The sequence below is a fragment of the Carlito syrichta genome, unplaced genomic scaffold (genome assembly GCF_000164805.1).
Source record: "Carlito syrichta isolate Samal-C Ts95f unplaced genomic scaffold, Tarsius_syrichta-2.0.1 Scaffold312786, whole genome shotgun sequence".
NCBI classification, from domain to species: Eukaryota; Metazoa; Chordata; class Mammalia; order Primates; family Tarsiidae; genus Carlito; species Carlito syrichta.
In genome coordinates this window covers 56,209-128,297 of record NW_007256882.1, presented here as the reverse complement: position 1 = coordinate 128,297, position 72,089 = coordinate 56,209, and the positions used below count along the sequence as shown (strand labels likewise).

At 43.1% G+C, this 72,089-nt stretch overlaps 1 gene segment (V, D, J or C); it reads right to left on the bottom strand.

Moving 5' to 3' along the window:
* Window positions 1-35,724: 35,724 nt before the first annotated feature.
* Window positions 35,725-68,208, bottom strand: LOC103272571. The segment is given in 3 exon segments: window positions 35,725-35,858; window positions 67,689-67,979; window positions 68,125-68,208. Coding segments are annotated over 3 exon segments (471 nt in total).
* Between the last annotated feature and the right edge of the window lie 3,881 nt (window positions 68,209-72,089).

The window sequence follows — 72,089 nt, the reverse complement described above, 5'->3', positions numbered from 1 at the left end:
CTCTGGTGAGAAGGGGAAAGATTTCTTGGATTACCTCCTGGAATACTTGCTCCAAGTTGTTCTCCATTTTCCTTTCCTCTTCTGGTATACCAATCAGGTGTAGGCCTGGCCTCTTGATATTATTGCACATCTCTTGTAGGCTTTCTTCTTTCTTTCTGTATCTTCTTTCTTTTTTTTTTTTAATAGATCAGGTTAATTCTATGGTCTGGTGTTCAAATTCTGAGATTCTTTCTTCAATTAGATTAATTCTGCCTTCCATGCTTGTCATCTTGTCATTTATTTCCTGGATGAAATATTTTATTGCCAAAATTTCTGTTACCAAGTTCTTTCAGTATTGCATCTTGTCTTTCTTTAGTCTTTTTCCCTCTTCCTATCCATTCCCTAATCCCTGTCATATTCTGGGGCCAGTTGTTGGTGACTTCCATTGTTTGGGCTCCAAGGTCTGATTTTTCAGGAATTTTATCTTTATTACACTTGAAAGTGCTTATGGTCTTCTTTGGTTTTTCCTCAATTGTGACAGATCTTTTGTTTTTCTCTTTAGTTCTGTTATTCAGTATCAGTATTATTTTTCCCTGATCTGGGCTCTGGATTTGTTCTCTTTTGAAATATGACTGTGGGTAGTAAGCTTTGCTGTCTCTTATGCTTTTTAAAGCTGAATAAGGTAGGGGATGGGGCTCTACGATTCAGAAATGACTTGAAAATTACAATGTTCACTGACTGTGGTATGTGTCTCCTGAGACTCAGTGCCCAACACCACTTTATATGACGATGCATAGTGGGAACCAATGCAAAAAGCAATGGAATGCACACACACAGTCATACACACACACCCCAAGACAAACTGGAATAGCAATAAAGTAAAACAAAGCATATTTGCTACTGTTAATCCCATCCCCCTCCCCCCCATAGTTTCCCAGTACCATCCATCTGCTTTAGTACTTAATGTAATGTAGCTTTTCCCAAAAAAAAAAACAAACAAACAACAACAACAGTAAACCAAGAAAACTGAACACACGGACAAATGCCTATCACAAAGTGAATGGAGAAGACAGAAAGTACAGAACAAAAGGAATTCATGTTGAACCCTCATACATATATTGACACACTCTTTAAACTATGAAAAATAACAATAAAAAAACAAAGGAACAAAAGAGCAAAAACAAACCAACAACAACAAAATTGAAAGATGAACATTCAATCATTCACATACAAACAGAAACAGAAAACAATGAACAAAACAAGAATGAAACAGAAAAAGAAAAGAAGAAAAATGGGGGGATGCAGATCAAGCCCTCATATACTCATTCATGCACAAAGAAAAAATATTTTAAAAATAGATGAAATAACCAGCAGATAACATTTTTTTTTTAGTTTTTTTAAAAAATTAAAAGATAAAAAAGCTTGCCCTCTTGTAGCAGGCTCTGTAATTCTTCCTCCAATTGGGTCTCTTTTGCAGAGTTTCCACCTCTTTCTCTCTTTCCCCTGTGTCTGGAGCAGGGAAGGAGGAGGGGCAGTGGAGGTTGGTGGGACTGCAGTCCTCCCCTCCCACTATCATATGGTAAGGGAGATCTCCTCCAGTGGGGATTGTCTTTTCCCCAGGTATTTGCCCTGGGAGTTTCCCAGTCAGGCTTATCCTGGGTTGGAGTTCTCCTATTGAGACTGATGTCTAAACTCCCCCTGGGTTGTCTCTCTCAATCATGGCCCAGCTGTGTGGGTCTGATGTTCAGAGGATTGCTGGAGAGGAGAGGGCTTGGGTCAGCCCCAGACTTGCCACTAATCTCTTTGGAGTTCTTCCCCATCCTTTTCTGGTCACACCTTTTGTCCCATGGCTGGATCAGGGTAAGAAGTGGGGCACCTGGAACTCAGCACTTGTCAGTTCCCTCCGAAGTTTGTGCTTTCAGGATATTCCCTCTAGGTCACGGTCAACCCCTGAGTTGATCCACCAGTCACAGAGATGGGGTCTGTTGTTCTGTGGTGAGCAAGTCAGAGCACTTTCCTGCCCCACCTTCAAGATGATGATGGGGTACCTCTCTTGTCCTCCTCAGTGGGACTCTGCCTCTGGAGCTGGCAGTCTTTCCTAACTGCTTCCTTGCAGGAAAAATTTTTATTTAAAAAAAAATGACACTTGGCTTCCATGATCTGGGACGCACCAGGGAACAAGCAGAGAAGTTGCACCAGCTGATGCACCAAGAGAGCCCTGACCATTTTGCTCATGAGCCCCACTTAGTAAGTCTCTCCCAACATTTTCTTCCTTGGAAGTGTTTTGTTGACTAAAAATTAAAAAAAAATTAAAATGGCGCTCGACTTCCGCATCGAGGAATCCAGGGTCCAAGCCGAGCATCTGCGGCATCAGCTACTGCACTAGGAGAGCCCTGGCTGCTAATTCCCTATTTCTCACTCAGTCAGCCACTCACATACTCACTCACTCACCAGCAGGTACACAAATTTTCCCATGCACTCATTCACTCACTCACACCAGGACTCGCACACTCCGACTGGCTCCCACCATCTTCCCCACCCATCTGGGGAAAGGCAAACTTTCTATAAATAAACATTTTATTTATTTCCACAAAAAGTCTTTAAATTATTTCAACTTTCCATTTTTCTCCATTGCCTATGACAACACCTTCTTAACATTCCAAACTGAAATAATTGATAATGGGTGAAAGTCCCACTCAAATTTTCACAGAATTTCTTGTTGGGTGCTACACATTTTCCATGGAATCTCCTCTAGATGTTTTACCCATTTTGAGTGCAAATTGTGATGAGTCTTCAGGTTATTTCAGTCTGAGATGAGTACATGTGGAAATTGAGGTTTGCATAGTTTGCATAGTTTAAGTATCGTTTCTCTAGTATTACTGGCTATTAATCATGTTATTGAACAGTCCTTTTATCTCTTCCTTGGCAGCAGGAGGTCTTCTAATTGATGTTTCATGAGTTATTTTGAACACATAGCCAGATAAATTCTAAATAAAAATACTGACTTCTGAGCAGTGCTTCAGGTGCCAATTAGACACAGAACAGAGGACAAGGCAGCTCCTTCAGAAAATTAGAGGTTGACTACTTGCAGAAAGTGCCTGCACATCCAGAATATTCCCCAGGGTCTCTCCACAAGCTCACTACACAACCCACCCAAACAACCTCATGGACTGTGATCAAGACACTGACCTATAACCACTTAGTATTATATCAAATCACGCAAATTATCATAAATCAACTAATGTCTAACAATATTTCTCACAGATATCTACAGGACACAGCAGAAACAATAGTCTCAGATTCAAAACTACCACCTCTTCACACAACACACTTCCTTACCCCAATGCCTAAGCCCACCACAAAGCTCCTCTAACCCTTGGTTAAGATCACCTTTCTTGTATTCTCAGAAATGTCTGTCATGCAACAAACAGTGATCTTAAAATAGTTACATGGTAGTGTTCACATACATAGAACTCCTGAGTGGAATTCCTGAGTGGAAACACTCACAAGTGAACATCTCTCCATATTATGATAGTCTATTCCTAATCTGACCGAGACCAATTAGCCTGATTAGAGTCTTACCCCAAACTATTCTCTTTCTGGAAAAAATACACTAAGTCAAGTGTTCCTCTGTGGATGGGCAAGGCTTTGACTCTGGAAGGAACACAGTTGCAATATGAGGAGTTCTCAATTTGCATAAAAGGACAGGATAAAGAAGAACTTTTGTCTCAGTGTGACACAAAGAAGTACCAAATGAGAGATCCTGAGAATTGGGCCCAGAAAGTTATCCTGAATGTAGTTTCTTCTCCCACATCCTCAAACACAAAAATTCACCTCCTCCTCTCCATTAGTTATTCAAAAACCTAGTGAGATCTTCTTCTTTTGCATAGTTGCATTTTCAATCTTGAGAAACCACCTCTTCTTCTCCTCATCCCATTTCTTATCCAGCCCTTCTAGTGAGGTTGGATTCAACTAATGCATAATGTTTCCTCAGCCTTGAGTCACAAGCTGCCTCATGTTCACCAACCAGTGAGAAGGTTGTTTAGGGACAAGCACAGAGGTGCTTGAGGAGATGCATCTGGTCAAGTGCGATTGCTGGAGACACTTTCCTTCCTGCAGAGATGAAGCATGGAATGGCCTGGAAAAGATTGGGAGGCTTGTACTAAGCTGAGAAGGGAAACCAGAAACAAGGAGACAGAACAGGGAGTATCAGCTGTGACTCAGAGGAGCTTTCTGAGGTTTAGGATACAACATCTGAAGCCAGCTGGGGCAGCAAAAGTCTAGGTTTGGGGAAGGCCATTGCTGTGGTTGAGTCTGGATATAGAAAGTCCCAAGAGCTGCTTCTTCCTGAAGCCCTCTAAAAGAGACAGAGGTGGTTTGGTACCTCCAATCTGTTGTCGTTCTAAAAGTGCATTTCTAGAAGGGTCAATAAATGAGCCCAGGCTTTATACAAAGAACATCCTCAGGCCACAGTAAAATGGAGGACAGAAGGATGCCCTGAGGCCCCCTCCTTACTGAGGAGACTAGGTGTTGAGAGGAATGAGAGATCCCTGTTGTGCCTGTGGTCTCTGGATGGGTGTCTCTCAGCCACTGTGGAACATTGTCTTTACACTAGTCACACAGTAGGGAAGAAAAGTTCTGGAATCACACAGCCATGAAACACCAATAACCCCCTTCTAAGAGGTAGAATGACTACTGGACAGGACTTATTTCCTGGGTTCTGTCATGGTCTTAGAAAATTCACACCCAACTTAGCATTGCTGTTTGGAAAGTAGAAATCTCTGGATTCTAGACCAAGATCACAGTGTTCTGAGGGCAGCAGTACAGGAAGCAGATTAGCATGGAGACTCCTCCCTTCTCTGAGGCAGAGGTTAAAAGATGTCTGGGGAGCAAGCCTAGTGATGGGGCTTGGGAGGCAATGCTCTTGGACATCTGCACTATGATCCAGGCTGCTTCTCCTAAACCTTCTCTCTCAGGACACAGGTGACACCTCCAGGGAAAGGACCTCAGGGACGTCGGCGCTGATTCTTTGTCTACTGCTCCTGAGGCGTGCTAGGGCCCAGCATTAATTCACCACAGTGTGTTTTTCCTCTTTTCAGGGTCCTAGGCCCAACCTGTCCTGACTCATCCTCCCTCAATGTCTGGGTCTCCTGGAGAGCCACTCACCATCTCCTGTGATGGAAGAAGCAGTGATGTTGTTGGTTATGGCCTTGTCTCCTAGTATCTAAAGCACCCAAGCACAGCCCCCAAACTTCTGATGTCTCAAGTCAGTTCACGACCTTCAAGGGTCGCTGATCACTTCTCGGGCTCCAAGTCAGGCAACACAGCCTCCCTGACCATCTCTGGGCTCCAGACTGAGGACGAGACTGATTATTACTGCAGTTCATATATGACCAGCTACACTTTTCACAGGGGTCCAAGGTCATAGGGATGTGAAACCAAAACCTGTCCTGCGCTCAGAGTCTCCTCCTTGCTCTGAAGACATTTCCTCACCCTTTCATGGAGGTTTCCTTTAACATGGTCTTGAGAATTCACTCTTCTCTCAGATCCTTTTCTTTCCCTCCAAAAATTCCAAAAGGGACCCTGCTCTGTGGTTTGTTGTCTAGGACAATGACAGCTTCCTTTTGCTTGTGAGATGTGGTCTCTGAGTGTGCATCTGTTTTCAGCTCTTCACAGGACGGGATATGGTAAGAAGAACTTGCGTCTTGGGGCAGTCCTACTCTCTGCAGAGGTACCCTCTAAAGGCCTCTCCAGATCCCACACTGCATGAACCACTCTGGATAGAAGTCATTAAGGGCCATTTCCAGAAAGAATGTCTTCCTATCCTCTATGTCTGCCTCACACTAGTGAGGACGCCCACCCTGCTGGTTATTTCTCTGCATGTATCACTGAACAATAGCCACTGTGGAGCGATCTGAGGGTGTTCTAGAGGGATTAAGAGCAAAGAGGAAGATGTTGCTTTTTCTATATTTTCCCTCCTCTTAGTCCCAAAATTTCAGGTTGCTGAACCTAAGAGAATTTGAGTGACAGACTGTGCCCTCTTGGAATTGCCCCTCCCCTCATGTCACTAAGACCTGCCCTGGAAACACCCACAAGTGGACCTTCTCTCCACAGGATGAAAGTTTCTCATGTCTCACCATGGGAAAAGGAAACTTGAGTATGTCTTCCTTCCTCAATGATATCCACATGTCTCATTTTCATGAGGAGTCAAGAAAAATTTAATAGAACTCCCAATTAATCTAGTTTATGTGAGAATTTATTTTATTTATTTACTTATTCATTTTTTTAATTGGGTTCTCACTTTTTTACACATGTATGTCACCTTTATTTAATCCCTTAAACTTTACCACTATGAGCCAAGCATTGTAATTCTCCTCCCATTTTACAGTTGGAGAACCTGTGATACAGATGTCAGAGTTAGGAAAGCCAAGGTAAAGAAAGAATAACTTGCTTGAGGTCAGAACCAGAAGCAGAACCTCAGAACTTCTGGACCCAGACAGCCTGCTAACAGTAGCATCCTGTGACTTGTCATTGTGGTCATAAGGTCAGACACTGGCATCTCCTTATGACTCCTGAATGTTCTCTCTACATTTTAAAGTAAATGACTCATATTGTTATTTACAGTGCAGTAGCAATACTCTAGTGCTGCGGAGAATACTAAAGTATAATTTTTACAACATATGTCATGTAAAATGTTTCGGTTGCCACAAAGGTAAAAGTAAACAGATAGACTAACTTTCTTAATATAATTTGTTTAACTGATTTATCCTATATATTATTATTTGAGTGTGTCATCAATATAAAAAGTATTTAGCTATTTGGGCTTTTTTTTTGGTACTATCTCTTTGATATCTGTCTTACTCCCCAAGCAAATCTTCCCTTGATTTACCCACATTTCCGGGGCTCAACAGCTAACTGTGACTCATGGCCACCATATTAGACACAGAAGTTCCAGATGAGGATGTTCCATTTGGGTAACTGTCCCTGCCATGAGTACTGACAGCTACCTGGGGGTGATGGAGGGTCCCATGACCCAGAGGGCCTCAGAAGGAGGAATGGTCCCTCTACTCACCAACCAAATAGGAACATAGAAGGCACTAATAAACAAAGGAATTTTTGCAATGTGTTTCACATTTTTCCCCTTCTCAAAGACACTGAATGTAACTTCAGTTTCAAAGATGTATGGCGATTCTTCCTAAAGGCGTATATTGGCCTCACTCACAAGCATGAATCATTTTTTTGATGGACCATTCTCCCACGATGGTCTGAGTTACATCCAATGTTGTGTCAGCACCCACAAGCAGAGGTGTCAGAACCAACCTGCATGAGTATCCAGCAGGGCCCCAGGGGAGACCCTGAGGAGCCCAGTGAGAGGAAGAATGGAAGATTCAGGAGGGAGGGAGTGGAGGGACTACTGTGACACAGGAGTGGCTGTACTTGAGGTATGTGGCTTCATCCTAGTAATCTTTTTAGACCAAACTCCAAGCACGAGTGAGTGGATCCTTCTCTCTGTGCACATGAGTCCATAGGGCTTCACACCTCAAACCTGAGTCCTAGGTTTGAAAATCAATATGTTTGTTAAAGTTGTTAGGTGAAAAATGTTTTCTTGCCATCATGTAGTGTTTTTATTTTTTGTTTTTGTTTTCGTCAGAGTCTCGCTCTGTCATCCAGGTTGTAGTGCAGTGACACACTTATGAATCACCACAGCCTCAGCCTACTGGACTCCTCCTGAGTAACTGGAACTACAATCATGGGCCTCCATGCCAGGCTAATTTTTTTATTTTTATTTTTTTGAAGAGACGAGGTCTTGCTATGCTGTCTAGGCTGCTCTAGAGTTCTCGGACTGATGCCCTCTCTCATTGGTCTTCCTAAATGCTTGGCACTACAAGCATGAATCACTCTACCTGGACCCATTCATGTAAATTAAGACTTCAGTGTCCAATTCAACAGTTATCTAATTCCATGGACTTACCTGACATAAATGAAATCTCAATCATGCATTGTCAGGAGAGATTCCAGGCAAGAGGAGCAGGACCAGGCAGTTGAAGATCCTCAATGTCACCACTGACACACACTCCCTGTTTACCTGCCATGGAAGGAGAAGAGGGAGGGTCACCACAGCTGCCCATAGACATCAGGAAGGACAGTGCTACTGATTAACGAAGAAAGGAATGTGACAAGAGGGGCCAAGTGGCCTGAAATGAGAAGAGAGGTAGAGATGGGACGTGGAATTGGAAGCAGGGCAGGGAGGGGCTAGAGTCTCAGGCTATGAGCTGAGTCTCCTGGATGGAATCTTGACTCCACTCTCTACCATCTGAGGGACTCTGGGAAATTGTAATATTGCTTCTCTCATTTTTAGGCTGGAGAAGTTGTGTCTAGCTTAGAGCTGCTGTGGGCTGACTGTGCATGTGTGGTTGAGCTGACATGTCTTAAACAATGTCCAGGGGGCCTTTAATGTATGAAGTGCTCAGAAGTAATCTTTTTATCACTGCCTCTTCATGACCTAGTGATCCATGAGCCGGGAAGGGGAGGAGGTTCCTCCAGTGGGCAGCAGGGGGCACTATGTGCCTTGCTTTTGAAACTTAAATAACTGCAAGCTCCCTAGTAGGTCTCTTCTTTTGGGTAAATCACACTCTCCATGTATGGCACCCACCAGGCCCTTCTATGGAACTTAAAAAATTGTAAAACCAAGCGGGGCTCGGTGGCTCAGCCTGTAATCCCGCGCCTTTGGGAGGCTGAGGTGAGTGGATTGCCTGAGCCTGCGGGTTCGAGACCCGCCTGGGCAGCGAGACCTCATCTCTACAATAAATCAAAAAATCAGCCGGGCATGGTAGCACATGCCTGTAATTCCGGCTACTTGGAAGGCTGAGGCGGAAGGATCGCCGGAGCCCAGCAGGTCGAGGCTGCAGTGGCCGGAAGCGGCCACTGCACTCCAGTCTGGGCGACAGAGTGAGACTCCAACTCAAAAAAAAAAAAAAAAAAAAAAAATTGTAAAACCAGGCCCTCAGGTTCAGGACTTACACAAGAGCTTAGACAGACACTAGTGAATGGAGACCAGATTTGCATTCAAGACCCCTCTGTTTTTGAGTTCCAAGAATAGATTAAGAAAGGAGTTTGGAAAGCTCAGGCCCTGCTGGGCAGCCTCAGGCAGAGTTCTTGGAAGCCCCACCCTCCACAATGGCCTTGGTTTCCTTCTATCTCCTGCCTCCACAAGTCAGAGTATCCCAGGAACTAGGAATAAGCTCCCTGCTGTTCCCCAAAGCACAGGTCCTAGGGTCATCATTACATTTCTCAGCTGCATTCAGCATTAGCTGTGAAACATGTTTCAGGTTTCTGTGCTCTGCCTGTGCTGACCCAACCACCATCTGCATCCACCATCTGCATCTTGCCTCTGGCAAGCCCACCTGCACCCTGATAAGCTGTTGAATGGTATCAGCAGCAGTCAGAAAAGGTGCCTCTGTACTTGATGTTATTAAAAGTGATGGTAGTCACAGCAAGAGAGGAGGGATCCCCGATTGCTTCTCACGTTCCAACTCTGGGGCAGACCACTGCTTGACCATCTTAAACGTCCAGTCTGAGGAAGAGGCTGAGTATCACTGTGGAGAGAGCCACACCACTGATGGCCAGTATGGGTAAGCTACAATAACAAAGACAAATGGGAAGTGTGGTCAAGAGCTTCCTCTCTCCCCTCTTCCTCCTCAGAGACTCAAAATGAGCAGCCCCATTCCATTTTCTTCTTAAGGACCCTGAGACATTGGATTCTCTCCCTTGGAAAACCCATCATCTTCACTTCCATTCTCAAGATACCCCTAGGTAGAGGCAGACATAGGTTATGATTGATTGAGGCCATTATGACAACTCAACATGCTTTTTCCTCAGCAGCAACCTGTGGAGACAATGCCGGAGAGACCAGGACAACCCTGGCAAGAAAGGACCCTGAGAGAGTGGCCAGGTCATGATGACTATGTCCTCCTGAGTTCCAGGAGACCTGTGCTATCATGGAAGGAAAAGGGATTATGGATCTCTGGCTACCAGGGTGATCCTGAAAGTCAGCTTTAGTGAATATCATGGCTACCGGTCATTGTCAAGCATGTGCAGGATCCTGTTAGGATTGAGGGACTGGAAGGAGACATTTGGCCTCCAGGGGAGAAAGGGCAGGTGCCTGGGACCCAGTGCGGATGAAGAGCTGATGCCCAGGAGGTCATGAGGTACAGTACGGGATGTCTTGAACAGGACACACAGCACACAGGCAGCACAGGGTGGCTTCCCTAATGCCTGGGTACGATTCTTTTCCCATGTTGACACATATAATAAACTAAGACATATCTTTGCCTTAAAGATTTTACCAGGAGAGAGAGTGTGTGTGTGTGTATGTGTGTGTGTGTGTGTGTGTGTGTGTGTATGTGTGTGTGTGTTATTGGCTGATAACACTGAAATAATTCTCTTGTGTTTGTCCCTAGACTAAATGTCCCATGTGACAACCAAAACCCCTGGCCCCTATCTGCAGGGTAGAAGCCCTCATGTCCTCAGACCCTGGGGGTTTTGCACTGGAAGCCTCTGGACTTGCTTCTGCTGAAGGGCTGCCTAGCCTTGGTATTGACCCTCCTGGGGCAGCCTACTCATAATGATCTATCCCTGTGGTGGGGTAAAGGTCCTAATTCAGTACTATGGGACGAGCTTGTCCAGTCCCATATTACCAAGTGCATCCTACTGAGGACTCAGCTGTGATGACCTGGCAGTTCAGCGACAATATCTGCCCATGCACACTCCCTTCTGCTTTTTTTCCTGGGTGTTGCATTCTCTGGTCTATCTCACCCTCCTGCACATTCATCTGCATCTAAGAGGTTGCTTCCTGGGGACCCTGACCTGCTGCACTTTCCTTTTACCTTTTCCTCTCTTTAATGGAGGTAAAAACTACATAGAGTAAAATCCACCCTCTCTAGTGAACAGTTCTGTGACTTTTGAACAAATGTAAAAGGAGATAAGCACCTAAGATAAGACATGAGATAGTGCAGTCACCACGCACATCTTCCCCAGGTCCCTTTGTGCTCACACCTTCCCTCCATCTCAACCCCAGAAACTGATAGTCTATTGTCTGTCCTACAGTTTCAGTTTTGAAAGACATCGTATAAATGAAATCACACCTAGGAGGCCTTTGACTCTGGCATATTCCTCTCATTTGAGATCCATTCTGGCTGCTGTGTGTATTAGTAGTTTATTTCTTTTGTATTGCTGTGCAGTATTCCATTGTGAGGATGAATCACAGTATGCGTGGCATTAGATGGTTGATGTTAACCAAACACTTGCAATTAATGAGAAACTCTAAACCTTTAATTCCCTCATCTACCACACTGATAATGTTGGGTTTCCTTTCATGTGTGTTCCTTATGAGCTCAAGAAAGCTGCTGCAACTCCATCTACCACACCTATACTCAAGAGGAAAGATTCTGCACAAACCAGTCTGGTTTGATTTTACCACAAGAACAAAATATCCCTGAAAATATGTCCAGGCAACTGACATTTACATCCATGGGCTGGTTTTTGTCCTAATGATCAATACTGTGTAAGAGTAAAAAACCAAAAGTCTAGTTTTATTTTTAATTGCAATTTATGTTTTATAGAAACAAGATTTCACTATGTTGCCCAGGTTTATCTCAAATGTGTGACCAATAGTGATCATGTCACGGTTTTACAAAGTGGTGGGATTATAGGGTTGAGCCCCAAGCCTTGCAAGAGTCTAGCTTTGAATAAATGGAGGAGAAGATTTATATTTGGTAGCAAATATGTGCTGAGTTTACAGCTTTTCCTTCTTCACTCACCACCCCAAACTGGGATACACTTGATCAAGGACTGTGTCTAGTTCCTGCTGAATTCCCAAGATGAGACTTGGACCAGACCAGTGTGGGTCTGTTTGTAGGGTGGATGTTCTCCTGTCTCTCACTTAGGTGCAGGAACCACCACTGCCTCAGGTTGGCCTAGTATCTACAGACATCAACTGTAAGAGCCAGTTCATGAGTCCTGTGAGCCCCTTGCCAAGCACTGGTATCAGCCCCAGGACTACCCACCACCCAGAGGTATGTGCAGGGAGTCTCAGGTGGGACTTGCCTCCTCCTTCTGTTATGATCTAAACAACACTCAGCATTTAACCCTCAACACCAATCTAGAGGTAGAAAAACTGGTAGAAAGATGTTTGTTTCTGAATTCGAATCCATGGAGCAGAGTCTGGCTTCTGGTCTTCTAAATAGTTCTGCTCACCCTTCAGTCTACTTTTATAAGTTTGGGGTGGTTGCTACCTATACATTGACTATGTGACCAGCAGAGAATTGTATAAACTACAGTCGCAGTTTGTCAATAATGACATTAACTGGTCCACATTTCCTGGTGCCAGTTACCAGAGGTATCTCACAGCTTTTTATCAGTAACACTAGGAAGACATGTTAATCAAGTTTGCCATATAGTTGAGTGAAGGGAGTTTGCAAGGCCTAATGCACAGTTCATACTACATGTTGTTGTACAGAAGACTTAAGAGTACATTGATACAAAAGTTATACAAATCACAAGATTTATGATTACCTTGATGCTATATTATTCAAACCTATGTCTACAAAAAAAGAGTGTAAGTGGGAATTTATTTATTCCATTTATTTGGACACAGTTTGCAGGGAACTTAAGCCTCCTTTGAAATTATGTACTGGGAGTGCATTGGAGATGAAGGAAGCACAACTTTTGTTAACTTCCAGGAATGTGGGTACGTGTGGACCTGCTAGATCCCTCTCCATGACCTTGTCTCGGGGCTGTGGAAGAATGGGCAGACAATAGCGGGTCTCAGTGTCACTTCTGTGGTAGATGTGATCATACCTTCATGGGGGAACTGAGCCCCTTGTGCCTGTTCGAGAGGCCGGCAAGAGCCACACCAAAAAAGAGGGACTCTTTCTCTGGGGTCAGTAGTCCATGGATCAGGAAATTGCATTCTAAGTCCACATATGGACAAAGGAGGCACCTCAGCTTCCAGCAGCCAGTGTGGACCAGCCCCGAGGCATCAGCAGAGGATCACCTGGCAAAGCCATATGGGGATAAGGTGGGCTTGGGAGATTCTGACATGCAGGGAGAGTCAGGCACCACCACCTGAGACCTGGAGGGAGATGTGTCTTTTTGTTACAACATTGTCCTTATCTCTAATGTACAAATTCTTTTGCCTGAGTCTCTCACATCTGACTCATAGCATTTGCCTATTTCCCTAACACTAATCCAAGTTCTGTACTTCATTTATGACAGCCCATGCAATCATGCTGACACTCTGTACCTGTCAAACATTTTCCGATACTAGGTCTGACCTGACCCTAAGAGCTCACTGGGGATACTGAGGCAGAGCTTCTATGATTTGCCTCGACCAAGAGTCGATCAACATAGCTCGCCCAACAATCGATCTTTAAAAATGCATCCTAACAGATCACCAAGACAAAAAATCAACAAGGAGATCCGAAGCCTCAATGTGACTATTGACCAAATGGACTTAATTGATACCTACAGAACACTCCATCCATGACCACAGAATATACACTCTACTCATCATCACATGGAATATACTCTAAGATAGATCATCAACAAATTTCATAAGATTGAAATTCTGCCATGTACCTTGATTTTTGAGATGTTTTTGGATCCAATTTGCTAGTCTTGTTCAGGATTTTTGCACCTATGTTCATAAAGGATATTGGCCTGTAGTTCTCTTTTTTTGTTGGATCTTTACCTGGTTTGGGTATCAGTGTGATGTTAGCTTCGTAATATGACTTGGGGAGAATTCTACCTTTCTCAATTCCCTGATTACTTTCAATAGAATTTGTATCAGCTCTTCCTTTTATGTTTTGTAGAATTCTACTGGAAAACCATCTGGTCCAGGGCTTCTTTTTGTAGGTAGCTTTCATATGACAGAGTCAATTTCCAGGGTTATTATTGGTCTCTTTAGTGTCTCAATGTCTTCTTGTTTCAACCTAGGGAGGTCGTGTGATGTCAGAAAGTCCTCCATTTCTTTTAGGTTATCAAGTTTGTTTCCATATAGGTGTACATAGTGATCTCTGATAATCTTTTATATTTCTTTGGGCTCAGTTGTGATTTGATCTTTTGCATTTCTAATTGCATTTATTTGGGCTTTTCTTCTCCTTTTCTTGGTCATTCTAGGTAGGGGTGCATCAATCTTGTTAATTCTTTCAAAGAATCAACTTTTTAAAAAATGTTTTCTATGAAATTTTTGTCTTCTATGTCCCATATTTGGGCTCTTAACTGGTGATTTGGATTCTTTTGCTAAAGTTGGTGTTTTGGTGCTCTTCTCTTTCCAGCTCCCTTAGGTGATTTATTAGGCTCTCCACTTGTGATCTTTCCATCTTCTTGATGTGTGCTTGTAGAAATATAAATTCCCCTTTTAACACTGCTTTCAGAGCATCCCAGAGGTTTTGGTAAGATGTTTCTTTATTTTTATTTGTTTCTAGGAATCTTTTAATTTCCGCTTTGATTTCAGTGTTTACTCAGTGGTTTGTCAGCATCATGCTGTTTAGTGTTCATGATCTGTGGGCTTTGGGGAAATGTTGTTGGTGTTGATATTTATTTTTATTCCACTGTGGTTGAGAATGTGCATGGCAATATTTCAACCTTATGTAATTTTTTATGCTTGATTTATGGCCAAGAATGTGATTGATCTTGGAGTACATTCCAAATGGTGATGAGTAGAATGTATATTCTGTGGTTGTTGGGTGGAATAATCTGCAGGTATGTATGAAGTCCATTTGGTCAAGTGTCAAGTTTAAGTTCTGGATCTCCAAGTTGATTTTTGGCCCGATGATCTCTCTAGGGCTGTTAGTGGAGTATCCAAGTTCCCTACTATATTGGATTTAGAGTCAATATCATTTTTTAGTTTACTTGGTATTTGCTTTATAAATGCTGGTGCTCCAGTGTTGGGTGCATATGTGTTTAGGGTGGATATCTCTTGGTGATGGATTGAACCTTTTATCATTATGTAGTGTCCTTTTGCATCTTTTAAAATTTTTGATAGCTAAAAGGTTGTTTTGTCTGATATTAAGATCACAACTCCTGCCTTCTTTTGTGATCCATTTAGCTGGAAACTCATTTTCCATCCTTTAACTTTGAGTCTGTGTGCATCCTTTGGAGTGAGATGAGTCTCCTGGATATAGCACATATTTGGGTTATGGTTTCTTATGCAGTTTGCCATTCTGTGTCTTTTCAGTGGTGCATTGAGTATATTCACATTCAGGTTGATTATTGAAATGTGATTGTTTATCCCTGTCATGAGGTTCTTATAAAGTTTTTTCTCTGCTTGCTTGTCTTCTTTTGGCTTTGGGGTTAATGTATGTGTGTGTTTTCAAGTTATTTTTGCACTGCATTCTCTGTTGATTCTGTGCTCTGCTGTTCTCTTGGGAAGTGTGTAGTCATTCTTTTTTTTTTTCTTTCTTCTGTGCTTAATACCTTTTTAAGCGTCTCCTGTAGAGCTGGTCTGGAAGCTACATAATCTCTTAGGCATTGGATGTCTGGGAAGGATTTTAATTTTCCATCACTGATGAAGCTGGAAAGGAAATTCTTGGTTGAAATTGTTTATTTCTGAGAACTTTGAATATAGGACTCCAGTCCCTTCTTGCTTGTAGTGTTTCTGCTGATAGGTCTGCTGCTATTCTGAATGGTTTACTCCAGTAGGTAGTCTGACTTTTCTCTCTTGCAGCCTTTGGTATTTTTCCCTTTGTGTCTACTTTTTGTAGGTGAATTACTATGTGTCTAGGGGTTGGTCTTCTCATCTGATGTCTTGTAGGGGTTCTCTGTATCTCTTGTGCTTGACTGGTCATATCTCTGTTGAGATGGGGAAAGTTTTCTTGGATTACCTCCCAGAGTACTTGCTCCAAGTTGTTCTCATTTTTCCTTTCTTCTTCTGGGATACCTATCTGGCATAGGATTGACCTCTTGATGTAATCGCACACCTCTTGTAGATTTTGTTCTCTCTTTCTGAGTCTTCTTTCTATATTTTTTTCAGATCAGGTTAATTCTATGTTCTGTTCTTCAAGTTCTGAGATTCTTTCTTTAGTTAGATTAATTCTGCTTTCCATGCTTGTTATCTTGTATTTATTTTCTGGATGAAATTTTTTATTGCCAAAATCTCTGTTACAAGTTCTTTCTGTGTTGCATCTTGGCTTTCTTGAGTCTTAGTCACTCTTTCCATCCATACCTTTATCCCTGTCTTATTTTGGGGCAAGTCTTTGGTGACTTCCATTGTTTGGTACCAAGTTCTGATTTTTCAGGAGTTTTGTCTTTGGTTCACCTGAAAATGCCTGAGATCTTCCTCTGCCTTTTCCTCATTTGTGACAGATCTCTTGTCTTTTACTTTAGTTCTGTTATTTGGTGTCAGTAGGAGGAGCTTTCCCTTCTGATGTCTGCTCAGTCCTCCATTCTTCCCTGATCCAGGCTCTGTATTTGTTCTATTTTGAAATAGAATGGGAGATGGGATACTCTGCTGTCTCTTGTAGTTTTTGATATTCGAACAAATTAAGAATGGTACACCAGAATTCAAAAACTACTTGGAAATTACACTGTTCACTTATTGTGGCGTGTGTTCCCTGAGACCGACTCCCCACCACCACTCTATATGACAAGGCAAAGCAGAAACCAATGCAAAAAGCAGTTGAACACACACACACAGAGACATACACATGTCCCAAAACAAACTAAAATATCAACAAAGTGAAGCCAAACAAACAACAGCAACCAAAAACTGAGAAAAGTAGCCACACATACACATGCCTAGCACAAAGTGAATAGAGAAGAAAAAAAAAGAAATTCAGGTTGAATCCTTGCACATATATTGACATACACCTTAAAGTATTCTAAAAAATGAAAATAAAAAAACCCATAAGAGCAAAAACCAACAACAACAAAATTGGAAGATGAACACTCAATCATCCACACATGTACATTAACAGAAAACAACAAATAAAAGAGGAAAGAAACAAAAAAAGAAAAAATGGGGGGGATGCAGATGAAACCCTCACACGCACATTCATGAACAAAGGAAAAATGTTTTTAAAATTCCTGAACTAACAACAATCAAAAATTTTTTTTTTAATTTTTTTTAAAAAACCTGCCCTCTTGTGGCAGTCTCCGTAATTGTTCCTCTAATCAGGTCTCTTCTGCAGAGCCACCACTTTCACTCTCCTCTCAGTGTCCAGAGCAGGGAAGGAGGAGGGGCAGTGGAGGTGGGTGGAGCTGCAGTCCTTCCCTCCCACTATGGTATGGTTAGGGAGATCTCTTCTGGTAGGGAGTACTGGATTGTCTCTTTCCCAGGTATGTACTTGGTGGGGGGGTACCCCAGCCAGGCCTATGCCGGAATGGAGTCATCCTATTGCTACTGACGTCCAGGCTCTGCCTAAGTTTGTCCCTCTCAGTCATAGCCCAACTCGGTTGGTCTGACCTTCAGAGAATTGGTGGGGCAGAGGGGGTTTGGGTCAGTCCTAGACTCACCACTGATTTCTTTGGAGTTCTTCCTCATTCTTTTCTGGTCACACCCTTTGTCCTTCAACTGGATCAGTGTAGGGGGTGGGGCGCCTGGAACTCAGCAAATTTCAGGTACCTCCAAAAGTTTGTGCTTTCGGGATATTTCCTCTGGGTCATTGATCCCCCTGTCACAGAGATTGGGTCTGTTACTTCCTGGTGAGCAAGTCAGAGCAATTTCCTGCCCCGCCTTCAAGATGGTGGTTGGGTGCCTCTCTTGTCCTTTTCCATGGAACTTTGCCTCTGCACTCCCTCTGCAGCCCCTGCTGCCAGTGCCCTACCAGGCGCTGAAGTGGTGAGGCAAAGCCAGGAGCCGGCAGTCTCTCTCCTGCTGCAGTGGTGAGGGAGAGCCTAGGGTGACTGTTTCTCCCTGCTGCTTTTTCACATTAAAACTTTTGTCCATTTAAAAAAATATTGATGCTTGACTTTTGTGACTTGGGAAGAGTAGGGGATGAACCAGCTGTTGCACCAGGTACCTGATCACTTCCACAAGAACCTGCACTTAGACAGTCTCTCTCAGCATTTTCTTTCTAGGGAGGGTTTGTTGATATAAAAAAAAGGAAAAAAAAAAAGAAAATAGCACTCAACTTCTACATTCTGGGAATCACTAGGATCTAAGCCCAGTAGCTGTGGCACCAGCCGCTGCACCAGAAGAGCCGTTGTTGCTAGCTCCCTAGCCCTCACTCAGCTACTCGCACTCACCAGTAAGTGCACAACATTTTGCATACACTCACTCACATGGGGACTCGCATAGTCTGGCTTGGTTGCCATCTTCCTTACCTCCTCCTATCTAATGGGTTTTTATTGACAAGGGTGAGCTGCAGTCATTTTCTCCAGAAAATTGACATGCTCTGTTGTGTTTTCTGTAACTGATCTCATGGACGTATCTGTTAGGGTTGGTGAGTAGAATGATTCTACAGAGGACGTGGAGGTGAGAGATGGGCAGCATCCATTTGTGGCCCATGCTGTGGTTCCATCTGTACTCACTATGTCAGGTAGACTACTCCATCTGCCCCCAGATGCCTGCAGCAGGTTCTCACTCTCTAACTCCCCTTTGGTACCCTGAGGACCTGGGAAGTCAGGCTCCCTTTTCATTCTACAGAAATGCAACAAATGCATAGATCTAGTTGGGCATTTTGACCTTCACACTGGGAATTTAGGAGAGAAATCAAAGTTTTCTGGTGTATAGTGACCTCCTCAAATCCCTAATGACCCACGTTGTGAGAGTGGTCATCTAGAATGGGATTCACTGGAAGCAAATTCTGAGGTGAGGAACTGCCTGCACAGATGATCTGAAAGGACAAAAGGGGAGGCAACAATGAGCAGAAGGAGGCACTCTCCAAATATGAGGTTCTTATTGATGCTTTGACATCCACACAGGGAGCTCTGGACCTGAGATGCCTTTAGAGTTACTTAAAATTGAGGAAAGGGTCTTGAGATCTCAACCTTAGGCAGTTGTTTAGCTAAACATCTCTGAGAAGAGGCAAAAAGTTGAGGAATAAACTTCTGCAACAACAGTTCTTTCCAAGGAGGGCTCAGTTGTGAACTGCCACGGGGGACTCAACTGGGTTGTGTGTTAGGTGAGCTCAGAAAAGGAGTCTGGGCAGATCCCACAGTGTCAACTTCCCTGGCCACAGAGCCTGGGACTAGGAACTTTAGCAAAGCTGGGCAGTTCTGGGGACTGATCCAGACAGTTGGTCTAAGGATGGGCCTCATCACCACCATATGTCCATTCAATGACAAGACAATGAACATTGCCTCTGTCTGTCCTTCTACTCAGAGCCTCATTCTATAGCTCACACAACAGCCTAAACTCCCCTAATAATTCTGGTCCTGCCAGGCAATATCAATGTCTGACCCACCCTTTGCAGAGCCTGCCTAGAGCTTGGGGCTCTCAGATCCAGGGAAACAGGGTCAGCCCTGCTCAAAGCTTTGCCCACAGTCTTCCTGGGGCTGGAGAAAGGAAGTGACAGAAACAGTGAAGAAGTTCGTGTCTCACTTCCCCATCTGTCTGTGTCAAGTGACATCTGTTGCTGTCCCACACCTGACACTAATAGTCAGCCTCGTCCCTGGCCTGGGCCTCACTGATGGTCAGGGTGTGTTCTCCATGTTGGAGTGGGATAATCACTCAGGGATACCTGAGAGTCACTTGCTATCTTCAAAGATGACCAATGCAGGGGCCTGGCCTGGCTTCTGTTGGTACCAGTGGGCATATCTATCTCCAATATTGTTTCCCCCACAGGAGATTCATGCTATCGGTCTTAGGGACACGGACACTGGGGTGGCTGAGTAAGATTGTAGGAAGTCACAGAACCTGCAAGGAGAGAAAAAGGGAGAAAAAAACAGTCTTGGAACTGAGGGACTCACCTCATGAATGCATTTCTGCCTGCTTGGCCTGGATAAGCTTCAGGGATAAAAGGATACCCCTCAGCACAGGACACCTTGGGGAGGATTTTAGTACCAGCAGCCCCTCCTCCTGCAATAGGTTCATGAGCATCTTGCCTGCCACAGGTATAGCCCTGCTGAGCTCAGAGCCAAGGCCAGGCTTATCCCTGAACCCTGAGGCTGGGTGGGTGGATGGGCCCCTTGGACACCACCTATATAGTGAGCCAGGAGGTTGAGGGAGGTTGAGCCAGGAGGTCCAGGCCATAGTGGAGATACCCTCGGTGCTGCTCCCTGTGTCCCATTCTATGTGAGATCCTCCCAAGTCTCTCTTATCCCCTGGCTGTAGAGAGCTGCAAATCAGCCTGAATCAGGGGCTGCTACTGGGGGAGTTATGTGGTTCCCATGGAAAGGTCAGCTCCAAGGTAGTCAGGGATGGGAAGGTGGCCCTGAAGACCCATCCTCATCCCACAGGATTCTCTTTGACCTGCTGGTCACATAGATTATGCGTACTATGACCTGGTGCTATGGGAGAGGTAATGTGCTACGGATTACATGTTTGTCCTTTCACATCTAATGTTGAAATTAATCCCTAGTGCTAAAGTGAGACCTAATGAGAGGTGTTTGGGTCATGGAGTTGAATCGCTTGTGTGCAAATTAATATTCTCCCTTGTGGCAAATAATTTCTTAATCTATGAGTTCCCACCAGAACTGATTGTTGTAAAGAGTCTGGCACCTTCTGTCTCTGGTTTACTTCTTGCCATATAATCTCTGCACACATTGACTTCCCTTCTTTTTCTCTCATGTGTGGAAGCATCCTGGGATACCCAACAGTTGCCCAGTCTTGAACTTTCCAGTCATCAGAACCATGAGCTCATGAGCTAAATAAAACTGTCTTCTTTATAAACTATCCAATCTCAGATATTTTGATACCAATGCAAAATGGACTAAGATACCAAGGTAGAAGGGAGAGAAGGTCACCTGTGCTTCTCAGAAGGCACCTTCCTTTAGTGAGTCTCACCTGGTCTTGAGTGAGGAAGATGAAGAGGAAAAAATCCACTCAAAATATTGTCTTTACAGGACCAGTATCATTGGCCTCAACTGGGAGATGTTAGACATGGAAAATCTTGGACCCCACCCAGACCTGCTGAGGTTGTGTCTGTAGCTCAAGACCCCTCCTGGGATTTGTGAACTCACTGAAATTTCAGAAACTCTAGTTTAACCCAGAATGGAAAATATCACTTCCTCTACCTTTGACAACAAGTCCTTATCTCTCCCAAGCTCTTCCTAGGTCAACTGGGTCTGGTGCTTAACTGCCCTGTTCTCATTAAATTGAGCTTAGTTCTGATGCCACAAGTTGTCATAAAGTATAATAAATTATTTAAGAATAGATATTTTTACAGTCACATGAGTGTTGTGTTGGGGAGGGGACAATATCCCAGTGAGATGTCTTGATAAAAATAGATAATTCTGTACTGGGCATGGTGGCTCAGGCCTATAATTCCACCTCTTTGGGAGGCTGAAGTAGTAGGATCACTTAAAGCTAAGAGTTTCCTGTTGGGCAACATAGCAAGATCCTATTTCTTCAGGAAAAAAAATAGAAAAAAAATTAGCCAGGTGTGGTGGTGCATCCCTGTAGTCCTAGCTGCTTGGGAGACTGAGAAGGAATGAAGCTTGAACTTGGGAGTTCAACGCTCCAGTGAGCCATGACAACACCAATGGATTTCTGCCTGGATGACAGAGTGAGACCTCAATTCTGAAAACAAAAGTAAAGAAATAGTTAATTCATGCCCTTTTTCTTATTCTCACTCAACCCTATTTAGTCTGAACTTTCCTTATTTTTCACTCACATTATGTTCTCTTCTATGTTTGAAACTCCTTGTGTTTTTCTCTTGCCCTGTAACCTTACTTCACTCAATACCTGCATAAATCCTAAACACCCTTCCACATGCCTAAACTTGTCTCCTGCAGTGCCTTCAGTTATACCATTAGGGAAGCTTGATGATACCATAAAATTCAGTGATGCTTTGTTTATTTTTAATCTGTTCTTTTTACTGTATTTCACTTTGAATAACTTCCTCTGCTGTATCTTCTGGTTCACTAATCTTTTCTATTGCACCATCTAATCTACAATCATGCCCATTCAATGTAATTTATTTATTTATTTTTAAAAAATTTTTAAAGATGTGGGGTAGAATTCAGGATTAGGTATGTAAGTGATTATCATACAGGTAAAATTTGGACATACCCTTGGTCCCCACTTTGCCTGGTTTAAGGTCATGTTTTCTTATTAATGTTATGTATCTCCCTGCCTTCTCTGGCAATTTCCAGCTACTGCCAAGCTCTTTCTTGTAGAATTATGGTTATCACAGACATTTTAGAGGACATTTCTAGAAGTTTAATTTGTGTCCTTTTTTTTTTTGGTCTTCCATGTTCACTGAATTCTCCACCCACATGAACAAGTGAAATGTGGTTTTAATCATTGCTTTAACACTCTTGTCTACACATATGCACAATTTCAGGCCACTTTGAGCTGATTAATTTTTGTGTTTGTTGCCAGACATTTTTTCTTGTTTCTTGTTAGGAGATTCTGATAGGATGCCAGACATTGTAAATTATTTCCTTGTTGGGTTCAGAATATTGTTTAATTTGTCTTTATTTTTGTGTTTTATTTTGGATGTAGTAAAGTTACTTGAAGACATTTAGAATCTTTCTCAACTTGCTTTTATACTGTCTTATTTGAGAGTAGAGCAGCCTTTTGTCCAGGGCCACATTCTCCCCAGTACTGAACTAAGCTCTTCTCGTTCATGAATTTCATGCCCCTCCACTTGGGCCTTTCCTTTGTGACTGGAGGTACAAAGACTATTCTGATGTGTCTTTGTGTGTGTGTGTGTGTGTGTGTGTGTGTGTGTGTGTGTGTGTGTGTGTACACTGTGGAGTTCCCTCAAGTGACTCTTGATGATTATTTTCTCTGCCAGATGGAGTTTCCTCCAGAATAGGTGCTCATTAGCACTCATAAGTATTTGCAAACATCAGAAATATCTCTCTGCAAAGCACTCTCCCCTCCAATAACTCTCCTCTCTGGACTATTTTATTTGTTTTTTTTTTAATTTTTGAATTATGTAGAATTTTTGTTTTCTTTTTTAATTTTTGAATTACTTGGAATCCTACTGAGATGGAGAATTCCATGCAGTAGAGTTCAGGAAATTTTTCTCAGGAAAGAAGTGTTGGACGCAAGACTGAGAAAGTGCTACAGTTGAGTGCTCAGTTAGGAGGTCCTTTTAGGTGTCCCTAAATTGAGGCATCAGTTTGGGATCTAGTCATCAGTCATTGAGCTGAACCACACTCTGAAAGGGGCACACCCTTAAGGGAGGCTGTTCTCTGCACTCAATGGCATTTTCCAGTTCATAACAGCTGTGAGATGCCAGGGACCCACACCAGCCTTGTGTGGATGGAGGGGTTAGTGCTGAACAGGGAACCTCATGGATATCGCAGTGCCCACCATGATGGTCTTCCTGTCCACAGCATCAGAATTCCATGAGAGATAAGGTCAGAGGGTTTCAGTTGAACATGACAGTTCAAAGAACAATCTGGGACATTGGGGTCACAGTGTCGTTTAACTGCCTTAAATTCATTCAGTCACTACAAACAAGGAAATCCTAAGACCATGACAACTCACCGGTTGTCTCCTCTTGAGTGTGCATCCATTCATGTCATCATAAGCAAAGTCACACCAAGTCCAGACAATTCCAGGACAACCTGGTTTTGCCAGTTTTAATCCACCTCTGACCGATTCTCTGTAGAACCTGCCTGGAGGGTGGAATGGAGAGGCAGACTGGGGGATTCAGATTCAGGTGAACTGGGCGAGACTTGCTCCTGAATTTGTCCACAGTTCTCCATAGATTAGGGAAAGATGATGACATAGATGGAGAAAAAGTTTGTGTCTTGCTTCCTTAGCTGTATGTGTCACTGTGAGTCCTGTTGCTATACCACACCTGACAGTAATAGTTTGCCTTGTCCCCAGCCCGGGCCCCACTTTTGGTCAATGTGGCTGTGTTCCTGATGTGGAACTGGAGAATTTCTCCGGGATCCTTGATGGCTGCCTTCAATCTCAGTAGATGTGCAGCATAGAGACCTGAATTGACTTCTGCTGGTACCAGTGATCATTTTTACTTCCAGTGTTGTTTCATGCACAGATGATCCTGGTTCTTGCCTCAAAGACACGGACACAGACGGTGCCTGGCCTGGAACCAATCAAGGGATGAAAGGACATTCAGGACACCCTGTGGTAGGGAGGTTTAACCCCAGCAGCCCCTCCTCCTGTGGCAGGTTCATAATCATCCTGCTCACCAAGGCAGACCTCTGCTGAACTCAGAGTCTCAGGGCCAGACTTGTCCCCACAGCTTGGGCCTGGGAAGGTTGGTGGGACCCTGGAAGTTTGGTGGGACCCTGGAGCAGCACCAGTACAATGAGCAAAGAGGCCAAAGGCAAGAGGGGTCTAGGCCATAGCAGAGGTTTCCCGGATGCTGCTTCCCAAGACCAAGTCTGGGCAGGATCTCCCCGGGTGTTTTTTATCCCCTGGACTGGGAGTACTGTCCATGGTGCAAATCAGCCTGAGTCAGGGACTGCTGCTGGAGGAGATTTTTGGTTTTCAGAGAAGGGTCAGTCTCAAGTGACCCAAGGAGAAAAGGGGGCCCTGCTTACTCACCCTCAGCCCACAGATTCTCCTTCACTGCACATATTATTGTCTGGGCTCACATCTGGACCCTAGATTGTGTCTTGCCCTTAGTCCTGGGCTGGCCATGTCATGCAGAGTTCAGAGGTGCAGAGTGCAGAGTTCAGAGGTGCATCGTAACTTTATTCTACAGGTGATAATATCAGGCTATCACAGGTGCAAGGTCCTTCCCTGGACCACAGCTCCTGACCTGGAAAGTACAGTTCATATTTCTCCCTTAGATGTATACATGGAAGATTTAAGGAGCCACTGAGAGTCTAACAGGTTTTCCCCTTTGTGTGACCTCTCCAGCAAGTGCTAGCTTTGTGTCTTCATATCTTCTGTGTGTCCTAAAGTTCAACTAAGGATCCGGGACTTGAGAAACGGATGACAGTCCAGAGGTATAGCATCCTGGAATTTGTGCGTGGAGAAAAAATGAAGTAGCTATACTTGTCCTGGGGAAGTGTAGGGATTATACATCAGCTTGGTGTGTGAAACAAGGAGCAGAATTTGTGCATTAGTGTCAAGGACAATGCAGCAGGAAGAGAAATACACCTTTCCTTCCAGGTCTCAGGCTGTGAACACTGACTGTTCCTGCACGTTCACATCTCCCTGACCTCCAGGCCCACAATATCCCCAGGTGCCTCTCCCAGGTGACTTTCTGCAGCTCCTGGTGGCTGCTCCACATTGGTTGCTGGAGACTCAGGTCTGTCCTTGGTCCAGGTGTAGATTCAGAATCTGCTTTTCAGGTCCCTATTCCCAGATCAAAGTTCCTCCCTGCCTGAAGATCAGGCTCGGGTAGCTCAGTTGCCCATAAAGATGTGAAAATGTCCACTAGTGGGAAAGCAGACAGGGCCCATCTGAGGCCTCCCTGCACCTATCTCCAGGATACTGGATGTGGAGGTGGCAACAGGGCTTGGAACTACTGGCCACAGGACTCAAGAACTGGCTGTTACTCGTGCTGGCTGTGGGTGCAGGGTAAGTAAACCGGTGGTGGCCACTGAGCCAAACAGACACAGGAACCCATCCACTCAGCAAATCTTTGATGTGATACCTCTGGTTTTGCCCACATCTAGTGTTAGAAATTCAGCCTGCACGGGCATACCGTGCATAAAGTCAGTTTCTCATCATGTGTCTGTGGTGTGCAGTAGACACACTGGGTTTGCAGAAGAGCACACAAATTCTACCACCTTCTACCTTATCATTGTCTTTTATGGTAATTTAAAAGACAGGTGCCTGCCTTTCTCAGGTCCCTCCCACAGAATTGACTCTGTGACCCAGCACTAGCCAATGGGATAAGTGTCCATCAGTTGTGGTTGTTTTCCGGAATTTTCTCATCTTGTGAAGACAAGAATCAAATTACATGTATGCTGCACTTTTCATCTTGAATGAGGATGTGATGACTGGAGCTGCATCCACCTTCCTGAAGTCTTATGTCAACAAGTATAAAAACAAAGTCAACATGACAGAGTTGGTGAAACAGAGGTAGAAAGATCCAGGTGCCTTCATGTTATTGGAGAGTCTCTAGGAAACCATAAGTGTCTTACCTTCAACTTGCTTTTATCCTGGCTTTTTGTACCTTTGTTTTTTATTTGTGAGTGATTGCAGTTAAAAAATCTGATCAATTAAGAAAATAATTAACACAAATAAATAAGTTGACATAACTAATGATAAGGAAAGCTCCCTACAGTGGTAAATGCTATGCAGATAATTAATAAAGAATGCAGACAGCTCATGGCAGGCAGGCCATGTTATAATGAGATCCCGGGGGACACCTCCATAGAGGGATATCTCTGGAACCCCCTCAGGACAGAGAGAAGGAATGTGGGGAGGAGCCATGAGTTTGAGGACCTGAAGGTCAGTGGCAACCTGAAGTAGGTCTGGAATTCACTCTCAACTCATCCACTGTGATATTTAAATTAATGAAGAATTTTGAGGATCCATGTGTAGTCGGATGTGATAAAAAGGAATTTCAGGGTAATTTTTGTGTTCTTTATAGCTGCTGATCACATATAGAGATTTCCTGAATGGTGCATCAGGTCGGTCCTGCCCACCTTCTTGACCTCTCCTAGTTTACCTGTGACTGAAGACACTTGGCGGAGTAAGTACTCAGGCCTCTCTCCACCCTGTGCCCCCCTTACAGCCTTGTGGGGACCCACAATGTTCCCTGTGCTTCTGCTCCCATGGGGGCTGCCAGCACTGCTTTCTCTAAAATTCTAGGGTTCTGTGATCCATGAGCACAAAAGCTAGAAAGTACACTTGACATGAAAGGAAGGGTTTTAGAGAGATAGTGACAATGTCAAGGTCACTTGGGAAGGAAGAGAGAAAATGGGAAACAGGGGAGTCCCTAGACCCACAATTACAGCCTCCTCAGGGTGCACTGGGATCATTCTGGGCTAGAGGATGGACTGTGGGAAAATCCTCAGTCAAATTCCTGAGGTCCTGTTGGAGAAACCTTTCCCCATGTCTCTTCCACCTGCCATGGGGTGGGTTGCTGCACTCAACAGGGAGTGGGTTAGGGCCTGGGAGGGCAGCCAGCTCCTTGCCCCAAAAGGGGCTGATCAGAAACCCCAATAATGAGAAGACCTAGGTAAGAAGAAACTAGACCAGCTTTTCTGGAATCTTTATTTCCTCAATAATCTCCAGAGCGGTGGTCCTGGCTGTCTGTCCCAAGATCACTGACACTGAAGGTACTGAGTTACTGCATAGGACTCCATGGTGCCTGCATGGAGAGAAAAAGAGAGGTATAGGATGAGGAATCGCCCTCAGGAGATCCTTTGCCTCTTCCTGTGGATGGACTCCCCCATCCAATAATGATTTGGACGATCTGCATGGATTCCCTAGGAAAAACCCCTTCAATCAACCTCAGGCTTAGTGGCCCATAGACTAACTGGTGATGGAACCTTTGAACAAACTAGCACACAGCCAGTCTCTCCTAGCATGTGCAGCCAGCTCCTCAGGCTCAAATCCAGTAAGTATCAAGTGGGGGGATTTCAGCCCCTCTTCCTGCAGCAGGTTCATGACCATCCTGCCCATCACAGGCAGGGCCCTGCTGAGGTCAGAGTTAGGGTCAGGATTGTCCCTGAACTCTGGGACTGGCCAGGTGAATGGAACCCTGGGACAGTACTTGTGTAGCGAGCCAGGAGGCCAAGTAGAAGAGGGGTCCAGGCTATGACAGTAGTGCACCCATTGTTTCTTAATGTGTCCCAGACTGGACAGGTCCCCCCAGACCTTTCTTATCCCCTGGCTGGAGAGAGCTACCTGGGATGCAAATCAGCCTGAATAAGGGGCTGCTGCTGGGGGAGCTTTGTGGTTTCCAGAGAAGGGCTCAGCCCCAAGGGACCCAAGGAGAGGAGGGGCAGCCATGCAGACTCACCTAGCCTCATGGATTCTCTGTCACCTGCTCATTTTATAGTCTGAGTGGACACTTTTACTTCACACTGTATCCTCACCTGCACCTGGGCTGACTTAGCCATGCAAACTCAGAGGTTTGTATTTTTGATGCCATTCTACAGGTGACTTCAGTAGGCTTAGCCATGTGTGGGTTCTGCCCAAAATCAAGAAAGCTACAGTCAGAAAAAATTTCTTCCTGAAAAAAAGTACATGTAATATTTTATTTTATTTTATTTTATTTTTATTTTTTGAGTTGGAGTCTCACTCTGTTGCCCAGACTGGAGTGCAGTGACCGCTCCCAGCCACCGCAGCCTTGACCTGCTGGACTCCGGCGATCCTTCCACCTCAGCCTTCCAAGTAGCTGGAACTACAGGCGCGTGCTACCACGCCAGGCTAATTTTTTTTTTTGATTTATTGTAGAGATGAGGTCTCACCAAGTTGCCCAGGCGGGTCTCAAACCCACGGGCTCAGGCAATCCACTCACCTCATCCTCCCAAAGGCATGGGATTACAGGCTGAGCCACCGAGCCCGGTGTGGAAATATCTGTCATTGAGTGTGTATGCCCAGTCAGCAATCAGGGCAGGTTATGGAGTCCATCCTGAAGAAATGTCTGACAGTGACAGAGACTGAGTTTTAGCACCAATGGCTTAGCCAGGGCAAGTGAAGTGCTTGGACATGCAACAAAGTAACAGGAAAATACTACCAGAGCCTCATTGGAGAGACATGGAGAGAAAAATTGTCCATCAGCATCAAAGATGATACTCCAGAAAAAAGAACCCCTTTTCCCCCAGGTCTCAGGTCATGGTCAATGGCCCTCCCAGCCTGTCAGCATCTCCCTCATGATGCCCAGGCCTTCCTCAGACCTGAGAGGCTTTGCCAGGTGGCTCTCTGCCGCCCCCTGGTGGCCTCTCCATATTGGCTGCAGAAGGTTCAGGGGCCTCCTTGGTCCAGGGGTGGATTCACAACCTGCTGCCCAGCTCCCTGGTTCCCTGATCCCATGGACTGCTGACCCCAGGGGAGGAATCCCTTTTCTCTGTGTGGCCCCTGCTTGTCTCATGGTCACACATGAAGGACTCAGTTCCCATGAAAATATGATCACATTCAATTGAAAGGGAAAGGACAGAGCCAATGTGAGGCAACTCTGCACCTGTCTCTGGGTGGTTGGTCAGGAGATGACCAGGATTTGACCAGGATCATGGAACTGAGAGCTTGCATGTCACTGATGCTGGCTGTGGGTGTAAGACCAACATGCATCAGTGGCTACTATACCAAACACAGAGTCGGGAACATCCAGCCAGATAATACTTATTCAGACTCGCTCTGTTCTAGCCTGCGTTTCCTCCTGGGGATTCAGTGTGAACAAAACACAGTCCTGTCTTTGAAGTTTTAACATCCTGTGGGCCGGCAGTGCAATGGGCATACTGGATTTGCAACCAGTCCCCACCATCTCCCTGTACAGTGTCTTGTTTCAAAAGTCTGATGCTTGCTTTCCCAGATCACTCTCAGACAGGACTAAACATGTGGCCCAGCACTGGTTCACAGGACATAAGTGTCAGTTGACTGAAGATCTTCTTAGGGAACTTTCCTTTTTGTGGAAAAAAAGAAACAGACTGAATGTGTGCTGCATTTTTCCTCTTGAATATGGGTGTGATGGCTGGACCTGAAGCAGCCATCCTGAGGTCTTAGGTCAACAAAGGATGAAAGCTAAGCCAATATCATAGGGGTAATGTAGCAGAGAGTTAGAAATATCCTGGTTCCTTTGGCGAAATAAGGAGTATCTGTAAATCAACAACCATCATCATACCTCAGACTTATTTTGTGAAGGTAAAAAATAAGATTTTTTTTGTTTATGTCTATGTTATTGTGTGATTTCACTGAAGAATCATCCCGGATCAATTAGGACAATAATTAATACATATAAAATCAATTCATAATGATAAAGATACTGAAAGAAACCTACAGATGGAAGTGCTTGTAGATAATTAACAAAGAATTTAGACAAAGAATGGCAGGACCATGTTATTACGCAAGTCTAGTGACCATCCTGAAGAGGAGTCTCTGGAACTGTTCTCAGGACAGGATGAAAACTTAAGTCTCAGGAAGTATGGAGGAAGGACTGAGTCACAGCCCACTGGTAAAGAGACTGGTATATGTGAAGATCTGATTGTATACCTAACCTTAAATTGTGCCCTACATCTTTATAAAAAAAAAAATCTGAAAGGACAGTGAGAAACCTGAAAGTGTCTAAGATCCAAAACCAGTTCAGGACCACATAACATTTTCCTGAAAGTGAAGAATTTCAGTGTCAGGAGAGGTGTGTAGTCAGGTGTGGTAAGGGGAATATCTGTGTGATAAATCACATGCTGTGGTAGCTGTTTAGCACATCTTGTTGCCTCCAGGAGGGCGTTGCTGAGGCAGAAACAGGTGAGGCTCAGGTGGGTCTAGCCCAGTCCTCTCTAGCTGCCTAGTTTACCTGAAGACTCTCAAGAGAATGGACATTGGTCTTTCCCTCCTCCCCATGCAGGTCTGTGGGGGACTCCAATGCTTCCTGTGCCACTGCTTCTGGGCCAGTTGTCTGAGGTTCCATGTGGGTGACCCAGCACTGCTTTCTCTGAAATTATAGGCTTTTATGATTCAGGAGCACAAAACTCAGGGAATTCACTTAACAGAGAAGGGAAGGTGCCGAGAGAAGGAAGGATAATCCCAAGGCAAACTGTGGAGTAAGAGATAAAAGCATAAGACTAACCTCTTCCAAGTTCACTGGGGTAAACCTAGACTAGGGGAGGGCATATGAGAAAATCCTCATTAAAATTTTTTGGGTTGTGATGGAGAAGCTTTTCCCTGCCGGTTCTTCCAGGTGCCTGTAGGGGGAGCTGCAGCTCTCGGCTTGGGCAGGTTAGGTTCTGGGAGTAAGACCATCCATTAATGAGTTTATTCCACCATTTTAGCTCTTGGGAACAAAGCTGTTTTTTAATATTCAAGTACATGCCCTGTGCAGCTCCCTGCACCATGTCGAGCTGATCAGAAAACCCAGAAAACAAAAGGCTTGATTAGAAGCAACCAGAGTGACCTTTTCATGTTTTGCTGTTGTTGTTTTGGTTTTGTCTAATTTGGGGTTATTTTGTGAGTTTTTTTCCTTTTTTTTTTTTTAATTCTTGTCTCACTCTGGCCCAGAGAGGAGTGCAGTGGCAATCATGGTTATGGCAGCCTCAATTTGCTGGGCTCAGGCAATTCTTCAGCCTCAGCCTTCCAAATAGCTGGGACTACAGGCATGTGCCACCACATCCATCTAACATTTTGATTTATTGTAGAGACAGGTCTCGCCATGTTGCTTAGGCTGGTCAGGAACTCCTGAGCTTAGGCAATCCTCTCGCCTCCACCTACCAAAGTGCTGGGATTACAGGTTGAGCCACTGAAACTGACGCTTGCATGATTTTTCAACCCTGAAGTAATTTATTCACAAAAACATGAAAAACAACAGAATTATTGTTTAGGTAGTAGGGATCCAGGACATGGAATAACATTTATCCAAAGTTCATGGTTTGTTAGCATAGTAAGTAATTGGACATCTAATTATATAATTGTCAGTGCTTTTGAGCAGAGAATATATTATGTGTCTGTGTATTTTTTTAATTTAAATTTTCTTTTAACTTTTCTGCATGTTCCACATTACCATGAACTGAATATCAACTTTGAGCAAGTTGAAGGAGCCCTGGTTTTTTATTATTGTTTTTAATTTCACCCTCAACATTTTCATATTGTCCAAGTGATCTAAAAGTAAAGTTTCTAAAGCCATATGCCATAGTTCTATGAAGAATACAGCCTTTGATTCAATTTTACTCAGGGCTTTGAAACCCATTCTTAGCATTCACATGCAATCATACCCCTGTATTGGTGTCTTGATCTCTTTTATAGGCCAATATTTTTGCATTATAAGTGTTATTCTGAATAAAAAGTAAAGAATAGCATGTGTCTCTATGATGAAGAACTTGTTCTGTGCTGTATTAGTGTTGAATTCTGTGTCAGATGTAGAATACGTACACATTTTCTTTTTTCTTTTTAAAATTAGCTTGATTGAGATGGATTCCAATGGCCATGCACCAATTGAAAGCAGACAACCCAGTGGTTTTCAGTGTATTTCATGTGTGTACAGTGTAACCACATTCTGATTTAGAACCTTTCATCACTTCAAAGGGAAACCAAGGACCCTGTCGCTAACACCCTCCATCCTTGCATTCATGCATCCCACCACCAGCCTAAACAAATGCTAGAGATTTCTCTGTTCTGGACTTTTCTATTAACTTAGTCTCATACTATGTGGGTCTGGTGACTGCATTAGTTAGTTCACTTAACACAATGCTGGCAAGGTTCATCCTCACTGTAACATGTATGGGAACTTCATTCTTTTTATGGCTGAAAAATATTCTAAGGTACACATATGCTGAATTTGTTCACCCAGCCACCCACTGATGGATGCTTGGGGTTCTTTTTAGCTTGGGGCTATTAGGAGTAAAGCTGCACTAAACATTCAGGAACAATTTCTGTACAGACATATTTTTTCAATTATCTTGTGCAAACAATTTGGAGTGGAATTACTGTGGATAGGTTAATCATTAAAGGAATTGCCAGACTGTTTTCCAAAGTAACTGTCTCATTGTACATTCTCATGAATGGTATATGAAGGTCCTATTATCCCCATCATCATCCATACCTGTGGTTCTCTGACTTTTTTATTCTAGCCCCCCTAGAGACTGTGAAGTGGTATGTCCTGGAGGAGCACATCATGGACTTAGTAAAGAGGGTTTCCTGGTGAGCTCAACAGAAAGCAGTCCAGAATCCAGAGTTTCACTCCTTGTTCAACAGGAGACTGAGTCACACCCAGTCAGGTAAGATTTGGCTGTTGCAGATAAGCAGACTTTTGGGACAGTGTGAGGACAGGAACTGGAATGTCCCTGGGTTGGGCCCAAGGTGGCATCAGCACATCTTCTGTGGTTTTGATGAAATATCAGGAGGGGCTATATTCTACATAGAATCTGAGGTGACAGGAGTTTTGGGTTTCAGGCAGATACTCAGGTAGACCCAGAAGGACTGGAGTGCTCTCACTAGGAATGCTAGAAGTGGGGATGGAGTCCATAGAATCTCCCACAAAGCGTCCAAGCTCAGTGTGTCCTCCATGGAGTCTGACCTGTAGAGCTATGAGGATTGTTCCTAGAACTTGGCATCACTTAGGTTAGTAGAAGGGCAGCCAGTAGGATCCCTGTTTAATCTAATCAGTCAAAAGTAATCAAGATGGCCAAAGGCAGTGGCCCAATGACAACACCAAACTCTTCTCCGGTGTACAGATCTGAGACAATTTTATAACCTAGAACTTCTTATATCAAGAAGTGTCCTTAAAGGAAAGTCCCTGTAAAAACATGACAATTGAAAAAGCCAGAGTCAGTCACTATGGCTACTACTTTTTTTGTAGATAAAGTTTTACTAGCATTCAGAAATGCCCTTTTACTTAAGCTACCTCCATGTGACATTTGCAGAATGAAGTAGTTGCCAAAGAAACCATGTGACTGGCAAACACTAAAACATTTATAATCTGGCCGTTATGCATATGATATACCCTGAGTGTTTCCCCATCTTCACTTCATTCAAGGGAATAAATAATAATATTTCATCTTTGTTCGGGAATGACATGTACTAGTGGCACCTTCAATGACATAAAGATTTTGAGACTGTAGTAGGATTTTATTTCCAACTATTTCTAGGAGTGGGGTCCTGAAGGAGGACTTATATTTTATATTTCCACAGATCTAGTCAGCTCATGGTTCCATTTGAAAAGTCTTTGCCAGATGTGGAATATGCTGTTATACAACAGTACACCATAGCTGCAGGTGCACAGAATGCACCACTGATTCAGAAACTGAGTCCTTCTCTGTTCCTCTCAGACAACAGGATCAGAAACGGTGTGCATTCACATGAAAAGGACAACAATATATGTTTAAATTTTAATTCCTCCAGTGTCATTAACCCTTTCTTCACTGTCATGATGTGGCCAGCAGGACTTGGACCATCTGAACACCCAATTGAACATCCCAGAAGAACCCACCATAGGGTAGTACAATGATCTGAAGTACATGCAAGAGCAGATATATTGTAGGATTTGGTGAAACCTATGTACTTCAAGAATGGAAAGTAAATCCTAAGAAGACTCACCTCCATATGAGCAGAAATGTTTGGGGTCCTGTTGTTTGATGCAAGTTGAGCATCTCCTGCAAAAGAAAAAACTTGTTATTACAGCCTTACTTATCAGGAGAAAAGAAGGAAAAAGCATGAAGGCTGCAAAATCACACTGCTTTTTCTGAAAGCAGTGTAGTTCACACATGTGGATGTTGTTCCAACCCGATTACCAGACATAAAGTAGATTGCTTACTATCTGTGGGTACCAGAGAAAGTCTGCAGCATGTGCACAGATGGGTGTCCCTGCTGGTTGAGCCCAAGAATCCAGCAGGTTCAACCATCAGGCAGGAATTGGTGATGGGAACAGAAGCCTTGCATTTATGTGAAGCTCCCATGGAAGATACCATTGTAGACCCAAGGGGTGTTTTAACAAGGCCTTGGCATTTTAGTGAAATTTATACACCTCTTGGAAAGGTTTATTCTGTCCCTGCTGGCCCTGAGAGCTATGTGGCCACATCTTTCTCATGCACAGTAAGTCAATTAAACACCCAGAGCTGGTCTGTCCAGATCAGCACATCTCATCCTGAGGACACAGTCTTAGAGGGCTCACAATCCTTCTTCTTCTGTCAAGTTCAAGTTTTCAGATGAGAAGGTCCTTCTCCTGTCACACTCTGTGTTGAAAGAGAAGGAAAAAGACTGTCACTGTGTCTGGAGACACTTCCCATTCCATGAACCTGTGTCCTGCTCCCTGCAGGGAACTGGATTAAAGTTACAAGATGTTTGGATATAAAATGAATGAAATGATTGATGAAAACTATTCAAATGGGAATCTTACATGCTTCTGTTATTGCTTTGGTTGCAAGAGAAAACATCTGTGTGAGTTGAGAACAAGGGCATGGTCATTGCACCCACTGAATGGTGACTACAAAAGCATCTGCCACAGGCTTCATTTCCTACTGACATGTATAGCTAGTGTTCAAATTCAAGTCCATCACACTGGTTATAAAAAAAGAATGTCCTTTTTTTCTTGTTGAGTCAAGTTCTCACTCTCTCACCAAGGATGGAGTGCAGTGGCATGATCATGGCTTACCGCAGCCTTGAACTGGGCTCAAGTGATCCTTTGGTCTCAGCCTCCCAAGTAGGTGGGACTACAGTCACGTTCCACCTCTCCCAACTAATTTTTCTTATTTTGTCTCACTATGTTGCCTAGGCTGGTCTTAAATTCTTGGGCTCAAACAATCCTTCATTGGCCTCCCAAGTGTTGTGCTTATAGGCCTGCTCATGGCTTTGTCCACAGTCCTTCTGGGGCTGGAGGAGGAGGATGACACCAAAAGAGATGGGATGTGTGTCTCACTTCCCCATCTGTCTGCATCACTGTTGATAATACCACTGCTGTCCAATAACTGACAGTAATATTCAGCCTCGTCCTCGGCCTGGGCCCTGCTGATGGTCAGCATGGCCATGTTCCCTGATTTAGAGCCAGAGAATCGCTCAGGGATCCCTGAAGGCTGGTTGCTGTTATCATAGGTGACCAGCACAGGGGCCTAGCCTGACTTCTGCTGGTACCAGTGTGCATCAAATATTCCTATGTCATCACCTTGGCAGGTAATCCTGGTTGTCTGTCCCAAGGCCACAGACACCACAGACACTTGAGTCAGCTCAGAGGAGGTCACAGAACCTGCAAGAGAGGACAGGAGAAATGGTTCAGGAAGGAAGGTCTCATTCCTAGAGCCTCACACCCTGCACCATCCCCCTTGTGGATTGGAGGTCAGAGTCAGGCTAATCTTTAGTTCTGCAGGCACTGAGCTCCTGGAGACAGCACCTATGCAGAGAGTGAGGAGGGTGAGCAGAAAAGACATCCAGGCCATGATGGAGACACCTCAGATTTCTAACTCTGAAGCCATGGCTGGGGTGAGCCTCCAGGCCACTTTTATAGGCTGGAGAGTCTCTTCATGCAAATCTTGATTCTTCCCTCTTGTAACCTTGTTGGGTGGTACCCTGGTAAGAATGCAATGCAAATCTCTTCTTCATTCTTCAGTCTGTTTGTCTGAGCTCTTGTCTGAGCCCTGAGTCTGAGGGTCTCATGTTGACAATTTCCCAAATTCAGAAGAAGGGCTGACTGTGTGTCATGTACGGAGGGTTGATTTGACCTGATAGAAGAAGCCTCAAAGGAAGCCTCAGTCATGCCCTCTGCACTTAAGCACTACCATGGGACTTGAAGGTATTAGATCTAAACCAAGATCCACAGTGTCCCCTGTTACCCACAGGAGAAATGCCATCCCCTGTGTATCACTAGCTCATGCCAAATGACTACTACATGCTGAATGTTGACTCTTTGCCCACAAAGCTTAAAATACTTCTTATCTGAACATTCCAGAAAAGCTTACCAAATACTAAAAAGTACACTGAATTAATTGAGAAAATTTCCAACCTCAAGCAAAGTAGGTGAAATTCAAAATAAAACTGTCACAAGGTTTATTTTAACCCAACAACTTGAGAAAAATCTAAATTTTCAACACTATACTCTGATAAAATACTTGCAGCTAACGCTGTGAATTGGTATATCCCTCTCAAGGGGAAGCTGAATATACATGGAAAAAAATTACAGGGATACACACTTTGACCCAGCATTTTAAAAAATTTATCCGATGGTTATATATCATGTAAACCCATGGCATCTGCATGCTGATGTTCACTGCAGTGCTATTTGTAATATCAAAATCCTGATGAGAACCATTAGGGGCTAGTTGATTAAAACCCATGTGGAATCCTCTGTAGCCTTTTCATAAACAGTCAATCCCTCATGGCTAGGTAAAGGACACGTAAGAAACAGTGCATGTGATGGTGTCGACATGTAGACCAGGACAGGGCCTTCTTATCTCAGGAAAGCAGAGCTTGTGATAGGTACTTGGCCTATGTGATTTATTGAAGAGTGCTCTCAAAAGAAACCAGGATGGTGAGAGGAGTAGGATAGGAAAGATACAAAGGAAAAGTCAGGCTCCAGTCTGGTCCTGTGGGGTTAGACTACACAGGAGCTCTGGAGCTGAATAGAACCAAAGGTGTGTCCTACTTAGAGGCCAGTGAAAAGGGCTTATGTCCTCTGCCCCGATCATTCATTGGTTTTGCGTCTTGATGGTGGAAGCCACTTCCAGGAACCCCTCATGAGGTGACTGCAGTCTGAGAACCCAGGGCCCACACCTAGAGAGAGCTGCCTAGCTGGGGAATGGGCACCCAATGAACGGTGACTGCAACAGCATCTGCCACAGGCTGCATTTGGAAATTTTCTTCCAACATGTATGTATTATCCAGTGCTCAAATTCATCATGTTGTTTCTAAAGGAGAATTCCTTAACTTCCCAGGACAAAAGTCTTATGACCAGGAGAATAACAATCAGACCATGTCCACACCTCCTCTCTGCTGCACTGAACACGAGTGAACAGTGAAGGGCTTCCACAGGCCTCTGGGGGACAGAAATGTTTCCAAGAGCTTTATACCCATGACAGGCTTAAGGGGAGCTTTAGCACTTTCCTGGGATAGGGAAGTATGCCTCTGTGCCAAGGCTGCTGCATGAACTGTTGGAGTTCCTGGGCCAGCTCCCATAGAAAGTCATTTCTCTGAAGCGAATGTGTGGTGTCACAGGATACAGAGTGCTTAGCTTGTACTGGCAATGGTTGGGGTGTCTGGGTCCTGAAGATGGAACCTGAAGTAGCTGGAGATGATGTGGTCATTTGTCTATCTGTTGTGTGAGTCACATAAAAGCTTGTCCAGATTTCTTCAGGAGCTGTCCTATTGTGTTCCCAGTCATGACAGGTCCTGCACTCAGAGTACGTGAGAGTGACTGGAACACAGGAGTTCCTGTGAGTCACCACAGTCTGGAACTAGCAGCTGAAGGGTATGATAGTGAAAGACAGGCCTGTGAATATACACAGAAAGGGAGACTTCCCAGAGAGTCCCTTGTTCACTCTCCTCCCAAAGATCCAGGGACTCCATCCTGACCAGTGCAAAGACCCGTGAAAAGGACAGTGGACCAGGACATGGAGTGAAGCCCCCATAAATGTTCTTTCTCAGGACTTCACATCAGGTGCAGGACCTCCTTTAACTTTTCCTCTGGCACTTTGGTGGAGGGTGGGCTTCATACAAATCCCTCGCCCAGGTTCCTGCCTGACCCAGCTTGCTCCCATAAACCAAGGATGAGTCCCATCTGGTTGAATGTCTCCCAGTTGAAGCGTGGAGAGATGAAAGGAGATTGTACCCAGGGCTTTGTTTCTGCTTCCTTCCTCCCACCTTCCTCCCTCCCTAAGCATGAGGAAAATCCACATTTGCTGCTTGGAGAGCACATAAGGAAAAAAGATAACAGGGTCATTGAAAAGATTCTCAGATGAGTTGAGGTCCTCAAAAACAGAAACAGTTGAGGTCCTCACAGACAGTGACAGATCCCACAGACCTGCCTGTTTCTTTCTCATCCAAGAGTCATCTTTCCTAAAGAGACTGGGACTGTTAGATTCAACTAGGGTTTCTGGTTGATTTCCTCTAAATCGAACCTCAGTCCTTTGTCAGAAGCCTCCAAGTAATTGAAGTGCTCCATTTCTAATCCAGATTTCCTCTCCAGGTCTATCTGAGCTTGGAAGTCCTACAATACAGGTACCCTGTGCATTTGATACTGTCTGTCTCTCGTGGATCCTGACCAAGTAAGGATGCACATAGGAATCTGGAGATACCCTTCTCTGGTGCATTCAGGAGCCTTGCCATGTGTATGGTGCAGGCATAAGAGGACATAGGATCATTGCTCGGTGTTGGGTGTCTATTCACTCAGTATTTTCCACCCTTTTGGGAACAGCTGTGGTGGGAAGTAGTGTATGTGACCCCATTCTTCAAGACAGGGCTGGATATTTTAGACATGTAAGTGTTGTCTTTTATTTAATTAGATGGTGTCTTCTGAGTTTTAAGATGATTCAGTTGACTGCAGGAATTTGGGACCCAGGAGGCTGAAACACCAAGTCTCTGGAGACTTTTGTCTCCCAGATATTTGAGCCCTAAATGGGGCCTGAGTACTTCTCGGAGAGTGACAGTGACTTTCAAATAGATTCTCAAAATCCAGTCCTGTTTCAATTGAAATCTAAACCAGATTTTAAAATTGTGCCAGGAAACATAGTTTAATGAAGGAAATGAGGCAAAACTTTGTTACTATTTGGTGAAAATGATTTTATCTGAAAGATAAGATGAGTGGTGGAAGGAGTGTTCTTAAGGTGATAACATGGGAGAATGCTACAAAATTCATAATCTGTCCATCATTGCAGTAAGAACTAATCATAATAAGAGACCTAGAAGCTGATGGGGTTGTTTCCTGTGGCCTGAGCCACGGAGAAGGTGGCTCAGTTCAACCTGGACACTCAGGGACTTGCTAGTCTTGGGGAGGAGTTTCTCTTCTATACTTAGTATAATGGATTGTCAATAAGAAGTTTAAGCATGTGGCTGGGTGTCATGGTCTGCTTCTTGATTTCAGAGATAACTTAGGGGACTATGGCTCTAGGTCAGGTTGGAGGTGTCTGCAGGGGCCTAATTTGGGAATGATGGAACCCTGGTGCTCGCTGGAGGCAAGGAGCATGGATGGGGCCAATGAAGCCAGAATTCACAGGATACAGTGGATGGGCATGAATTTAGAGGGGAGAGAACAACAGAGAATGAGTCCACATTCGTGACAAGAGAGAGGAGAGGCAATTTCCAGATTTAACACAATACCCATCAAATTACCAGCAACATTCTTCTCAGACCTGGAAATGACAGTACAGGAATTAATATGAAAACATAAATGACCACAAATAGCTAAAACAATCCTCAGCAAGAAAACAAAACAAAAACAAAAGTAAAAAACATAGTGAGAGGCATCATGCTGTCATACTTTAAGCTTTATAATAAAGCTACAACAATCAAAACAGCCTGAAATTGGTGCAAGAACTGGTATATGGACCAATAGAGCAGAATAGAGATTCCAGAAGCAAAACCACAATTTCTCAGCTAACTCGTCTTCTTCTACCACCAACCAATGGGGAGAGGAGAAGCTATTCAGCAAATGGTGCTGAGAAAAAAGGCTGACCACATGCAGAATTTTAAAACAGGACCCCTACCTATCACCGTACAAAAATCAGCTCTAAATGGATCAAAAACCTACATGTAAAACCTCAAACTACAAGAAACTTAGAAAACGCAAGAGACACCCTTATAGAAAATGGAACTGGCAACCAATTCCTGATCAAAACCCCAAGTGCCCATGCCATAAGAGATAGGATTGACAAGTTGGATCTCATCAAACTTACAAGCTTCTGCAAAGCCAAAGAAACCATTGAGAGGTGGGGAAACATCCTACACACTGGGAAAAAATATTTTCCAACTGTATATCTGACAAAGACCTAACATCTAGCATTTACAAGGAACTCAAATGTGCTGAAAAGAAAAAAGTCACCTTACAAAGTGGTAAATGATATGAATAGACACTTCTCAAAAGAAGACATATGAGCAGTCAACAGATACATGAAAAAATGCTCAGCCTCACTAGTCATCAAAGAAATGCAAATTAAGACGACACTGAGATACCACAGTCAGAATGATCATCATCAATAACTCAAAAAATAACAGATGCTGGAGAAGATGTGACAAAAAGGGAACACTTCCACACTGCTGATGGGAGTGTACAGCCGCTGTGGAAAACAGTGTGGCAATTCCTAAAAGATCTAATAATCAACTTCTCATATGACCTGCAAACCCCCTACTTGGAATATACCAAGAGAAACTCACATCACTCTATGAAAAAAGATACTTGCACATGCTTGTTTGTTGCAGCATTATTCACAGTACCAAAAACATAGGACCAACCATGCTGCCCATTGAAAAAGGACTAGATTTTTTTTAATGTGATGCATATGCATGATTGAACATTACACAACAATAAAGGACAAAATTATGGAATTCGCAGTAACTTAGATGGACTTAGAGGCAATAATACTGAGTCATCGATCACATAATCGAAGAACTGAGTATCACAAGTTCTCACTCATAAGCGGACCTTGAACAACAATTATCGTAATACTATAAGAAAGGGATTGGCAGTAGTGGGAAACTGCCCGGAGAGGGCTGTGGTGGGTTGGCAATAGTGGGAAACTGCCAGATGCGGAGAGAACACCTGGTAGGGTACCTGCATAGTAAACATTTGAATACCTAACCCTGAACTCTATTCCACATATTTAAAAATTAAAAATTAAAAAAAGAAAAGGAAAGCTATACTTTTGGAAATATAACTTTTAAAAAAGGGGAAAAAAAGAAAGCAAAGCCAATACCATAGTAATGGGAGAATAGACAGCTAGAAATAGTGGAGACTTTCTTGAACTGGAGTGTCTGGAAAACAGCCACAATCTTTTTGTAGAGTTATTTTTAGGATAAAATTAGATTTTTCCCGTGTTTATGCCTTCATGTGTCCATGCAGTGAACAAGCATTTTTTATTGATGAGGCAATAATTAATAACAATAAATCAATTAAAAATACTGAAAAGATGAGAACTTGTGAGAACTCTGAAGATTACAAATGGAAAGTTTAAACAGAAAATGACTGGCTGCTGTCAAAGGTTGAGGGACCTCCTTGAGGAATTGTCTCTGAAGTTGTCATGATGGAGGATGAAGACACAAGTGACAGGACATGAGTGCAGGAAGCAGTGTCTTAGCCTGGCGGGGAAGAGACCTGCATACGTGAGGATCTGAAAGAACAGTGGGTAACCTGAAAGGGCCTGGCATTCAACCAGTTCAGGTTCAATGTGACTTGTATTCATAAGTGAAGAATTTGAGGCAGGCATGACATGTAGTCAGGAAATTTTTCAGATGATAATCAGGTGATATGGCATCAGCTTAGAAAATACACTCACTTGTGGCCTCCAGGACAGTGCTACTAGAACAGGGACAGGTGAGATTCAGAAGGGTCCAATTCTGCCTCCTTCTTCTTCCTAGCTCACCTGGGACTGAAAACTCTTGTGGAGTAGCCTCTTATCCCTTCCTCCACCCTGTGTCCACCATGAAGTCCTATGGGGACTAATGCTGCCTGTGCCTGTGGTCCTGAGGTAGCTGTCTGGGGGGTCCTATGTGAGTGACCCAGCACTGTGTTCCCTGAAGTTCTCTTGATCACAGACCTCAGAGCACAGAGCTTGGGGAGTTCGTATGATAGAGAAGAAAGGGTCTAAAAGATAATCCTAAGGTCACCTGAGGAGGAAGAAAGAAAAATAGGGCCAAGGAGGTCATATACACATATAATAACCTCAAGGGCACTGGACCCAACCTGGGCTAAGGGAGAAGTTGTGGGAAAACCCATTATTTACAATAGCAAAAACCAGGAGTCAACTCTACTTCTCATTGAAAATAGACTGGATAAATAAAATGTACATATACACAATGGGAAATTATGCAGCCATAAAGGACAAAGTCATGGACCTTTCAGGAAATTGGATGGAATTGGAGACAATATTCTTAGTAGTCTATCACAGAAACAAAGAACAGATTACCACATGTTCTGACTCATAAATGGGACTTGAACATTAATCACAATATCACAAGAAAGGGATCGGCAGTCACTGGACACTGCTAGGACAGGGAGGAAAGTGGGGGGGCACATAAAAACACAATATGAAAAATTAAACCTAGGGAGGTGAGGACCAATTGGAGGCCCAAACTTCACCTATACATACATTACATATGTGCCTAATCCTGACTTGTACCCCACATCTTAAAATAAAATAAAGTTTAGAAAAATGAAAATTAGCTTTGATGGAGAAGCTTCTCTCTGTCTGTTCTTGTGGCTGTCTGAAGGGGCTGCTGCACTTTGACTTGGGGTGGGACAGGGTCTTGGAGGATGGCCAGCTCCCTGCACCAGGTAGGACTGATCAGAAACTGGAAGGTCAAATATGTCATATTTGCATCAGACAGCACAGCTTTTGTATGAACATTTAATCTTACAGGACACTGTTTAGGTTTAGAATACTGCTTAGGTTTTAGGGATCCCATTATAGGAAATGATTTGTCTACATGAAATTTCCATTATCTGGATAAGCAAGCTCTAGACATAATATTTCAATTATACTGTCAGTGCTGCTTAGAGTGTGGTTTTATTTTCTGTTTCCCATCCCCATGAGGTATCAGCACAAATATAAGCCAGAAGTATTGATGCAGGAAGCTTCTATATTTCCTGTTGAATAAATTCCAATCCTCATGTTACCTTTTGAAACTGTCTTAAAAATCAATTAGAAAAATCATCAACCAAATAAATATAAAGAGAAATGCAACCTATGGTAGAATTTTACTCACAGATGTTTCCTCGTGGAGTGAGAAGACCAGGCTCCTATATCCCTTGGCCGTCACAGGTGATCCTATCAAGTGTGGAGCAGGTCATTCTGGGTCAGATGTGAGATGAGCCTGTTTCCTTTCCACTGACCGAGGTGGACTCAGCCCTGCTGGCACCTGTGGGATGCTCTCTCCTTGCTCCTGGCTCTCCACGTGGGGAGGATGCTCTTGCTTCTGGAAATCTTTGTCTGAGGCTGCCCTGGGTAAATGAGGACATCTCATCTCTAAGATAATGGCATCCAGGATCACAAATTCTCCCACTTCTTTGGATGTGGAAGTATCAGAGAGCCGATGATCAGAGAAGAGTTCCCTCTCTTTTACCAGGTGGTACTGAAAGGGAAGGAAAAGAAATTTACTTTCCTAAGAAGATTCCCAGGAAGTTTCCACCAGCCAGAGTCCAAGTCAGTCCTCACTTGCCCAGGTTACAGGGAAATGTACCAGAGTTCTCCTTTGCATTGTGCTTTTTCCAAAGATTTACTTTTATTTTATTTATTTTTTATTTTTTTTATTTGTGAGTTGTTATTTTTTAAATTTTAACTTTAGTTTTGGAGATAGAGTTGTTCAGTCACCCAGGCTGTGGTTCAGTGGTATTATCCAATAGTTTTAAATCTAAAAATGTGTTCTCTTTAATTCCAGAGCCTTGCAGAGATGTAGTAACTGGATCACATGATAGAAAATGTCTCTAAATGTTCCTGCCTCTGAGAGGTCATTCAAAAAATCACACTTTTAGACATCAGACACATCTGTAGAGTACAAACTAACTAAAGTGTATGCAGAAGGGCATGTTGTACAACCAAAGGAGAAGAAGGGAGAAACTGTGAACATGTCACAGTCCCCTCCACTTCTCACCCACATGACCCCCATTGACAAGGTGCACCAAGGAAGGAAGGTGGGCAGCTGATACTCGGGCTGGAAGTCCTCATTTCAGAGCCACAGGATCCTTCTTCTTGTTTCACCAACAGAACTTGTCCCTTTTGCATCTCAGGAGTGGGGTGAACTCAGACTCCATGTGTCCTTCCGTGCACCTCTGTGCCCAGCTGTGACCAAACTTCCCCTGAGAATCCAGATCTGAGATGGACTCCGCAGTGGACACAGTTCTGACCAGAGTCAACAACACAGAGCGCACGTCTTCCTGGCAAAGTGTGCAGTCTCACTGCTCACCACATGGGCCCACAGTTGGGAAGTTGTCCTGCTGCCAACAGAGGGCGCTGTCCTTTCTTGGGGACTTTTTCCAAAATGTTCCCCAAGTCTCAGTGACAGAGCCTGGTTGAACAATGCTGGCTCAAGACAGTTGACAAGCAGTGTGATCCTACTTAAGTGTGCAATTAGGTGGCAGTAAGTACACTCAAAGTGTTAGGCAACCATCCCCAGTATCTGTGATTGGAGCTTTTTCCATCACCGAAAACAGGATCTCTGTACCCATTAGCCAGTGACTTTAGGAACTTTAGATCTTTGGGACAAAATGATGAGTGTGTGGTCAGGGGAAAGTTCCCAGGATGGATCCAAGGAGGTGTCTGCTTGTACTCCTCAGTTCCTATGCCATCCCAGGACAGTAAGGGAAGGACAACTCATCCAGAACTCCTGATAGAAAGCTTCTGAGGCTTCCTCCATCTGCATCTTCCAAGGAAAAGAAAGATTCCAGCAGAACTGAACCATCTGAGCCACCTCTCACCTCTCTTGCAGTATTTGGGATTATTTCTGGGCTAATAAATTCAGATCTGAGTGAGCTGGGCCAACCCTGCTCATGGTTTTGTCAACTTTGCCTCTAGAAATGAAGGAAGAATGCAACACAGACAGGGAAGGGGTGTGTGCCTCATTCCCTATCTGTCTGTGTCACTGTAGGATGAGCACCACTGCTGTCCCTTGATTGACGGTAATAGTCAGCCTTGTCCTTGGCCTGAGTCACACTTATGGTCAGGGTGACTGTTGTCCCTGAGCTGGATGCAGAGAATCACTTGATCTCTGAAGGCAGCTGTATACCACCCACACAGTGGCCTGGCCTGGCTTCTGCTGACACCAATAGGCATACTTTTTTTTCATTACATCTCCAGAGCAGGTTACCTGGCTGTGTGTTCTGGACACTGACACTGAGGATGGCTGTGTCAGCTCATCAGCGAACACAGAACTTACAAGAGAGGACAAGAGAGGGGAATTGAAATGAAAGACCCATTCTCAGGTGTCCCACCCTGAGGTTGTACCTGGGCTGTGCTCAGAATTTGAGGTATTCCCAACTCAAGGTCCTGTGGGGGTTGCGCCTGGGCAGGGTCTAGGTTTGCACCATGCAGAGATTGAGAAGGGGGAGAAGGAGAGGCTGCCTCCTGAGTCCACAGCACAGCTTGCTTCCCCAGACCTCTCTTATTCACTCCTAGGCCCTGTGTGGAGTAAGTGTTTGGTGTTTATGCAAATGCACATGCTCCAGTGCTCCTCATGGAGGGATGTCACTCAAACCAGCTGTGGGGACAGCACAGGATACTGGGGAGGAAAGGGTGTGTCAGGAAATCTAGCCTCCAAGGTCTGTGATCACAGTCACCTTCCTGGGGATTGACTACATGGTCAATCTCCAGCCTATGGTGTGTCATGGGCCAGGCTCAGCAGGGATGTGGACCCACCAGGAGCCTGAACTTAAGACTGAGCTGGGCCATTTTGAGAGATCAGTGGTGACACCTGACTCACACAGGCAGCCTATGCCCCATTATCTTCCTGCTCCTTCATCTCTTCTTTGGGTCTCCCAGACTCACTTGTTTCCAATTTCTGTCATTTCATTAGAATGTGGCTCTGTGTCTTTAGGACCATGGTTGATCATTTGCTATATGGCAGTTTGCTTATTGAATGACCATACCCTTTTGTGTATTCATCACAAGATCTAGTCTCATCTCACACATATTCTTATTCCATGACCTGCCCTCTCCCACATTAGACTAGCAATCGTCTTCCTCAGGTCTTCTATTCATTATTTTCTCCTCATCAGTGTTTTGTGTAAATTTGTAAAAAAGCATTAGAATCCCAGGCTTCACCAAGAAAACTACTTTAGGCCCAGGGTCTCTGTTAGAGTCCCAGGGTCATTAATATCTGCACAGGGTGTGAGTTCTTGAGGGTAGGTGGTCCATGGTCCATTCAGTCACTCAGCTCCTGTCACCAACTCAAGAACCGCCCACTGGTCAGAACTGTTACCTCAGGTAGGTGAGAATTCACTTCCCTCTGGAGAGAGGCTCCTCAAAGAGGCTGTGCATATTTCATCCAGGGAGCAGAGCCCTAAATGCCCAACCTCCCACCCACTTGAGACACACCTGATCACAGGAGCCATCTATGTACTGCATGTATGACATCACCCACCCCACCCCCAGTATTCTAGAAATTGTATCCTCAGCTCTTCCATTCTGTATTTCTTCCTCATGAGTGTTTTGTGTAAGCCTGCAAAAAGCACCAAAATTCCAGACTTCATTGAGAAAACTACATTAGGCCTATGACCTCTGTGAGGGTGCACAGAGGTGAGCTCTGGAGAGAGGCTTCAGATATTCCATCCAGGGACCATGTCCCTGAATGGCCCACCTACTGCCCACCTGAGATTCACCTGAGCACATGAACTACAGTCTAAGGGCAGAGTCTGCAGGAGGTTGAAGGACAGGCAGAGGGAGAAGGGTTTGGGAATCTCTGGAAATGCCAGCACAGAGGGCTCAGCTTCCAGGAGTTGCTGGACAGGAAGGGACGATGCCCTGAGAGGGGCAGGAGGCTCAGTCATCCTGAGTGAAGATCATGGGCTCTTGGAGCCCCGTCGCCTCACAATGTGCTCCCCTTCGAGTACCTCAAACTTGGGGTGTCTCCCAATGAGTCCCAGCCCTGCAGCAGCTGCCAAAACTGGCACCTGGGTCCAGGCTTCCCCAGCTGTGTATTTTCAGATGAGGCTGTCTCTGTGCCTGGGCTCCTGTCAGTGTCCTGGTGTGACGTTGGGTGAATCTGACCCTCAAAATTTTGTCACTGCAGCCTGAGATAATAGTATGAACTGTCCTAACTTCCCATCTGAGGAGTAAACCTTGGATACCTGTTGACCCCCAGACTGGTCTTCCTATTAGGCTCCAGCTGGGCAGCCCCAGTCTCTCTCCTGGCTGCTCCTAACAGCAGTTCTGTTGCTCCCTACTAGTGGAAAAGACACAGCCCAGGAGCTTCCTTCCTCCAGATGACCTTACAATCTGCCACCTGGGAGAGTGGCCACCAGAGGATCCTGCCTTCTTCTGTGCAGTTGCAATCCATTCTTCTCTGGCCAGCCTAACACAGAGAGCTCACACATGTTGCATCCAGGGAGGCAGGGCAGGAGTCATTCCTGTAAATGTGTCCCAGGTTGAAATGCTATCCCCTGGTTTCAGCTTCTGTTGGAACTAGAGTGAGCCATATGCAGCTTCTCTGCAAAGTGTCAAGGTTCAGAGAGACATCATATAGGGACTCAGGCTTCCTGTAAACTCAGGATCCAAGTGATGCCACCTGAGAGCAGTTGCATCCTCAGTGGGGATTGGGTTGTTTTTGGCTCTAAGTTCATTTGTGAACCAGCATCACCATTAGCGTTAGCATCACTAGTATTTCTGTTTCACCCCACTTCTCAGAGCTTGGGCTGGGAGGGTTTCAACATGAGTCTTGCGACCCTTTTGATGAAACTGGGAATCTCCCGCTTATCCTGAGCCATGCACTTTTTTTCCCATCATGCAGCTCCTAGACATGCCACAACTGTACTCTGTATGTATTCCCATCATACAGTCTAGATGCACTTTGGGAACCCTTGTGCTGGGATTCCTGCAGGGGAAGGACAAGAGACTTCATGTCTGAAGCCCACTTTCTGAGATCCCTTCATCAAGTTTTAATTCACAAGGCTTACATTGCTTTACTATCACTTGACTTTTAGTTAATAAGTATCCCATTAAGGTCAGGATAAGCTTCCACATTTCACAGCATGTAACATTGAGGCCCAGAAAGACTGAGTGCTCAAGAGAACAGAGTACAGTTGTGGCATGTCTAGGAGCTGACTATGATGTCCAGAGTTTGGATCCTGGGCTCTGTGCAGAAGAGATTGACCAGAGGGTAGAGGGAGGGAGCGTAAGAACCAGGCTCATGGCGGGACTATTTCCCATATATCTCACTGTATTACCCCGTTATAGATGAAGAGCTCACCTCAGCCTGCAGGTGGTGGGGTCAGCAGGGCAGTGCCCAGGTCACAGCTGGAGAATCAGAAGGGATTGAGGGCTCCCTGGTTGTGCAGGGCTTGATCTAGTTTCTGCTGGTTCTATCTACAGTGTTGCCTGCTTCTCTCTCTCCTGAGCATGTGAAAGGACAGGTGTCTCATGGCCGTCTCTATGGGGACAGCTGAATGTTTAGGAGCTCACAGGGTTTACATCTTCAGGAGATTGTGGGGTTCATTCTCAGGGTCTCTCCCTCAACATCCCCTGAGCTGAGCTCAGGTTCAGGACCAAGCTCTGTGGGCGGTGACCCTGGGGGCACTGTTGAATCTCTCACACTGAAGAGTACCTTGGAAAGCTTAATAAGGTGAAATTCAATTCATTACATTTGATTTTGTGCTAAGAGTTTTATTTGTATGCAATGGTTGTTATTTAGAAATTACGTGTCATTCAAGAAAAGATTTTAGATTTTCTTTTTTAAAAATTTATTTATTTATTATAAAGATGTGGGGTACAATTCAGGGTTAGGTATACAAACATTGGATCGTGCAGGTACCCTTGTTGATGAGGTATGCCCCACCCTCCCCTAGCAGTTTCCCTCAACTGCCAGTCCCAAACCCCCTCCTCTGACAGTTTTCTACTACTGCCAATCTCTTTCTTATAGCATTATAATTGTTCAAGGTCACCTTATGAGTGAGAACATATGGAACTAAGTTATTTGTTTCTGTCTTTGCTCAGATGATACTTCTGCCTCAACCTCCTAAGCAGCTATGTGCCACCCTGCCCAGATAATTTTCTGATTTATTTGTAGAGTCTCACTAGTGATTTTAGATTTTCTAGGGTTAGTTTTGTTTTTTTTCTGAATTTGTGATTTCAAAAAAAAAGAAATGAGTCAATCCTTTGGAGGCCCATCACTGTGATGCTCACCTGCCTCTGTGTCATTGCCTAGTGGAATGTAAAAGTGTCCTTGTCTTCTTGGTCAGTAGTGAGACATCACAGGGGGGATTTTGACAGGATCATAAAACAAATAGATCCATGATTTGAAGCTTCTTCTTCAAAAAGGATAAATAATAATTCAATAATTAGATTTGGGCATTTCAATACCTATGTGAGAGAGAGAGAGAGAGAGAGAGAGAGAGAGAGAGAGAAATGGCACTCTCTTAAGGATGCAGAAGATTTATATAACACTGTTTACAACTTGATCAAATTAACATTTTTAGAGCATTCCTTCAACAGGAGAACACAAAAGTTGCTCAAGAGTTTATGAAAAGTTCTCCAAGACTGACTGTATTCTAGACATTAAACAAATCTCACTAAATTGCAAGGCCTGAAGTCATACAAAGCATGTCTACACAGAATTAAATTTAAAATTAATAACCCAATGAAATGTGGAAAATACCCTATTATTTGGAAGTTTAAAAACACTCTTCTACTCCTACTCCTCCTTCTTCTCCTCCTCTTTCTCCTTCTTCATCTTCAACTTCTTCTTCTTTGAATCAGGGGTCTCACTCTGTCAGTCAGGCTGGAGTGCAGTGGCATGATCACAGCTCTCAGCAGCCTCAACTTCCATTGCTCAGGTAATCCTTCCACCTCAGAATCTGGAGTAGCTGGAGCTACAGGTGTGTGCTGCCACACCCAGCCAATTATTTTATTTTTATTTTGTATAGGTGAGGTTTCACTATGTTGCCCAAGCTGGTCTAGAACTCCTGGGCTCAAACAATCTGCCCACAACTGCCTCCAAAAATGCTGGAATTACAGACTGAGCCACCACACCTGTTCAGAGCACATTTCTACTTAACCCATGGGTCAAATATTAATCACAACATAAATAAGAAGATATTGACTTTTATGAACATACAAAAAAAGTGCATCAAAATTTTAAGAAATTCAAGTGAAGCGGTGCTTTGAGGACAGTTATAACTTTAAGTGAGTAACTTGGAAAGAAAGGAAGTTCTAAAAGGGATTTAAAAATCCCCTTCACAAAGGAAAAACTGGAGAGCAAATCAAACTCAAAGGAAGTAAAAGATAAAAATCACCTCACCAAAAACCCTACAGTAAGTAATAGCCTGAGAGGGAAATATGACAATCAATTAATGTTGCTTTTCAGATGATTTTGATGAAATCAAATCGCTGAGAAGCTCCTAGGGCAAGAGCTGCCCTCCCACAGGTGAGGCCATCTCACTCCCACCTCCTCAATCTCCTTCCACTCCAGTCTCAGGACCCTGTTCCTGCACCTCGACTTAATATGTGTGTACCTCATTTCCCTCCAGTTCTGGTGTTGCGACACTGGTCTCAGAGGCCAGAGGGAGAGGATGGAGAGGCAAGGGGCACATCTGGAGCTGTGTCTCATCATCGGCTCACCGGGAAGCAGAGTTGTGATGGGAAACCTGTTCTGAACTTACACTCTGATTTTGTATCTTCTTTAAGGCAGGTTTTATAATGCAAAATATAATGGGTCTTCCTTTGAAATCCAACCTGAAAGATTCTCTTGATTGTGGTATTGAGACCATTTCCAATTAATGTGACTATTGATATAGTTTAGATATGACATCTTGACATTTATTTTCTCTGCCTCATCTGTTATTGTTCCTTTTTTCTTTATCTTTGAATTTATTGTGTACTGATTTATTTCATATACTTTTCTGGATTATTATCTACAAGTCTTTCCATCTTATCATCTGTAACTCATCAAAGTCTGCATTCAGATTTTATAACACTTCTCTTACAACCGAAGAGCCTACAATACAACACATCCATCTCTCTCAACTTTTTTGTGCTATAATTTGTCATACATTTTGCTTTTGCATACTATGCAAGTTCTATCATACATTGTTGTTTTTTACTTTAGACAGTAAATTATGTTCTAAACATATTTAAATGATAACTCAATATTTACCACTGCAATTGCCATTTATGATTTTTTTCATTAGTTTTTGTGGATTCAGGTTCTATCTGGGATCATTTTCCTTCTGCTTTATTTCTTATGTTGTGGGTCTGTGACAGTCTATTCTGTCAACATTTGCATGTCTCAAAGTATTTTTATTTAGCTTTCATTTTTAAAGATATTTCACAAGCAAAAAAATTGAGTTTTATTTTTTCTTTCAGCATTTTTAAAATGGTATTCCATATCTTCTTGCTTGCATTTATTCTGTTTAGAAATCTGCTGTCACTCTTTTCCCCTGAACGAATGTATTTTACTCTCTGGTTACTTTTAAGACCATCTCTTACTTATCTGTTTTTTTTTTAATACAACTTATTTTATTTTTGTTTTTAAAAATTCTTTTTACTTACATTTATTTTGTTTGAAATTTGCTGAGATTTTTGTATTTCAAGTGCATAGTTTTCAATAAATTTAGAATATTTGGTTATTCCCCATTAAATATTATTTTCTGTTCCTCCACCCCATTTTCTCTCCTTTAGGAATGTGAATTACATCCTTGTTGCCTCGCTTAAAGTCATATCCCAACTTGGTATTCTCTGTTAATTTAAATTTTTGCAACTTTGTTCTTTCTTTTATTTTGCAGTGTCTGTTGTTACATCATCAAAATAACTCATCTTTTTTCAGAAGTATCATATCTTCTGTTAATCTTATTATTTGTGTTTTTTATCTGTGACATCATCCCAGAGTCTGATTTGGATCATTTTATTGTCTTTCATGTTTCCACTTAACATGTAAAAACATTCTGAGTAAATCTGGACTGAAGACTACATCATCATCTCTATCTGAATATCCAAACATTGAGTTTTCCCTATAGGTTTTAGACTTGCAAGCCTGGGAGTTGCACAACCAAATTTCTTAACATAAGTCTGTATTTATCTATATCTATATCACATATATACATGAATTTGTATCATACCTATCTTATATATGTGTGGAGGTGTGCATGTATATCCTGTTAGTTCCTCTGGAGAACCCTAACTTACAAAGCTTATTAGCTCTAACTCTTTGTTGTTAGATGGATTTTAGTTTCACTGTTGCTTTAGGGTTTATAATATTCATCTAAGTCAGGGAGTAATGGCAACAGCATCATGTGCCACAATTCACCAAAGAAGCAACAATATCCGCAGAGGGCACAGAAGGAAGAAATAGATCAGTCTGGGTTGGAACTAACCAGCCTTATCTGGATCATGGCACAAACCACAGGCAGCCTCTTGACGCAGCAAGAAGGGAGTGAGGAAAATTCAGAAGTTCTGACCCCTGGCATATACTTGGAAGTTCCCCTGAGTCTCATGTTCCTCCAGCGCTTTATGGGAAACAGTCTTAACCACAAAGATGCTCTGTTGAAACACATGTGGGGAATGCAGAAAAAAAGGCCTGAGCAGCTCCAGCTGCTATATCCCAGGCAACTCATCTCTTCCTGAAGGCTGCTTTCTAGACATCCTGGTAAGAAACAGGTCAAGGCAAATTCTGCTACAGCAGACAGTTTCTGGCTGGTGCAGGTTGCTGTGAGAACACATGAGATTGGCTGGCTGGCGCAGGTTGCTGTGAGAACACATGAGATTGGCTGCACTGAGCCTCAGCAAACTGCCTGAGGCTAGGGCAAGGGATTGGGAGGGGGAACTAATTTTCCTAGCAACCTTTTGTACTCCATAGAAATTCTTCTGGGCAGCCTCTGCACAACACAGCAACATTATACTAGTGTTGGGAGAATCTCCCAATCCCTAGAGGGTAGCTAATCCTGTACCACTAGTGAGAAGCTTGAAGACTTGTCCCCCATACCTCCCAAGAAGACTCAAGGCAGACAGAAATCTTGGTTAATTCCCATAGTCCTACCCAACATCTAGTTCAGATGGGCACTTCTAGAGGGTCAACACAAGCCAAACCAAAAGCCCACAAACACTATTGCAGCTGGCTGTCTCCTGCAAGTGCCATCTTCTGGTTTGAGGTCAACTGGTAGATTCCATACGTTGGATATAATACCTCATCTTTGGGAAAGGTCTGATACCAGACTCCAACTAACACCACTATCCAGCAATTCAGAATGCCTTGAGACTCTACAGGTAGCTAAAATAACACCACTACAGTTGTAATTGAAAAACTCAGGAGATAGGATTGGCAGTAATGGGTATTTGCCAGGTGAAAGGAAGTACACCTCATCAACAAGCGTACCTCCATAATGAACATTTGCCTATCTAACCCTGAGTTGTACCCCACATCATTAAAATAAAAAAATTAAATTAATAAAAAACAAAACTCACCACACCAAAGTTTTGTACAACCAAGGGAACTCAATGGTGCCTATGACAGCCCCCTGCCAACCCCAAATAATAGTATATAGTCAATCCAAGTGACTAGTATTGACAAAAGATGCCATATTCTATATAATATTTTAAATGGTTTATTCTTGAACCAAACTTGAGGACTCAAGCCCCGGAAGTCCCATTTTCAGAAGATCCTGAGAACATGCGTGCACTGTGTTTGAATGGTGGTTTGATTACATACATTTTAGGAAGGCAAAAATTACAAGAAACCATAAATCAATACTTGTGATATTTTCACTCATTTGGCCTAGGAAGGAGGGTATTTACTAGTGGGGGCTTGCAGGTCATAAGTGGGTTCAAAGATTTCATGATTGGTATTAGTTAGTTTCTGCCTAAGGAATTTGAAAAAAACAACAGAAGAGATCTGTTGTTAAAATAAGTGGATGGAGAATTCCAGGTTTGTTGATTTGAAGTCTTATAAGTGGCAGACCTCAAGGAAAATAGACAAGAATCTTACAGGGCTCCCTGGAGTCTGGGAGTGAATAGGAGATGGACTTCTGGGACCATTAACCTTCTTTTTTTGTTATGTGATGTTGTACCAGAGTCAGGTTGGAAAGTAAACTTCAGGATATAGGGTAATAGGGTAATAGGATCCTGCTTGGTGACACCTCACCAGCCAGTGACTCTCCAAGACTTTGAGCTAGGAAATTGCACAAGAGGAAAAATAATCCTCAATAAGAACCAGAAAAATAATTCTGACAATATGAGAAAACAGAGTTTTTCAGCATCCCCAAAAGGCCACACTTATTCTTCAGTAATGAACCTTAACCAAAATAAAATCTTTAGAATTCCACAGATAGAATTCAAAAGATTGATTATAAAATTGCTCATTGAGATTCAGGACAATGTTGAAAACACCATAAAGAAATGAAGAATAAAACAAAACTATTCAAGTCATAATGAAAAATTTTCTAAGGAGATAGACACTTGAAAATTTAAAGCCAAACTACTGGAAATGAAAGGCTCATTTAGGGAAGTACAAAATACAGTGGAATGTTCTAACAGTAGACTAGAATAATAGAAGAGAGGCTCTCAGGACTTGAAGACAAGGCTTTCAGATTAACCCAATCAGAGAGTAATAAAGAAAAAAGAGTCTAGAGAACAAAAAAAGTTTCTGAGAAATGCGGGATTGTGTAAAATGTCACACAGTTATAGATGTTCCTAAGGAGGAAGAGCAAACAACAGATTTGGAAAATCCATTTGAGGAAATAATTGAGGAAAACCTTCCTGGCCTTGCCAGAGATTTCATCATCCAGATACAAAGAGTCCAAAGAACCTCTGGAAGAGTCAGTGCAAAAATGTCATTCCCGAGGTGTATCATAATTAGGTTATATAAAGTAAATGTGAAGAAAAGAATTTTAAGAGAAGTGAGACAAAAGTATCAAATAATTTACAAAGGTAAACCCAGCAGACTTCTCCCCAGAAGCTCTACCAGCCAGAAGGAATTGGAGCCCTATATTCAATCTCCTCAGACAGAGTAACAATCAGCCAAGAATTTTGAAGCTTGATACACTAAGTTTCAAAATAAAAGGAGAAGTAAAGTATTTATTAGACAACCAAATGTTGAAGGAATTCTTCACCACTAGACTGATTTTTTTGGAAATACTGAAATGATCTAACTGTTGAAACAAAGGGTTGAAATACACCAGTAGGAAAACACTGTAAATCATAAAGCTCACAGGCCTTTAGAATTTTAGCACAGTAGAGAAAGACATGTAAAGCAACCAGATAACAAACAGCATGATAAGTGGAATAGTACCTTACATATCATTATTAACTTTGAATGTAAATGGTCTCAATGCCCAAGTAAAAGACAAAGACTGGCCGGGCTCGGTGGCTCAGCCTGTAATCCCACGCTTTGGGAGGCTGAGATGAGTGGATTGCCTGAGCCTGCGGGTTCAAGACCTGCCTGGGCAACTTGGTGAGACCTCATCTCTACAAATAAATAAAAAGAAAAATCAGCCAGGCATGGTAGCACATGCCTGTAATTCCGGCTACTCGGAAGGCTGAGGTGGAAGGATCGCCGGGGCCCAGAAGGTTGAGGCTGCGGTGGCCAGGAGCGGCCACTGCACTCCAGTCTGGGAGACAGAGTGAGACTCCAACTCAAAAAAAAAAAAAAAAAGACAAAGACTGACGGAATCAATTAAAACACACACACACAATCCAATTACCTGCTGCCTTCAAGAGACCCACTTAACATACAAAGAATTCTATAGACTCAAGGTAAAAGAGTGGGAAAAAATATTCCATGCAAATGGAAACCAAAAACAAGCAGGAGTCTCCATTCTCATAGCAGATAGAACAGACTTTAAATCAACAAGAGTAAAAAAAGACAATGATAGTTACTGTACAATGATAAAAGGATCAATTCAACAAGAATATATAACAATTTAAAATATATATACACTTAACACCAGAGCTCCCAGCTTTGTAAAACAAATTCTACCTGAACTACAAAAAGAGATAGACAGCAATACATACTACTGGAAGACTTTACCACTCCAGTGACAGAAATAGATTATCAAGAAAGAATGTCAACAAAGAAACATTGGAGTGAAACTGCACACTAGAACAAATGAACCTAACAGACATCTATACAAGATTCCAACCCAAAACAATAGAATGTACATTTTTCTCATAAGCACATGGAACATTCTCTCCAGAACAGACCATTCACTAGGCCACAAATCAAGTATCAATAAATTCGAAAAAATTGAAATCATATCAATCAAATTCTCAGACCACAGAGGAACAAAACTAAAAATTTACTCCAAGAAGAATTTGCAAAACCAAACAAAAGTATGAAAGTTCAGCAATGTACTCCTGACTAACTGTGTTGCCTATGGAAACTAGACTGGGTAAAAAAATGTGGTGCATATAGAAGATGGAATATCATGCAGTCATAAAGAAGGACAAGCATATGGACTCTGCAGAAACTGGGATGAGATAGAGTTGATCATACTCAGTGATCTATCACAGAAACAAAGAACAGAGTACCAAATGTTCTCACTCATAAGTGAACCCTGATCATTGACCATAATATTATAAGAAAGCGATTGGCAGTAGTGGGATACTGCCAGGGTGGCAGGCGGTGGGGAGGAGGGGATGAAGGAGGCACAACATCAGTAAAGTAACTGATCCAAACCAGGCAAAGTAGGGACTAAAGGGAGGTCCAAACTTTACCTGTATTATGACCACTTGTATACCTAATCCTGAATTGTACCCCACATCTTTAAAAATAAAATAAACTTTTAAAAAAATTTTAAATAGGTAAATAAAAAAGAAAGGGATTGTCTGTAGTGGAATTCTGCTGGGATGGGGTGGAGATGCAACAAGGGTACCTGATCTCACAACAGGCAAAGTGGGGACCAAAGGGAGGCACAAACTTTGCCTGTATTATGTCTACTTGTATACCTAATCCTGAATTACACCCCACATCTTTAAAACAAAATATAAACAACAACAAAAAAAATGTGCTCCTAAATGATTCAGGGGTCAACAATTATGAAAGGATTGTAATCTCTTAAAATTAATGCCAACAATAAAACAAGTTATAAAAATCTTTGGGACACAGCCAAAGTTGAACTCAGAGGAAAACTTATAGCACTTAAGATCTACATTAATAATACCAAAAAATTATATATTGACAACCTAATGTCACATCTAAAGGAACTAGAAAAGCATGAGCAAATAAAATCCAAAGCTAGCAGTAGAAAATAAAAAGTAAAAATCAGAGCATAACTAATGATATTGGAAACAAAAAATACAAAGATCAATGAAACAAAAATTTGGCTCTTTGAAAAGATAAAGGAAATTGATAGACCACTAGCTAAATCAATTAAGAAACAAAAAAAGAAGATTCAAATCAACTCATCAAAAATGACAATAAAGACTTTGCAACTGATATGACAGCAATGCAAAGATCATACAGATTATTATGAAGACACTATGCAAGCAAATTAGACAATCTAGAAGAAATAGATGAATTCATGAAAACATGCAACCCTCTCCAACTTTGAATAAGAAAGAAATAGAAACCCCGGAGATGAGTAAGGAGTAGCTAGACTGAAACAATAATTTTAAAATTTCTTAACAATAAAAGATATCTAGGACCTGCCAGACTCACAGCCAAGTCTACCAGACATTCAAAAAAGACTTGATACCAATTTTACTGAAGCTACTCTATAATTATTGCAAGGAGGGAATTCTTCCTCACTCATTCTATGAAGCCAGTATCACCCTTCATCACCCTTTATAGTAAAATCAGCAAAAGATTCAGCAAGAAAAGAAAACTACAGACCAATATCTTTGACGGGCATAAACACAAATATCCTCGATAAAATGTTAACAAACTGAAGCACGTAAAAAAACAATGAGTTGGTGGTTTCAAACATTCACTTTGCCAAGTGAAGGGAGAGAGAAGGTCATACTCTTTCAGTTTTCAACCCAAGAGATGTCCCATCCCAGGGGAGGTGACAACAGACCTAAGGACAGGGTGCAAGTCAGGAAGCCCAGAAGAGTTTTGGTCTTACTTCCTCATTAGACGGACAGTGTGGGACCACACCCTGCATAGGAACAGCAACAAAGACCAGTCTCATCATAAGGCTGCCAGGGAGGCTCAAATAAGCTGATTTGTCAGATGTTGAGTGTGAGAATAGACCTTGGGTCTCTAGGTGCTTATTTTGATCACACACCTTAGCTGTACGTGGCTCATACTGATTCTGTTGGAACTAGGAGACACAATTGCGATCCAAATGTTGCTGCTTCAGCACAAGAGATAGTGACCAACTGTCAGGGAGCGCAGGATGCAGAGGGAGACTGAGTCAGAGCAGTCTGTGTTGAAATCCTGAGGGGAGGGATAAATCTGGAGGTGAGCAAGTACATGGCAAAATCCCAGGGAGCCAGGTGCTATGTTTTGCATGCTTTTCCCTCCACACTTTCATGGTGATATTTGATCCGATATGTCAGAGGTGGGGCCTAATGGGATATATTTAGATCATGGAAGCAGATCCCTAATGAATAGATTAATGCTCTCCCTCATGATGAGTGAGTTCTCACTCTATTAATTCCCACCAGAGCTGAGTGTTAAAAAGAGCCTGGCACTTTCCTCTCCTGTGTCTTGCTTCCTGTCTAGCCATGTGATCTCTATGCACAACAAGCTCCCCATTGCCTTCCACCATAAGTGGAAGCTACCTGGCGCCCCCTCCAGATGTAGATACCCACCCAGTCTGGCCATTTCTAGCCATCAGAATCATGAGTCAAATAAACCTTTTGTTCTTTATAAGTCACCCATCCTCAGGTATTTTTATAGCACCACAAAATGGAATAAGACTTCAAGTTGTTGTGAAAATTCATGTTAAAGGTCTACAAGAAGGAACATCCTGTGACACATCTTTTAACAGGCATGCATGCATGAGCACTTGTCCTTCATGGGCTCTCTGGAGTTCATTTTGTGAGAGTTCAGCATAAGTGACTCCATTTTGGTATGAACGACATTCACATCTCTAAAAATCTCCATTATTTTTACCACATTACCACAAGCTTTCCTTAATATGTTGCCAGAACCTCAGAGGACCAGTTGTAGTGTCTGTCTGTCTGTGTATAAGCATGTGTATGTGTACGTTATATATACTATTGACCCTTGAACAACATCAAGCTTAGAGGCACCAACTCACTGCACAGTCAAAAGTTACATATAACTTTCAATTCCCCCAAATGTAACTACAAATAGCCTACTGTTGTCTGGCAGTCTTACTGATAACATAAACAGTCGATTAATACATTTTTGCTATCTTATGTGTATTTTATACCATATTATTACAATAGAGTCATTTAGAGAAAAAAATGTTATTAGGAAAATTTCAAGAAAGGGAAAATATATTCACTACTCATTTAGTGAATCATCATAAATGTCTTCATTCTCTTTTTCTTCATTTGGGGTAGGCTGAGTTGGAGGAGGAAGAAGAAGGGTTGATCGTGCTGTCTCAAGGGGGACAGAGGTGGCAAATTTCATAGATTTATGCAGCTGAAACCCACGCTATCCAAAGGTCAACTGTATATAATTTTATAATGCAAATTTTGATATGGTAATTAAGCATATCTGCCTAAGGAGAGATGGCTCTTCTTGGAAATTTTTGTAAGCCACTTTGGTGGTATATTGTGGACAGAATAATATTGCAATGGAATGCATGTCCAGAAAAACATGGGTCCTACTGTCTTTCTTGCTCTCTGACTGAACATTTCCAGTGACTCAATTCCTCACTCAATGCCTGTCTAAGTTCTAATCGTGCTTTCTGTTCTGTGTACAAGCAACTTGTCAAGAAAGTGCCTTAGACAATCAGCACATCCAGAAACACAAGATTATATAATTTTTTGACATTTACCAGAAGGTATCCTCACAGCTGAGTACAGGATTATTTGCATGAAATAACACTCTATCCCATCTCTTTATCTGTAATCTTACCTTTTATGATATAACAAAGGACTAAATACAGCAAGAAGGAAAGTCTTCTTGTATGAAAGCATTTTAAGTAACTTTATATAAACATGTGGTTATTGCCCTTTTTGTTCATATGATGCCTCTCTTATTAATTGACTTCCAGATGTTCAACCATTCTCGCAATTCCAGGATAAATACCATTTGGTCATGGTGTATACTCCTTTTTATATGTTGTTATATTATTTTTCTTTATTTTATTTTCATTTTTAATATAAAGATGTGTGGTACAATTCAGGGTTAGGTATACAAATAGTCATTTTGCAGGTACCCTTGTTGATGAGTTATACTCCCTTCCCTCCCCTGTCAGTTTCCCTCTCCCACAATCCCTTTCTTATAGCATTATGATTATTGTTCAAGGTCTGTTTATGAGTGAGAACATGTGGTACTCAGTACTGTTTATGTGATCGATCAAAAAAGCCCAAATAAATACAATCAGAAATGCAAAAGATCAAATCACAATTGACCCTGAAGAAATACAAAAGATTATCAGAGGTTACTATGTACACTTGTATGGAAACAAACTTGAATACAAACTGAATTAGTTTTCTAAAGAACTATGTGGCTATATCCAGAAGAGTTATTGGTTTGTAGTTGTATTTTCTTGTAGTGTCTTTTGACAGTTTTGGTGTCAGGATAATATAGGTCTCACAAAAATAATTAATGAGTTTTTTTCTTTTTTTCTATAATCAAGAAGATTTTATAAATAATATTAATAACATTAATTCTTCTTTAAACATTTGGTAGAATTCAGTGATAACACCCTCTGTGCCTGGGTCTTTCTTTATGGAAATTTTTAAACTATGACTTAAGTTGTTTATTGTTATAGTTTTAATCAGATTTTCCCTTTCTTCTAGAGTTAGTTTCAAAATCATATATACCTCTAGAAAGTTGTCTGCTTGATCTAATTTCTGATTATGCTGTTATTCATAGTATTACCTGAATGGTTTCACTTCTTTAATATCAGCGTTTGGAGAACATGCTATGTGCAAATTCTTTTTTAAAATTATAAAGACTTTTAATATAGTTTACTATGGAGAATATATTTCATGTGCACTTAAACACCATGTATATCTGCTTTTGTTGGATAGAGCATCCTGTATTTGAATATTAAGTTTGAGTGATTTTGTTTTGTTTTGTGTTTTTAGTTGGAGTATCACTCTATCACTCATACTGGAATATTGTGCCACGCTCGTGGCCACTGCAGCCTCTACCTGCTGGGCTCAGGTGATCCTTTTGCCTCAGTCTTCCACGTAGCTGGAACTACAGGCACATGCTACCATGCTCAGCTAGTCTTTTTATTTATTGTAAGATGAGGTCTTGCTAAATTGCCCAGGTGCCCTCGAACCCATGAACTCAGGCAGTCTTCTCACCTCAGCTTCCCAAACTTCTGGGATTATAGGCATGAAGCACAGTGCCTGACCTCTCTCTGGCCACTTTTAAGAGTGTCTCTTTATCACTATTCTTTTGGAAATTTTTTATTATGTATATTGGTGTTTTCTTATTGAATTTATATTTGTTTTTTTGCTTTTGCTTTTGTTTTTACTTTTTTGTGATTCTTGAAATTAGAAGTTTGTGGCTTTCACCAAATTTGGAACATTTTGTTCATTATTTCATTTAATAATTCTTCTATCCACCTTCCCTTCATAAACTATTTTCCATCAGTGACTCCAATTACATCACTTTAGGCTGCATGAAGTTGACCTATAAAGAACTGGTGCTCTATTCTTTTCATTGTCAATATTTCTTGTGTATTTTATTTTAAATACTTTCTATTTCCATACAATCAGCTTCAATTAACTTTTCTTTTGCAAGATCTATTAGGCTGTCATTCCTATTCAATGATTTTTGGGGGGGGGCCAAACTTTTTAGTGGTCATTCCAAGAAAATCGATTTAGGTGTCTTTTGTGTCTTCAATTTCTGTACTTAATTTACTCAATCCTCCTGAACTAAAGATATACAGTTGTAATAACTGCTTTTGTATCCTGTCTAGAAAGTTATTACATGTACAATGTCAAGACCATGCAATTTCCGAATGCTATAGTTTTGTTGGGGCTGCACTAGTGTAGTTCAGAGATACATCTCAGAATATTTAGGTATGAGTAGAGAAACTAGGCTTGAACAGTTGCCACACATATGGAAATACAGTTACCATAACCACTTGACAGATATTCTTTTTTTTTTTTTTTTTGCTTATTTGAAGGAATTTTAATACAATGCTGGACACTGTGAATTTTTGTTGGTTGGATGCATGGTATATTTGAATTCCTCTATGTATTTTTGTTTTTTCTTCTTGGATTAAGAAAAGTGAATTGAAGACTGTTGGATCCTTTCTAACTTGCTCTTAAACTATCCTAAGTGGAGCAAGAACAAATTCAAGTCCACAGCTAGTTCATCCCCAGTACAGGGTCAATCTCTTCTGACTAGTTAATTTGATACTCTCAGTTAGGCACTTTTTATTCTGGCTGTAAGAACAATAACTATCCTGATTGTGTTGTCTCTGTATGTGTGTGTGCGTGTGTGTGTGCGCACGAGTGCACGAGTGTGAGTGTGTTGTGTATGTTTGTGAGTCCTACAAATGCTTTCTTTAATGCCTTTGGAAGATTCCTTTCTAAGGCTCAAGTATTTCCTTGCATACATGTGCTCATCAGTACTCAAAAATATTTTCAAAGTCCATAGCCTTGTCTCTGTGCTGCCCTCCCTTCTTCCATACTATTTCCTGTAAACTTTTATTTTGAGGGAGGGGAAAGGGATGGAAGGAGTTCCCTGAAATCAAGTCTGAGAGAGAAAGTTGCTTGCAATTAGGTACTGGGATATTCTCTCTGGGAGGAAGTATGTAAGGCACAGCTGGGCAGCCTGCAATATGGCCGCAGTGAGGATTGACTGAGAAGCCCTTCAAGATCATCCTTCCTGAAACAGGACCTTGGTATTTTGATCTTAGACAGTTATTAGACCTGATCTCCACTCTGAGAGGGGGAGACATTGGTGGAGGTCACCCTCTGCAGTAAACAGCAATGCCCAGTGAGGGCAGAACAGTAAGCTTCCAGGACTCCCAGCCAAAGTGAGTCAGTGGCTTTGCCCTGAAGAACAGATCTTCAGAGTTCACTAGACTGGTCTATGGTCAGAATATCAGGATGCTGCGGTTTAGTCAGGGCTACATAAGGGAAATTCAGAGATACATTTCAGAATATTGGGACATAAGTGGAGGAACAAGACGAACAGTTATCACACATATGGAAGTACAGTTATCATAACCACTTGACAAAAAGCTCCTTATGACTGTAGGCCAATTCGAGTTTTTTTTCTAAGTCACTCTCCAGCCCAGTCAACACCAGGACAGTCTTGACCTGACAGCACTAAATCCACTACTGACCCACCATCTGCAGAGCCTGCCTGGGGTTTGGTGGGAAGGGCAGCATAAAGCTCTCAGATCCAGAATCATGGCGTTGTCCACAGTCCTCTTGAAGATGGATCAAGAGAGTGAAACCAATGGGGGAGGGATCTGTGTCTCATTTCTCCATCTGCCTATTTCACTGTGAGATGAGTACAACTGCTGTTCTATGATTGACAGTGACAGTGAACCTCATTCCCAGCCTGAACTCCACTAATGGTCAGGGTGGCTATGTTCCCTGATTTGGAGCCAGAGAATTGCTCAAGGATCATGGAGGGCTGGTTACTAGTAACCTAGATGACCAGCACAGGGGCCTGGCCTGGCTTCTGCTGATACCAACTTGTATGATGATAGCTTCTTATGCCATCTCCCTGGCAGGTGATCCTGACTGTCCCTAGACTACAGATGCTGAAGGCAGCTGAATCAGCTCAGAAGAGGCCATGGAGCCTGCAATAGAAGACAGGAGAAGTGAATCTCAGGATGAGGGCTTCATCCCAAAGCCCCACACCCTGCATCACTCCCTGTGTTAAGCTGAAGGTCAAAAAAAAACTGATCCTAGGAGGTAGCAGCTGTGCAGTGAGTGAATACAGTGAGCATAGAAGCTGTCTGGGTGATGGTGGAGGCACCTCAGATCTCTGTTTCTGTGTCTTCAGATAGGGAAGGGTCATCTATGCCTCTCTTATCCTAGAAAGGGAATTTTCTTCAAACAAATCTACTTCCTCCTTACTGTGGCTCATTGGGTGTTTTCTTGGAGACAGAGGATGTGAATCTGGTCTAGATTCTTCATTGTATCTGTCTGAGTTCTGAACCTGATTTTTTAGGTTCATCAATAGGACCAGGTAGGGGCCATGAATGGAGAGTATATGTGACCCCCTCAAAAGAGTGCTCAAAGGAAGCATCAGTCATAGCCTTTGTACTTGATAACACCAGGCAAATTGAAGTTTACTATGGTCCCCAAATCAAGGCCTGCAGTTCCCACTGGTGTTCTCAGAAGGAATGCCATCTTCCATGTATCTAGTTCATGGAGAAGGACTACTTTGGAGCCAGATGTGCTAGTGTTTTACAAATGTCACCTCAAGAAAAATGTTTATAGCAGGGAATACGAGGACTTTGAACCCTATACATAGGACAAAAATGTCTATTAAAGAATAAATATTGATAGGTTGAATGTTTTTACCAAAAGTCCCCTAAGAATGACTAGAGTCAAGATTCCCACCAAGAAACTTACCTCAGGCCTGATCTTCCAGCCCCTCCTGCCCTGCCTTCTGCCTCTTGTTCCATCTCCTCCCTCCCTTATCCCTGTCTTCTGGTTTCCTTTTCATCATCACTTGCTAGCGCAGCCATAGCAGGATACCAAAGACCTGGCAGCCTAAACCACAAAAACTTATTTCCTCTCAGTTCTGAAGCTAGAGGCCCAAGATACAGGTGTTGGCAGCTTTGGTTTCTCCTGAGGCATCTCCCCTTGACCTGCAGATAGCTGCCTTCTTACTGACTTCATGTGGTCCTTCCTCTGCATGCTCATCTCTGATGTCTCATCTCTATGAGTCCAAGTGTCCTCTTCTTAGGAACACACCAGTCAGATTGAATAAGGACCCACACTAATGGATTCATATTCACCCAGTCACCTCTGAATGACGCCACTTTGATCCAAGCTTCCTTGTCCTTTTGCCTATCCCCCCTCTCTGATTTTTCTATCTGGGGGAATTTATTCCTGATCTGAAATGTTCCCAGAATTCAGCAAAAAAAATAGAGATAAAAGTTATGAGATTGTGACATTACTACCTTGGGCAAAACCCAAGAGCCAATCAAATAAATGATAAAATTATGTTCTGGTCCAAAGAAAGACTTCAGGCCACTACAGGAGTTAAAATATACTGTTCCTCACAAAAAGATCTCCACTTAGGATGCTGGTGGAATTTTGTAAACTTCACATAATCCTGTAAAACAAGGATCTTTAAACCACATCCTATGGGCCAAATCCTAAAGGTCATCTGTATGTTTTTTAGATGATCCCAAGCTGAATGTGGTTGGGTTTTTTGTTTTGTTTTGTTTTGTTTGAGTTGAAGTCTCACTGTGTCACCCAGACTGGAGCGCAGTGGCACGCTCCAGGCCATTGCAGCCTCGACCTGCTGGGCTCCGGCAATCCTTCCGCCTCAGTCTTCCAAGTAGCTGGAACCACAGGCATGTGCTACCACACCCAGCTAATTTTTTTGATTTATTGTAGAGATGAGGTCTCTCCAAGTTGCCCAGGTGGGTCTCAAACCCGCAGGCTCGGGCAGTTCACTCACCTCGGCCTCCCAAAGCGAGGGATTACAGGCCGAGCCACCGAGCCCAGCCGAATGTGGTCTTTATACTTTTAAATAGGCACATTGTTAATGATATTGTAAATACCCACATTATATCCTCAAAGTTGACTCTTGGTCCACAAAGCCTAGCATACTTATTATGTGAACATTTAAGGAAAAAATTACCAATTCCTAATAAATACAAAGCCTTGAAATATTTGAGAAAATGTTGGAAATCCAAAGCAAAACTGTCACAATATAACTTTTCTGTGTTGTCAGGAATTTAAACTTCCAGGAATATACTCTACTCAAAGATGGATAGCTAATACTGTCAAATGATACAGTGCTCTACAGGAGATTCTGAAAATAATCAGTGAAAATAACAAACACGTCTCTTTTTACTCAGCAGTTTAACTTCTAGAAATTTTTCCGATGGTCACACACACCCATGCACCTAAATAGTCTGACTGAGGATGTTCATTGTAGTGTTATTTGTAAGATCCAAATCTTGGTAAGAACCATTAGGGGATAGTTGGTTACAACCCACATGGAACCCTCTATAGCATTATTATGAGTTGGGCAGTGCTCTATGCCTAGAGTGGAAGGACACACAAGAAACAGTGCATGTGATTTTCTTGACGTGAGGACCAGGACAGAGACCTTTCATTTTCCACCCTCTCAAATACAGTCTCCAAGAGAGAGAGATTGAGTTGGGAACTTGGAGCATATCATTTACTGAAGAGTGCTCTCAAAAGAAAACAGGATGGGGAGAGAAGTAGAACAGGAAGGTAAAGAGGCAAAGTCAGGTTCCAGCCTGGTCCTGGGGGAACTCCAGAGCAGAATTGCATCACATGGTGTGTCCTACTTGGAGGTCAGTGAGCAGGGCTTGCATCTCCCAGTCCACTCATTCATTTGGGTGATGGTGGGGGTGTCACTCCTAGGCAACCCTTCATGAGGCGGTTTCAGTCTGAGTCCAGAATCCACCTCCAGAGAAGGCTGGAAGGTAGTTGCACCCACTGAACAGTGGCTACAACAGCATCTACCACACACTCCGTTTTCTACTGAAGTGTATATCTAGTGTTCAAATTCAAATTCATCACACTGGTAATTTTAAAAATGACTTTTTTTTCTTGTTCAGTAAGGATCTCACTCTCTCACCCAGACTGGAGTGCAGTGGCAGGATCATTGCTCACTGCAGCCTTGAACTGGACTCAAGTGATGCTCCTGCCACAGCCACCCAAGTAGGGCCAAATCCTAAAGGGTTAGGATCCTAAAGCATTAGGCTACAGGCCTGTGCCACCACTCCCAACTAATTTTTCTTATTTTGTCTCACTATGTTGCCTAGGCTGGTCTTAAATTCTTCTCCAATGCCTGGCTCAAACAACCTTCCTGCATTGACCTCCCAAATGCTGGGGTTATAGGCCTGCTTACAGTTTTTTCTACAGTCCTTCTGAGGCTGAAAGAGGAGGATGACAACAACAGAGATAGGGTTTGTGTCTCACTTCCCCTATCTTTCTGTATCACTGTGGATAGTTACCACTGCTGTCCCGTGACTGACAGTAGTAGTCAGCCTCATCCTCGATCTGGGCCCTGCTGATGGTCAGGGTGGCTGTGTTCCCTGAACGAGAGCCAGAGAATCGCTCAGGGATCCCTGAAGGTCGGTTGCTGCTACCATAGATGACCAGCACTGGGGCCTGGCTTGACTTCTGCTGGTACCAGTGTGCACCAAATATTCCTATGTTATCACCCTGGCAGGTAATCCTGACTGTCTGTTCCAAGGCCACAGACACTGCAGACACTTGAGTCAACTCAGAGGAGGTCACTGAACCTGCAAGAGAGGACATGAGAGATAAGTCTGTGAAGAAGGGTCTCATTCCTGGAGCTTCACACCCTGCACCATCCCCTGTGTGGATCAAAGGTCAGGGCCAGGCTGGTCCCTAGTTCTGCATGCACTGAACCCTGGGAGACAGCACCTGTGCAGAGAGTGAGGAGGGTGAGCAGGGAAGGGGTCCAGGCCATGGTGGAGACAGCTCAGAGTTCCACCTCTGAACCCAAAGCTGAGGTGGGCCTCTCCGCCACTCTTATAAGATGGAGAGTCTCTTTATGCAAATCTTGATTCTTCCCTCTTGTAGCCTTGTTGGATGTTACCCTGGGGAGCAGGCAATGCAAATCTGTTCTCCATTCCACTGTTTATCTGTCTGAGCTCTTGTCTGAGCCCTGAGCCTGAAATTCTCATGTTGGCAAGTTCTCAAGTTCAGAAGAAGAGCCGGATGTGTGTCATAAACGGAGTTTAGCTTTGACCTGATAGAAGGAGCTGCAAAGGAAGCCTCAGTCACGCCCTCTGCACTTGAGCACTACCAGGGGACTTAGAGAGTTAGGTTTCTAAACCAAGACCCACAGTGTCCCCTGCTGCCCACAGAAGGAATGCCATCCTTTGTGTATCACTAGCTCATGCAGAATGACTACTTCTGAGTCCCTAATAAATGCTGGATGTTGACTCTGCCCACAAAGCTCAAAATACTTCTTATTTGAACATTTTAGAAAGTATACCAAATCCTAAAACATACACTGAAATATTTGGGAAAATGCTCAACCTCAAGCAAAAGAAGTGAAGTTCAAAATAAAACTGTCACAAAGTAACATTTTAAACCTAACAGCTTGGCAAAAATCTAAATTGTCAACACTATACTCTGATCAAATACTTATAGCTACCACTGTGATTAATACAACACCTCTCGAAGGGAAGCTGAAAATACATGGAGAAAGTTACAAAGACACATCCATTGGTCTAGCAATTCTATTTTTAAAATATATATATACAGTGGTTATATTTCATGTAAACCCATGGAGTCTACATGAGAATGTTCATTGCAGTGCTATCTGTAATATCAACATCCTGGTGGCAACTATTAGGGGTAGTTGGTTAAAACCCATGTGGAACCCTCTGCAGTCTTTTCATGAACAGCACAGGGCTCTATGTCTAGGGTAGAAAGACACATAAAAAACAATGCATGTAATGGTCTTGACAAGAGGACCAAGATAGGAGGTTTCCTCCTTCCTCTTTCCCAAGTATAGTCTCAGGAAGACAGATCTTGAGATGGGAACTTGGCACATGTGATTTACTGAGGAGTGCTCTCAGAAGAAACCCTGATGGGGAGAGGAGTAGGTTAAGAAAGGTACAGAGGTAAAGTCAGATTCCAACCTGGTCCTGTGGGGAGCTCTGGAGCAAGATTGCATGACAAGATGCATCCTACTTGGAGGCCTGTGACCAGGGCTATGTCCCCTATCCCAGCCATTCATTGTCTGTGGGTGGTGCTGGTGGGTGTCATTTCCAGACGACTGTCTGAGAGCCCAGGGTCCATCCCCAGAAAAGACTACCTGCCTGGGAGATGGGCCCCCATAGAATGGTGTCCACAGCATCTTCTATGGGCTGCCTTTGGAAATTTTCTATTTACCTGCAAGTATTATCCAGTGTTCAAATTCATCATGTTGTTTCTAAACTAGAATTCCTTAACTTAAATTCTCATGACCAAAAGAATAACAATCAAATCATGTCTACACCTTCTCCCTGCTGCACTGTACATGAGTTAAACAGTAAGGTGGCCTCCATAGGGCTCTGGGGTATAAAAATGTTTCCAAGATATTTATACACAAGCCGGGCTTAAGGAGAGCAGGCAGAACCAGATTTTTGGTGGACTTTTTTCTCCCAGCATGGAGAAGTCTTCCCTCTGCCCCAAGGTCCCTGCATGAGCTGTTGGAGTTCCTGGTCCAACTCCCATAGAAAGTCATTTCTGCGAAGCAGGTATGTGATGCCACAGGATACAGCAGTGATTAGCTTGTCCCCAGCAATGGTGGGGTGGCTGAGCCCCGAAATATGGAGCCTGAAATAGCTAGGAATGACATGGGGCATTTGTCTAACTGCTATGTGAGCCATAGAGAAGTTTGGCTGGGTTTCCTTAGGAACCGCCTTGAGTTGTACCAATTCATGACAAGTCCTGCACTCATAGAGCAGGTGAGAGTGACTGGAGGCCCAGGAGTAGCTGTGAGGAAGGGCTTCAGTCACCACAGGCTGGAGCTGGCGGCTGAAAGGTATGACAGAGAAAGGCAGACCCATGAGTACAACAGGTAAGGAGACTTTACTAGGGCCTCTTATTCATTCCCTTCCCCAAGGCCCAGGAATTCGGTCCTGAACTGATCAGAGGTCCATGAAAATGAAAGTCATTCAGAATCTGGGGTGAAACCCATAGATGCTTTTCTTAGGACACTGCATCAGGTACCAAGCTCCTCTGAATTTCCCTCTCCTCCTCTGGCATTTTGGTGGAGGGTGGGCTTTGCACAAATCCCTCACCCAGGTTTCTGCCTTGCTCAGCCTGCTTCCATCAGCCAGGACTGAGTCACATTTAGCAGAATGTACCCCAATGAAGGGTGGGGGGAAGACAGGAGGGAATACTCAGGACTTTGTTGCTGTTTCCTTCTACCTGCCTTCCTCTGTCTCTGAGCATGATGAAAACCCACCGTTGTTGCTAGGGAAGCACTTAGGGAAAAAGCAAATGGGGTCATTGAAAAGATTCTCAGATGAGTCGGGGTTCTCACACAGACAATCAAAGTCCTCGCAGATAGAGACAGATCCCACAGCCCTTCCTGTTTCTTCCTCATCCAAGAGTCTTCTTTCTTCAAAATACTGGGACTGTCACATTCAACTTTGGGTCTTTGGTTGATTCCTCTAATTGAACCTCAGTCCTTTGTCCGAAGCCTTCACGTAATTGAAATGCTCCAATTCGAATTCAAATTTACTCTCTGGGTCTTATCTGAACTTGGATGTCCTACAGTCCTGGTACCTCTGTGCATCAGATACCATCTGTCTCTTGGTGGATTCTGATCAAGTAAGGATGCACAAGAGCATCTGGAGATGCCCTTCTCTGTTGCACTCAGAAGCCTTGTCATGTGTAGGGAGCAGACATAAGAGTACATAGGATTGTTGCTCGGTGTTGGGTGTCTATTCGCTCAGTCTTTTTCCTCCCTTATGGTAACAACTGAGTTGAGAAGTGGTGTGTGTGACCCCATTCTTCAGTATAGAGCTGGATATTTTAGGCATGTCATTACTGTCTTTGATTCGATTAGATGGTGGCTTCAGAGTTGTAAGATGACTCACTCAGCTTCAGGTATTTGAGACCCAGGAGGTTGGAGCACCAACTAGTCTCTGGAGGTTATTTACCTTCCAGATATTTGAGCTAAGTGGGGCCTGAGCACTCCTTGAAGAGTGACACTGACTTTCAAATAGATTCTCAAAGTCCATTCCCGCTTCTAAACCAGATTTTTAAATTGTGCCAGGGAATAAAATTTGATGAAGGAAATAAGGGAAAATTTTATTGGTGTTTGGTGAAAGCAATTTTATCTGAAAGAAAGGTAAGACAAGTGGAAGCAGTGTTCTTAAGGTGGCAACAAGGGGGAAATACAATAAAATTCATAGTCTGTCAATCATTGCAGTAAGGACTAATAATAATAAGAGACCCAGATATAGATGGGTTTGTTTCCTGTAGCCTGGATCATGGAAGGAGATAGCTCAGTGCAACCTGGACACTCAGGGTTTCGTTAGTCATGGGAAAGAGTTTTTTTGTACTTAGTGTGATTGTCGATAAGGAGTTTAAGCCAGTGACTGGGTGTCATGGTCTGGTTCATGATTTCTGAGATTACTTAGGGACTGTGGGTCCTGAGTCCAGGCTGGAGGAGTCTGCAGGGTGCTAAGTTGGGGATAATGGATCCCTGGGGTGTGGTGAGGGAGGAAGCATGGACAGGGGCCACTGGAACAAGAATTCACAGGAAGAGGAGGATGGGTAGGGAGATGGAGGAGAGAGTACAACAGAGAATGACTCCACATTCATGACAAAGGAGAGAAGAGTTCAGAGATGAGGAGGATAAGAGAAGAGTGACTCTGGGG